The sequence below is a fragment of the Chroicocephalus ridibundus genome, chromosome 1 (genome assembly GCF_963924245.1).
Source record: "Chroicocephalus ridibundus chromosome 1, bChrRid1.1, whole genome shotgun sequence".
Taxonomy (NCBI): Eukaryota; Metazoa; Chordata; class Aves; order Charadriiformes; family Laridae; genus Chroicocephalus; species Chroicocephalus ridibundus.
This window is the reverse complement of record NC_086284.1, coordinates 122,691,187-122,752,134: the sequence shown is the minus strand read 5'-3', so window position 1 is coordinate 122,752,134 and position 60,948 is coordinate 122,691,187. Positions and strand designations below refer to the sequence as shown.

The following is a 60,948-nucleotide window of genomic DNA, read 5'->3' as shown; positions in this document are numbered from 1 at the left end:
ATTGACAACCTGACATAACACACAGATAATTAAAAATCGACTCTATTGAAGGGTTATTCGTTGTGCTGGTGCCAGCTACTCTCTGCACTAAATGGAGGAGCCTGTGGGGAAAGAAAAAAGTCCAATAGCGTATTGGATACAGCATGTAGCAAGAATATTAAACCGCACAGGGAACCTTATTACAGAACTGTTTTCAACACTGATAATATCAAGACACCTAAAAAGCAAAACTCCAGAACACAGCTATTTCTCTGCATGAATTAAGTGTAAAGACCTACAGATTTTTTCCTCATGAAAACTACTATGTTTTGAAGAAAACGTTAAAGAGACATCAATTTGCTAGTTCCACTAGCCACTATTCATTACCAATTAGAAAAGCACTGCCAGGAAAAAAATGCCGAAACGCTGTCAAAGTAGCTTGATGTGTCCATGCATTTATTTGCTATGCAACCCAGAGTGGAGCAATGCCTGGCTTACAACAACATACTGAAGCAGCACATTTTTCCAGGGGGGAAAAAAAACCAAAACCAATCAATATTTATACACTATGCTTATTACTGTGGATTCTAGCACATAAACACCAAAGATTCATTTACCATTTTCTGGGGACATGAACCTTATTACTGCATAACCTTACTCTGGTGAGCAGCTTGACTTTTTGCCCTGCCATTCCACCATTTGAAAACAAAGTCAGACCAGCATTTATCAGTTTAATTAGTAACAAGCTTGACATTTTCTACTGAATTTCTTTACACAAGCAGTTTCTGGCAGAAAGGGAGCAAAAAACATTTACTTACCCTTTCCTCATGACAAGAGACTTAAACAGAAATGAACCCATGTCTGCAAATTTACATTGGCACTCAAATTTCTTAACTCATTTCACTGAAGTAAAAATCTATGGTTAATGAAGCTTTCTTTCCCAATTGAGTTTCCAAAACTCTTAACAAAAGTACACCCCTCACTTCAGCAATTTTGATAACACTTTTTTTTTTTTTTTAAGCTTCCTAAGCAGTAACTGTATTTTATGCAGAAAGGCAACCAAACTGCATGTATTTTGCACAAAGTTGGCAGTCATCCCTATAATTTTACCTCACTTAAGAGAATACATAAGACATAGAAGATAGAGCAATTATTATTATTTTTTTTTATTCCCCTGGTCTTCACAAGACCAGAACAACACCTATAAATCTTACCTGTGGTTAAGTTATAAAAAAATATATTTTTGGAACAGGTTAAAATAGATACAATTCATCTGATGTTGTATAATTGCAACAGAATGTACGAGGCTGTACTTAGACACAAGTTGAACAGATTCAGTACGACACATTAAGACAACTGAAAAAACAAAGAATTTCTGTATTTTAAAATCAGTGATTACAAATTAGATACATATAAAGGTAGTAATGCTACAGAAAAAGATATATATTAGATCACCTAAAACTCTGGTAAGTTCTATCAAAATAGAGATACTAATGAAATAATTCTGCCAACTACTAAAGGACATGTTATTCATGTCACATGTAAACTAAGGACAGTGTTCTGCCACTCAAAAACATGCATCAAATTCTAGTACTAGTCTGTAATATGAAAGTACGTTTTTTAAAATATCAAAGTTATCTGAATGGTTATATTATGAATAATGTAGGAAATCCTGTTGCTGTACAGCAGCAAGTGACAATGCTGACAACAGCTACCATGCACCAGATAGGAACGTCAAAAAAGTGCAGATCTTTTTTAAAGAATGAAAGGAAGTATTGTAGGATTAGCAAACTATTATCTAGCATCTAAGAAATATTTGTACATGCATGTATTTAATTTTAGCATGCTTTCCCTAATTGATGCTACTTGCTGAAAAGTCATTCAGATGTGGTGTTCTACTTGCTCAAATTCATATCTCCTCCTAACAAGAAATGCCTCCATGTATTTACTAGACCACTTGCACCAATATGCTGATAAATACAGCTCTCAGTGTAATGTGTTCTAACTGATAAAATTAATTTTTTTTGTTTGTACCTTAGGCATCAGGAAGCAACACTGCAAAAGTAATAATGGTATTCAGAAGAGTCGGAATTAACAAGATTAAACTATAAGAGTGCTTAACCTATGAAGCACGCTGCTTGCCAGAAAGTCAACAGAAGAATATAAAGACAAAAAAAGTTGACAGTGACTCCTATTTTGCTTTATGTTTCCCTATATATATTTTGGAAGGTTATTCACCAACAAGAGTTCTATTCAGCTCCCAATACAGATGATAATAGTTCTGCCAAGACCATCATAAGACCTATTTGTTATACAATAGCTCAGTTTTCTTTAGACCAAAGCTTCCACAATTACTACTTTTTCTTCTCAATTGATAGTTAAATGACTTAGATTTTTTTAAGCCAGATAGTACGCTAGCTTCAAGTTTAAAAATTTTTTTACATATATTTATACATATGTATAAAATACTAAAACCTTAGCAACAGAGCCCTATAAAGTGAGGTTCACTGTTTCTGCACTTAGCTTGCCACCACTCAGACTGTGAATCATTGCAATCATATTGGAGTGTTTGTTCAATTCTTCCTTCTGTAGTTTTACAAGCGCTTCTTTTTCTTCCAAGCGTCCTTCCAACTGGGATTTTTGAACTTCCAGAGAAGATGCCTGCAGAAACAAACAATATGTTATCATTTCCTACATTATCAATTGAAAAACATACACGATACAGTGAAAGTTGAGTGGCCTGGCAGTGAATTTAAGCAAGTAAATAAAAAGCACCATTTTAAAATTCAGGCTTGTTTTAGAAACATCTATCTCAGCTGTACCTTTGGTGCACATGAATCATTACAGCTATTGCCACACTTTAAAACATTAGATACCATGGGAAAGCACCGACCCTCGTGTTATCATTGTCCCATTTAAGTAGACGCGTTCACAGTTAAGCCATCCACATTTCATTTCAAGCCCTACACCATTAAATATTTACCATGAACAAGGGAAATATTTGCTACAAACTGGATAATGCTGCTTGGAGAGATTAGCCTTTGCTTCCAGGGAATGGAAATACAGCAAATGCTTTGCCAGACTGCTCACTTTGCAATTGCTAATCAGTTTGCATGTAAAAACGAATCTCTGCTTTTTGAGTTTACAGGCAAGGACATAGAGGCTGCACTGAAGTTTTGGGGATTTTGTTTTCTTTTTTAAACGTTACCTGGTTAACTTGGTATAGCCAAACTGGTCTCTGTTTTGGAAAGAGACACTATTTTCTTAGAGATAAAAATAGATACTTTAATAGAATTTCAAAGACCAAAAAGAAAATCAGATGCATTTTGGTGCACACGTATGCAGCATGTATACCAGGGACACAAGAAAGGAGAGAAAGTATGCCAATCCACATTTTACGGTAGTCAAAACTACTAAAGAAGAGTGTTCTGTACTCTCTTATTTAATATTGCACTACAGGTGCAATTCCACCCCTCCCCAATATTATGTACTCTCACACCATGCAGCATTAGAACCTGACCCTAACTTCTTATCTTAAATTCAAGCTCAGCTACTCAAAACTCAAAAGGTATACAATTAAAGCTGACGTAATTTGTTCTTGTCCACTACACTGACTGCTTTAGTTTCTTTAGCTATTTTACCACTGAAATATTGATTTACCAACTCTATCAGTTATATAGATAAAATTCCAGTCTCTAGAATGCAGATGCAAATAATTCCTTACCTTGATACTCAGTTCTTTCCTTGCTTGTTCCGTTTTACTTAATTCCTTTCTAAGAATATCTATAGTTTGTTCCATATCTGCTTTTTCTTTCTGCTGAGCTTTCAGTTTTTCTTCCAGAACTTTTATTTTCTGTTGCAAGGCTTAAGAAAACAAACACATTAAAAGATGGGTTGCCAAACTTAGAAAAGAGATAGTGCATTACGCAGGAAACAAGTTATGTTTTTTTATTTTATTTTTATTTTTTTTTAGTTTCAACATGGCTGCTAATAATTGAATTACTGAGTAGTGCCACCTACTGCTAAGTTTTAGTAGTCACTTCCAGTCATTTACGGACAAGTTAAATTAAGCTCTTGTAATTTGCAGTTCCTACAGAAAATAGTTCTAATGGACATGCTGTTAAAAGATCCTGGAGGGACACATGATGCTGTGCAGAGAATCAGTGAAGTCCATATAGTCTGTGAAGTCACATTTAGGTATCCTTTCAAAAAAACCTAAAAATCTATATTTGTTTCATTCGACTGTTAAATTACATATCCCTGGCTAACTTCACGATTTACGAGTTACTCAATAAGATATATCTACCTAACTAGAGCACTTAAAAACAACATCTAGGTAAGGGACTTACTTGCTATTTTGCCATCTCTCTCCTGTAGCTGTTGCTGTAATTCTTTCCTGCGATCTTCGGTTTCTACCAACTGTGCAGCAGTCCTAAAATTGCAGAGAAACAAATTCTAATGATCAAAATGAGATATACCACTGTTTTTGTGACCTAAGCAGCTAGATTTTTGTATCATTTCCAATTGCTGTCAGGAGCTTCAAATCAACAAACCTATGAATTTGCAGGGTGTGAGTACAGACAGATTTTCTTTCCCCCTCCCCATGAAACAGTCATTTCCCGTTTCTGGTCAGAGACACGGTAGAAATCACTGAAAAGCTTCATACCTGGATCTTAAAGACCAGAAACCGCTACCTTTGATTACAGCCATAAAGCATTCAAAATACCATGATAGAACTGAAATTGTCATTCAACCAAGTCAAGATTTACTACCATTAGTGACAAAAGCATGCTGGGCTTTTAGCTCTTAGTGTGCTCCTGGATCAACAATACCATTAGTAAAATCTGTTTCAGGTATTATCTATGCAAGCACATCCATGCATAAAGATTCTCCAATACTATTCTGAACATCTTCTAGATTGTTACACAACACTCAGCAAAACTGACCATTTTGCATAAGATAGCCCATATACAGGTCTGCTGCAGCCCTCACTAGTTAGGATAATATTTAGTTTCCTCAATCATTTAATATATAGGTACTGTCATCTACCAGCATTACAGCTATAACCTGAGCACTTTATACTCTGTGAAGCTAATGTACTTTTTCCATTACTAGCTAACCTCATTTCTAAGGCACATTCTAACTGGCACTTGCCTTGCCTAGTTGGCATCTACTGTCACTCTTGTTTACTCGTTTATCCACTTACTATTACCAATTTCTAAGATGCAGCCTCTAGCAAGAGAGAGAGGAGGAGTGTATTTCCATGGTTGCTATTTTATTTGTGGCAGTTCAAGAATATTGATATAACTGCTTCCCTAACCTGCCTTTAAAAAGGGGCAGCTTTCATCAGACTCTCTCCCCAATTACACTGAGCTGCATACTGCATCAGTGAAAGTAAGTGTCGAAATTTATTCAGTAGCAAACTAACAGAAAAATTTGCATACTAATACATTCGAATCAGAACTCAAGGCAGTGATTTGGACCTCTCTGATTACTGACAGGGCAAGAGCCTGGGAGGATGAAGTGAACTTTGCAAGTAAAAATAAGAATAGCATTTTATTTCTAAACTGAATACAAGGCCTGCCTATGAGCATATTTCAAAGATATGCAATATTAAGTATTAAATAAAACTTCTCTAATAGGAACCCTATTCCCTTAGTTACATCGTTAAAAGGTATATCAGACCTTTATTTTTAAGCCATCAAAAAGGAAAATAATCATAATTATCCCTCAAGACGACATAACTAATGCTAGTTTTGTGGTTGAAGAATGACGTTTTATATCACAGACAGAATAACAGCCACCACTATTTCTGATATGATTTTAAAATGTATTAGTTTCGTAGGGTTGGGTTGTTTTTCTTCTGATCCAATAACATTGCAGAGAAGCCTTGCAGGCTAAAAGGGAATACATGAAAATCTTTGGATAACAGCATTTAAGAATTCAACAACCACCAAAAAGATACCTCCCGACCCCCCAAATGCACACAAGAATTGGATTGGCTTCATTACTCTTTTTAATTCCTACTGTCACTGAAGTCTCTGGGTATTCCTCCCTGCCCCAAACCAATACAGGAGTAAACAAAATAAACACCAAAGTAACTACTACGGATTTTCATTTAACATACGCATATAAAACTTGTAGCATCTTTTGCTTCCTCTAACTCCAGTTCTCAGATGTTACTTAAAGCAGAATTGAGAAATTGAGACTAAAGTACTATTTGGTTTTACTGTTTATCTTTAGTTTGCTTTAAAAAGACTGAATCGAACTTACCTGTCATTCTGCTGCTTGAGTGATTCATTTAGTTTCTTCATTGCTTCCATTTGTTTATTTAGCGAATTTAATGTAATCTGCAGATCTTTATATTGTCTCTCGCTTGTTTCATACCTAGAAATGAATTAGGGTGTTATGGTTGAAAAGTACAAGTGCTTTTGAAGAGCTTTTACTTTAAATAGTTTGTCAAATAAAAATACTTGACATCACCTATGCAATCATGCCACTGAAGCTAAAAGCAAGACGTTCTGGGGGGGATGGTAGTGTTTGGCTGAGAATTTTTTGGTGGTAGTTTGTTGTTGGGGTGGTGTTTATGGTTAGTTTAAAAAAAAAACCTAACAGACTTGGAGGAAGGGGGAAAAACCCACAAAACTAAACCAAGCTTCAGTGGATCCCTTACATATCCTTAATTATTAACAATCAGTAAGCAACCTTCCTCCAGTAGAAAACTCTTAGGAACTGACATAACATACGTATGCTTTCAGAAATTTGACATACATGAGCTGTTATAAGCTATTTGCTGTGATCTTTTAAAGGACCCCTTCGAGCTCCAGTTGTCTGGTGATACTAACACTGAACATACTGAAGACAATGCAATGTGCAATTAATACCAGTTTATGAGGCAGATTTCATTCTGTGAGCAAACATTTTTCTACTTCCCTTCCAAAAGGAAAATTCTCTTCCCTGATGTCAGTTATCTGATTGTTTTTAAGGAACAGTATATTTAAAGTGTGCAGATTGTTTAGAAATCAAGTCTTTCCTTTATAAACACATTGTAAGGATCTGAAAACTCTTTTATTCCTACTTTGGAGAATTTAAAACTGTTAGATACTAGATTGAGGCTGGTTTATTTCACAGAAATTAGTCACATACATGTTCACAGAGTCTATGACTACATACAATTCAAGTGAAAAAGGAGGTACTTCCACAGTGACCATACTAGATACTTATTAAAGAAACCACATAATGGACAGAAGTTTTATACAGCCTCCCTCAATGACTCTGTTATTGGCAGCAGTATGCCTTCAAAAGTGTCTAATATAATCCCTTTATTAAGGCATTATTAAGCCAGAAACCTGCTCTCAGTTTTATCAGCTTCTTTGCCTTGCTGACACCTAGTGACGAGACCAACTCATGCAAGATAAAAAGCCAAAGTTCTTTTAAGCCTTTATTCTTCCAGAGCATATTCTATTTTCATAAATAGTTTCTATCCTTATGTACATTTTGTATCTCACATGTTCTATTTTTAGCTTAAGATCCAAAAGAAATAATGCTTAGAAATAATTTGGGACACAGAAGGTGCCTCCTTCCTCCCTACCTCACTTTTACCTAATTTCAGTCAAATTTGCTACATGAGTGATCAAAGATACAACCTCCTACCATATGCAAACATACTGTATTGGCTGCTTCTCCAGACTATTTATAGCATTTCACCAAGACAACATATAAGATTAAGGAAAAAAGCCAAGAGTACAGTATAATACTAATAAAAACTAAGCATTGTTAATTCCGTTTCTTAGAGAAAAATGCTCCCTTTTGTACACAGTTTCCTGAACTGGACCTTCAACATCTCCGGCTTTAGTTCTCACTCCATTTAACATATTAACTTCTTGAATGACTTAAGTTAACCTCATCAACAAGCATATAGAAGAAAAAAAATAAAATTAATTTTTCACTTAAGATAATGGAGTAGCATGTAATGCTGCCCTTCTAATGTGCTTAGCTCAGTAAAGGGCTTTGCTTCACTCTCTGAATATGAAATATTTGCTTAGAGATCTTACACGCCTTACCTCTGAAGAAGATCGACAGAGGATTTTTTCAGTATTTCGTGTTCTTCAGCAACTGTTTGTAATTTCCTGTTGTGTTGAAAGAGCTGTTCAATATCAGTCTGTGCTCTTTCAGATTCTACCTGCTGAGCTTTCAGCAAATCATTAAGTTCTTCATTTTTTCGTTCTGCATCCTTCAACATTGCAGCAAGAGTTCTTGCCTTTGAGTGGAAAGACACCCCCCAACAAACCCCCCCACACAGTTATAAGCAATTCTGTTTTGCAAGTCACTTTGTAATAGGCATATTTGAGGCCATAGATCTAACACTAAAACACCATCAGCTACATTAAGAAATGGATTTCTCTCACCTAACATTAACTACTAATTATTGCGTTCGCTCTAAATTCCCTTAGCTCCCTTTATAGACAGTCTGAGGGGGGAGGGAAGAAAAAAAGTAAAAGTTGATACATTTTAGCTATGGATTTAGTAATCTGCAGCCCAATCCTTATTATAACCTTTAAAGGACACAAATTATTTGTAGTGTTCGATGCACACCTCAAATACATACTCCACAGAAGCAAGCCTTATTTGAAAATTCATCTTTGACAAGTGATTAAAAGGCACAAACAGGAAAGAGTCCTTCATATACCAGCAAATGCTATATAGAATTTTAGTAGATAACTTTATTAATTTTGAAATTACTACCATTAAATTAACACTAACAGTTAAGAAACGATAATCAGTACAGGAGGTTAGTTTTGTTGATCTCCTGTAAGGGAAAGAACATACTTCCCTAAAGGGAAAGAAAGCTGATCCAAAGAACAATTCAAATGAAAACAGGATATTCATGATGAAAATTAAGACTTTTCTAACTTGCAAGCATAGCTTACAGCCAAGCAGTATAGAGTTTCCACACATGCTAATACAGTTAAAAGCTACTCAGCCAGTTATTACTCAGTCCCACCCCAGACTCCCAGAAGGAATCCCCTGCTACTTACCTCGGACTCAGCCTGGGCTCTCTGACATCGGTACTGAGCCATCAGCCTATCAGCCTGAGCCAGAGCTAGTGCCTTTGCTTCCAAAAGGTCCTGCAGCCTAGTTTCTTTAGACTGTACACAGGAAGAATGTTTACCATTAAAATTTTCTGAATGTACGGACAGCAACGTACCCATACACATTAGGTCGTACTCACGGCTAATGCCGACAGCTTCTGCTCATAGACATCCATTATGTCAGATATCCTCATATCAGTGACCGGCTCCTTCATCTGTGGAAATGTTTTACAGTTACTGCTACCGTGAATGTGTATTTACTTAGACAGGTAATGTGCGCCTAAAGAGCTCAGTAGTTTTGTGAATGCTCCTTGTCCACTGTTTTTTGAGTTCTTATTTTTATATCTGAGACTGCCTGCTCAAATACATACACCTGACTCTTGTGGAAAGTTTCTGAATAATTGAACTATTTAGGCTAAAGAAGATTCATCTGCAGAAGACTTTCAGTCCAGCACTATGAAAAGGTAACATCACCACTCTAAAACAGTTCCCTTTGGTCTAATTTTGCTGGGGAATTAACAGTCCCCACATATTACACCCAAAGTAATTTGTCCCAATATTAGCAGCACAAAATGCACATAACTAAAAACTGTTGTTCGTACTCTGTGGCCTTCTCAACATACAGATGACCAGAAAAGGTTCAGGAAAGAATACTATCCAGAACAGAACTTACCATGGTAACCCATTGACTTACTAGAGGAAACTTACCATATATGGTACAAGTCCTCCTAAGTGTTTATTAAGATATATGCCCAAGTCAAGTGGGAATGCTACTTGGTGGTATCAGGGTATTTTTTCTTAGGCAGCACTACTATAACACCAGTTTTGAGCAGCTGTTCATATATGCTGATGCATGACCAAGAGCAAGCTATCCCAGCTATTCATACAATGAACATCTATTGAAAAGCTAACGTCGCTGCACCATTTTGAACCATTATGTAAGAAGGTTTTTTGCATATTAACAGTAGTCCCCACACAGCTCCAGTTCTCAGCTTATTTTCCTGTCCCTAAAATAGGAAACAATTATTTTCCTTTTCCGGCTTGCGAACCTGTCATCTCTATGTCCTTTTAGATATTATTCCTATAAGAAAAGCTACTTTCAGTTCCCTTCACTCTCTCTGTACAGTAATACTATTAAGTGTTTTCTCAATTATGTTGTTACACACATTTGAGCTTCACACAACATATGGAATGCACACAGAAATGAAGTACTGGATATTTTAAGTGAATGCGTATATTGACTTTTAAAGGAAAGTTCTACTAATTAGAAGGTCTAAGAAAAGATTCACTCAACGATTCATCAACAACTTTCTCCCCTCAAAAACTGAAGCAGCTTTACAATCTGCCACATTACGGGAAGCTGCTCCATTTGTGCGGTTAGGCACCTGTGGCTGCTTGGACTTACATTAATATATGTACAGCAATGCACCTACAGACTGTGACGTACAGTCCTAAAACGGATGATCAATGGGAGCATCCAGTGTCAGCATACAGAGTAAGCCAATGAAGATTCGCTCGACCTTTTTCGCTATTATTTTAGCAGCTGACTGGAACTGGTAGCTTGCTGACTTTCATTCTTATCAGTTACAACAAAGAGAGGAGGGTTGCAAAGCTAAGGCAATGCCACTAATACAGATATTAAGCCGTTATTGGGCACTTTCTGTTAATTTTCCCAATTTGTATAACATCCTTTTAAGCCAAAAGAAAATAGAACAGTAATCCATCATTCAGTCTACAGCGGCTACAAAGCAACTAACTTGCTTTGAACAGAAGAGAAAGAGGAAATACATTCAGTACTTGACAGAATGGCTCATAAAGAAGTGCACTGTATGTGGTGCTTGTTTGAGTGTCTCATTCACCATGCATGTTGCTAGAGGGAAGCAAAAACTTTCTTCTGAAGTAATAATAGTGCCTTTCTAAGAAGGCCACAAAAATTGAACTGCAAATGCTAGTGTCAGCTACAGGCAAGAAAAGGAAAACATTTGTATGTGTGTTTATCCATATAAGAGATGCACTATACTCTAGTTCTAAAGCAACATATCATCTCTATTTTATCACCGCCTATTTCATTATGAAGTGGGGAGGAAAGGCTCCTTGTATGTGTCCCAGCAAGTCTATGTAATCGTGACTGTATCTGCCACCTGCCTCCACATCTGACAGCTAGAAGAGTGTGGGCAACTCCACTGGAGAAAGGGGTTTCAATAAGAAGCTCGGCTTCCGATGTAGCACAAAGAATCATCATTGACTTCTGCTCAGGAGCTCAGTAAGAGGAGCACATTCTAAATAGGTAGGAATCGAAACTGAACTCAACTGATACATATGCTACAGCTTGACACTTGGATTTTAATTTCCACCCCCTGCAGTAAAAAAGTGCCAAATATTTTACAAGGGTATATAAATTCTACTAACCTCTAGTCCAGTATGAAGTTTTTGTATTAATTCCTGAATATTTGAAGTTGTGGATTTATCACTTGAAGGACAGGATGAAGAACATCTCACTGAAGTAGTGCTGGTCATCAGTGACTGCATTTGGATTCTTTTTGATGTGTGCTCCGTTTCTTGTTGTCTGTAAGCATTATTTGCCGCAATGCTTTCACCAAGCCTGTATATACATAAAGGCTATTAATGAAACAATTTGCTATGAATATCATTGCAAGGATTGAAGATGAGAACAATTTCAAAACATAATTAACTTCTATTTTGTTGCAAACAGATTACATAACGGTCACACTTGCATTATCACACAACATTAAGATGTAGTCTCAGACACATGCCCAAACTGAACAGAAATACAGAAAGTAGAAAAAAAAAAAAAAGGCCTGTCATGGCTAACCTTTAGAAACAAATGCAGTATCTCACTGCACGGTGAGAAAGGGCATGGTGTTCAGCTATTCTTGAGCAGAACAGATCATCTGTCCCTTACTAGTCTGAGAAACAGGTTATTTCCCATATCATTATTCAACGTAACTAGGCCACTGTTTGTAATTAGGAAGATAGTTAGTAAGAATTTTTATTAGGCACAAAAATAAGATTGAATCATGAAAAGGCAGAGTGCTACCAATAAGCCTTAGTTTTTCCTTGTCTGCGAAGCCATTTTACAATACTATATCGAGTACAGCACATTTCATTTTGTGAGTTTTAACCAAAATTTAAGTATGCAGATAAAAGTGCAATTGGTTAGAATTTGTACAGGGAAGAGAACACAAGCGGTTAGACAGAAGTAATTACAGTACCTATATTCCAGTGTCTGTATGTAACTTGTAGTTGGCATTTTCAAGGCAGATACTAATGGCATGTTCCACACCAGAGAATAAGTCAAAAGAGCTGATTTTTGAGGCATCAGTCAAAAATCTTTTCCTCTCGATAAATGCCTTAATTACTAAGTTATCCTAACCACTTCACTGAAGTGCTGTCTCAATTGCTTCCTAAGTGAACAAAGCCTATTTTTAACTTGCATTTACAGACATGTTATTTGGCTATTCTATTATACAACTCCAGGCATATTGGATTTACCAATCCTTCATTCTTTCAGCCAGACTATTTGTTACTGCCTATTATAAAAGTGTTTCCTATATCCACAAAAGACATCTGGTCTTGAAGTCCTTAAAAAGAAAAGTGGGAATTGTTTGAAAAAAGCTCTGCTAACAAAAAGGGAAGAAGTTTTAGATTGGTTTTCTAGGTTGTAAAGACCGTGGTACAATTTAAGAGTGTTTTTTCCTATTTTATTACATCTGCAGAAGTAAGGACTCCATCAAATAGAGCTTCTCAATATTTTTCCCCCCTATTTGCACCACCTTAAATACTACCTGAACCGCCATCTGCTGTTTTATCGTATTCTGCTCTTTCTTGGAAGTTACTGCAAAAGGGTAAGCAAAGCTTGGGGAACTGAAGGGTGACACGTGAGACAGTTCAGTAGAGAGAGAAATCTGGTAGTCAGAATATTAGACACACTCCAAATAGCAAGTTCCAAGCACAGACTTCAGACAAGTAAACCCTGAGGGATGGAAGTCAGTCCCTACTATGGTCTCTAGGACCTGATGTTAATTGAATACCATCAGCATTTGGACTACTTCCTCTGACCTTGAAGATCACTACTGTCTCTTAACTGCAGATAAAGAAGACAAGTTTTCCTCTGATGAAGTGAAAGTAGTATGCCAAGAAACATGAATATCACTAAGCCCATAAAAAAGTCAAATGCTACCAGCCTATCACAAAAATAAACTTACACTATGGCAGGAAAATCTGGCAAGGGTGCCGCCTCAAACAGTATTCTAAGTCCCACTTGGACTTGCTCTCTGTGGTCTGATGTTAAAGCCAGCGTCAAAGGCGTAATCAAGCGTTGATCCTAAAAAAAGAAACTACTTTGGCCAAAACAAGATATAACAGTCAACAAAACAAAAAAAACCCCACGAAACTACCCAGACGTCACAATATCAAGGCCCATGAGCACAGAAGTGTTTTATTCAAAACCTAAGCTACCTTCTTAAAGTTCAGTCTTCTAAGTTTCTGAGCCTGAAGTCAACGGAAGAGAAGGGATTTTAAAAATAGTTTACGCTTCAGAGCATTTAGAAACATGTTTTCCCATTAAAGCCAACACAACAAATAAAGAGACTACTTAATTCCTTCAAGTTTTCAAGCACTCGATTCCCATCATAAAAGGTCACAAGCTTAAGTTTTTTTAGGATTTCCTGAGGACTGTGAAACTCTCATTTGCTAAATTACACATTAAGTAAATGACATAATTCCCATTCTTGAAAGAAAATCCTCCAAAACAGCATGACATGTTTGACTGTCTGGATTACTTTTCCATCTACAGAGTAAATTGTTAAGGTACCATCTGACCAACAGTTACCAGAAACTGTTTCAACTATGGAAAGTCACAATTTAGATGTATATATTTAATAGTAACCAACCCCACAAATAATTGCAGGGTTGCGATAGCTTTTTTCTAGTTTGCTACCTTTAAACTGAAATCCTGATGCATTCTTAAAAGGATAACTCTTACCAGGCAGCTGAAGTCTGATTGCACATGCATTGCTGAAATAAATGACTGAGTAAAAGCAAACTGCTCTTATTTTAGAAGAATTAACAATGAAACAAAGCTTTAAGAATTGTGCCCAGGGGACTATATGTTCCTGAAGTTTTACCACTTCAGAGATAAGCATGCAAAACATTCAGAACTAAGACTACTGTAGTGCAGTGACACCTTCCTTCACAGATACATTTTGGTCATAAGACATATTAAAAGCATACCTGTAAAATTTTGTAGAAGCTGACCTCCATACCAGGTACATCATGCTTCAGTTTGCTCATAAGATCAAGTGTTTTCAAAATAATATCAGCAGCAAGTTTGCTTTTAAACATATAAATAGAAAAGCAAAGCAGGTGGGGGGAAAAAAAAAAAGGGAGTGATATTTGTCATATCAGCACTGATAAATAAATTCAGTTAATTTAAAAGAATGAATAAACACCATCACAAAGAAATCAAACATGACTAGCAAGGCAACAATGCTAACACCAAGAGAGATCACTGAGTTCCTTGGACATGCTGCTGAGCTTCTCCAGCATGCCAAGGATGGCAACAGTGAAGACCAAAAAAAAACCACTTTAAAGTTGAAAGTGAGGAGCATTTAATCACAGGTCAATTACATTACACTGGTTTTGGCCATATCTTTTAGGTATATAGACATTCAGGTTAATGACACTGAGTATATTCCATTTTCAGTGCTATAATTCCCCTCCCAACACTGATGTGTGATATTTTTTCAACTCTGGTTGCATAAAATAAAGATGAAACATTAGGTGCCATGAGCAGTTCTGGTAAGCTTCAGCTTGGATAAGCTTGAGCTACTGCACGGGGTTTAACGTCTTTGTTCCACATGAACTCCAGCTTATACTGAAAACAATATCTGAACGTTTAAGCTAGGTTTTACTTATTGAACTGACCAGCAACATTACTTTCTATTGCCACAAAAATACTAAGTTTGACTTAAAACCAGTATTGATTTACATGCAATTAAATGGTACTTTCAACTACAATATACTTTCCATTGGAACAATATCACAACTCGCATACAAGTCTTGCTAAGTTACATTTTAAATAAATTTGTGAGCTCACCACATTTTAGAGTCCACTACTTTTGTCCCAAAACCAGTATCAATCCCGCTATAGGTAAATTGGTGTTCTATTAGAGACGTGCATTGGCTGGCAGTCAGTACCTTCGAGGCACGCATTTTCAGTATGTCATCTCTACAGAGCAGTAGACTGAGTTAAGAATAAACTTAATATACCTATGCTTAGGTGTTGGCACCAAAAGGCAACATTTTCTTCTAATAAAGGACACAAAAGTTAGGGTATCAAAGCACAAGAGCCTTCAAAATCCTTTTAAAAGTCAACTACACAAACCTCTTAAGTCATGCTTAACTCACAAGCCAAGCAAGCCTCACTTTTCAATTAAAACACACACTTACTTGGAAACAGACAGCTAAGGGAAACCACAATAAAATGAGTAGCATAAAGAAAGATGATAAACAAGAGGCAGTGAACAATCAGTCTTTAGTATAAGAACTAGTTATCTAGGAGTGAACTAGCAAAGAGAGTTCTTTGCAGAACTCAGCTTAGATGCAGGACTATGTCCTGCCATCACATCCTTACTACATGACACTGAACACCAAGGACTCCAAGAGGGGTATAAAACCATATCATTCCACATTATTTTTCCTTATTTCACTGATTATTTGCCTGGGAGCTGCACTTGACTTAGCTAGGCAAACATACTATACCGATCAAGAAGATGGCCACCAAAACTCCCCCTGCAATTTCAACAGAAAACACTCATCTTCATTTTTGATCTTCAAAGTGTTTCTATGCTGTTGAATAGTCACCACATTTTATCCTGCACACTATACTACAAAATAATGCCACAGCAATTAGAAAGCTACTTCAGGTCTTTCAAGATGATAGTCCTAAGTAAAATCAGGGCAGTTATTGTCATTAAAAGCTATTAAAGTACCCCAAGATGGACATTTCTTCTAACATCTTAGAGCAGATCATGGTGGAGGAATAACAACTTAACTGCCAATAGGCACATAAAAAGGATATTTGTCAGGACATTAATAGCCTTGACCATTCTTTCACACTTTTTCTTCACTAATAGCTCATCCACAATCTGTTCTGGCATCTGAAGATGATCAAGAAGAACAGGCAGCAAAAGATCCACAAAGTGCCCAGCTGAGGCACTGTTCCCAGTATTAATAACATCCTGTAATAAAGACATTTTATGTCAATATTTAAGACTACAGAACAAGGAAGCCAAGCCTACTCTACCCCTTCCTCCACCAGCCTTTCTACCTTTCCCAGCTTCTTGCTATTTCAGGTTTAAGACTGATCAGTATCATAACAGAGGATAAAGTTTAACAAACAGCACAGGAACAGCAGAAGCTTCCTCACTTCTACAAGTCCGAGAAAGCAATTCTTTGGTAGCTTTGTATCTACCTCATGACTTCATGAGCCACCCATATCTTCCACTTAACTTTCAACACAGACATATTTCTAAAATACAGCATATCTTTAAAAGAAAAGTTGTTTGTATTACAAAGTATGGAATTCTAGAACAGGAAGAATTTTATTTCAGGTATATTTTTACATGCTATTTTTCAAGTAAAATCCTAATAGTTGTTTAAAAATAAATTAAAAATATAGCTGCTAAGAAGCTCTTTAAACTCAATTATCAGCCTTGGTACCTCAAAAATCTCCTTGAATAGTTGCAATGCTAGAACTGCACAGTCTTCAGAGCCTTCCAATGGCTGGTTTGAGAAGTGCACCAATGCAACAGACGGTTCAAAAGTCTTTGAGCGAGACACAAATCTGGTATTTCCAGAGACTGGCAAGCCAGATGGTTCCAGTATTGCCTGCTGCAGGGTATGACGCAGTTCTATCACAGAACAGAAGGCAAGCAGCAGCTCTAAGATCTGTGTGAAAAGAATCAGAGTTCAAATGCTTTTAAATCAAGTACTTACACAGAAATTGCAACTCCTGTAGCACAAGTCTAAAGAGATATCTAAGTTCTATGCAACTCCTTTTAGCACTTTAAAGTTTTCTGAATGATAGTTTTCTTTCCTTAAAGCCAAGTCATCAGCAGAAACACAGTTCATTGGACTGGTGAAGGTTTGTGACAGTTAGTATTCAGTGTATTCCTTTCCCTTCTTTTTTAAGAAGCACAACTGCTGGCTAGCAATCTAATAAGCGTATACACTCAGAACGAAGAAGAATGAAGAAAGCTACGGAAGGGAAAATATTCTGAGACAGAAATGGATGCACATTCAGAGACAAAGAGGAAAGCACCCAGGCAAGTTCCTTGTAAATATGGTTTCTAAATAAAACCAATAATCAACAACCACCACCACATATGCAGAAATACTAGCATTTATTATTTACTATCATGTGAAACACATTCATGAAAAAAGCTTAAGAATTGTTTCTCAGATGCATTTAGCCCAAATGTTTTCACAATATTTCATATTTTAGCCTGTAGCAACAGATAGCCAATATTTCATTTACATGAAGTGGTAGTGAGACAAAGTTGAATGCAACAGTTAACCACTTAACCAATCAAACCATCAGTTTGTTCAACAAGTATGAAAGAACTTATTCTAAAGGCTTTGAAATTAGCATCATGGCTCCTGATCATCAGTTCAAAGTCTGAGTAGTATTAATTCAAATTTTAGCTAGTGAAGTGGGGTACACACTGCATTTCTAGTGGATTCCAACACTTCTTATTAGCCAAAGCACAAAAGGTGTTTATGTTGGCATTTTGCCCTTAAATCTGTTGCCGAAAGCAGACACACGTAATCTGGCAAAACACCCAACCATTACAAATTCAACCTGACAGCCTTTTGAATAACTAGAAAATATAAACTTGGTGAATACCATAAGCCACTTAAGAGTCCTAAAGTCAGTGTATTTCATTATCAACCCTTGTACACAAGGAACCTACTTTTGACTACAGAAGTGGAAATAGTTTAGGAGTTGTACCCTCTTAGTCTTAAACTGAAAAAGTAAAAATACCTTAGATGATGAATCAGGATCCTTTCCATGAAGAAGATCTAAAACTTGACCAAGGCATGAAGTAAAGTGCTCATATCTACAGCATACATAGAAGAGAAAAAAAGGAAAACAAGGAATTTCACCATGCTCAGACATTTATACTGAGTGATGAATTCAAGTGCCCTGTTCTCCTTCTTACTCCCAAACACTTCAAGTATAGTGATAGTTTTGGTAATGCAATTTCTATTTAAAATAGATTAAACTTTAAAAATAGCAAATTCCTTAAAATAAGCTAAGGTTTTCCAGCCACATACTGCTAGATTTAGATTGAAATTCAGCAACTAAATTCTCCTAGCTGAATTTCCAGAACCACTAGTCAAACTCTCCATAGAGCTACTCTGTAACACCCTCCAGTAAAATTATTACTTCAACCATACTATTGCATGTCAAGATAATATAGGCCTGTAAAAGGCAAGACAGCTATTCATCAAGTTGTCTGACTACTGATACCGTCCAGACAAAGAATTTCTAAACACAACTATTACGTATTCCTTAAGTGACAACGAAAAAAGACAGATTTTGATTCACACTTCTATGTGAAATCAGTAACACAAGAATTCTTTAATTTCAGGTATAGCAGTTATAATCAACTGGCAACATTCAAAAAGCATCTAGGGAATTTTTTTCAATGTTTGGTTCAGAATATAAATAGCATACAGCAAAGGAACTGAAAGAGAACTTCGGAAAAATATCCTGTACTTTAATAAAGTGAAGCCATACCTGGTAAGATAATGTGCAATTTTGGGATTCTTCAGAAGATCCGTGAGTAGATCAACAGAGTATTTTCTTGTTAGAGTACCATCTCCATTTACAACAATATTAAATATTAACTGAAATGTCTGATGGATATTTCGAGCGTGAAAGAGCTGAAAGGAATAAGTTATACATGAATACGTAGTTGCTTTGCTGGGTCTCTTGCTTATTAAAAATAACTGGATTAAAACTAACTAGGAATTAGAATTTTATTTTACCAGTGTGACTATTAATTTTATCTAGAACTTAAGAACAGAACAGACTTCAAAGTATCACTTACTTTTTCTCCTACTTCTTCGTTTAAAGTAAGGCTTGATAATACTGAAAGTGCAAACACAACCATAGTCAAACTACTATGGGCCAGGAAACTTATTAAGGTACGATAGAAACTCTTCACATTATTCTAAAGCAAAAAAGAGAAACATAGGTATCAAATTTTATTCTGTTCTATAAAACATCAAACTTACAGACTGTAAATATTTATAAATAAGCCATACAAATAATCATAATACAAAAATATATTAGAAAGTTAACTCTTCTCTAGGAAACCTATTTTCATGTTCTACTGCACAATACTGGTGTTGATGTCAATGACTAAATTCTCTGTTGAATTTATATAAGGAAAAACTAAAAAAAAAAAGCAAACCAAACCCAAGGAAGAAACGCTATCATTATTTTAAAGAAAGATGAGAAAGTCATTTTGCTGAAGTCTCTAGTAGAAAATAACCACTGAAAATTGACCCCATTCCTTGTCCGCTCAGTGATCAGATCTCACAATCGTTCTGCCTTCCCCACCGCATTTCTTCCAAGGTAAACAGTACAACATTCACTGCCATGTAGATGGATTTGTATTTCTGAATGGAAGAATAAGTTATGTTTGCACTGATTTATGAAGAGAATGGAACTGAGTAGCTCAGACACGGATGTGTATTTGAGGATTCAAGGGCCCTGACCTGACATCAAGATCAGTGGCATTTCATTGATTTATCTTTTAAAAAGCAAGTCTTTCTTGGCCAAAGTTAGTGCAGCTTACCAAAAAATCCAACTACAATCTTTACATGTTAACAACATTTAGTTTTTCTAATGAGGAATGCTCAAGTTTTAAATTCACCTTTCATTTGCAGACAACAGTTGCATAAATTGAACACATAATAGAAGCTAGTGCAACAACATATCAATGTAGAGAAGGAAAGAGAACACCCAACTTTCTGCTCTACTGGTTATTCCCTCCAATATGGGAGGAAACAACTGCCAACTCTGCAGAACATACAGGTCAGGGTTGTTATTATTACCCGCCCCCTCCAAAAAAATTGTATAAGAGATACAAGGTAAGGCCCCAAAATAAGGTAACCCTCTTTTGCCCTCAAACCAGAGGGTCATGCCACAAAACCAAAACTCTTACCAAAGATTTTATCTGGGTTTGAATAGATAAGTTGTGACGACAGAGATTTGCCAGGAGTCCTAAACACGGTATCGTTAACTCGTCTTCAGTGGACTGACTTAAAAGAAAAATCCAGAAATTTAAACAAAGATGGTTTTATTAAAGCATCCACAATTTAGTTACAAGGGCTGGGAGACTTTTTATTTTATATGGTGTTTTCTTTTGGTTTTGATTTTTAATTAGACACCATTCCACCAAGCAAAGCAAAATCAGATTGCAACCCCCTAGCGTGGGCAGTTTTTAACTGAGCACATCTTTAGAAAAACAGTATCGGAGATAGGTGCTATCAAAAGTCCTTTATTGCAGGTGCTTTTAATAGTCACAAAATTCATATTAACCTAACATAAGTCTGCTTCTAATGACAGTCAGGAATTTTCTCCTGGCTTTTTTCTGTTTTAGCTCCCTACTCCTGGGGGTGTGGGGATGGGCTAAGAGGACAATTAAAATTCAATCACCCAAAGTCCCACAATCGTTGCATTTGACAGTCTGTAACAACATGGTTTTCAAAGAAAAGCATTAACTTCAGAGCAAAAATGCCACAGTTCACTCTGGAGACCTCAGGTTAATCTGCAATATGCTAATGGCCTTCAGTCAGTTTAGAAACCTAGATAGATATTTCCTGTAAGAAAAGACAACTAAGTGCATACTTACACATGATGCAATAGAAATGAAATTAATTCATCGATGTTGGCACCAGCGCAAAAGACCGGAACATTGTAGGTTAGCCTCTGCAGCAACTGAATACTCTAAGGAAATAAAAAGCTATTCACATGTCTTTCCTGTAGCATCTCACTGAAGAATGTTACAAGCTACGAAAAATTGTCAGACTCTGTAACATAACAATTACATGAACTGCTGCAAGCACACTGAGTAATATCCTACCATGTCGATGTACTTACTAAAAGCCCACACAGATGAGTAAAGTTTTATTTTGACAGAGGAGTTACCATTTTAGCCCATCCAATTTTCCTCTTTTCCTTATCATCAAGTTCTCCATTCTGTCAGCAAGAGAGGGACTTTGTCCTACTGAAAGATCTAGAAGTTTCACCAAAATCCAAAAAGCACTTTGCAACCTCTTGCAGGAAGTATTTTATAGGAGAACAGGTGTGCTGTAAAGACTGCCAGCAGATCCAATGGTAGTAAAGTCCTTCATACAGCATTCTTTCATCACATAACATAACTGAGTTAGTGTTAATATACTCAAACATGACACAGCATAGGATAGCAGCTGAAACTAAATCTCATCGTGTAAATAGCTGATATAAGAGCTTAAAGGTCTTATAATTTGATCTATTTGATAACTACAACATCTCTGCCACTGACTAGTGAGTCACCCAGATCCTAAAGTCTTCTGGTACTCCTAGTGCTTAAACTGTGAGAAAAGTGTTCTTTACTGGATGCTTGACTCATTTTCCACAGAGTAAGGGCAACAGAACTGCTAGCAAATTCATTTTCTGTGTGACCACAGCTAGCCAGCAAGTACTTACTGAAACCTCAGAACCACGTATGACAAAACCTGTGTATATTAAAAAAATAAAATAAAGAAAGTTTTGCCCAACTTTACTGTTCAATGCACAGAAAGGACAGGTTAAAATAGGTGCAGTCAGAATGTGAAGCGTCAGGTGCTCACAAAAAAGAAAGAAAAAAAAAAAGCAATAATGTCTGCACTTGGCTCCTAAGAAGTAAACTTCCATCAGCACAGCCACCTTGCATTCAGTGGCAGGTAGTACTAACCAGAGGGAAGGAGGCATACATGCCCTGCAAACCTTCCATGAGAACTGTCAACTACAGCTTTCCTTTCAGTCCTTCACAATTATTTGTCAAAGTAGATTAGATAAAACAATCTCCACACTTTTGTTACAAACACTAAATAACTAAATACGTTAACAGGAAAATAACCTTCCAAGCTCTCAAGCAGCTATTTCTTTTTTTCATTTTTTTTTGTTTGGTTTGTTGGGATTTTTTTTAATTAATTAGAGCAGGTGATAAGCACAAGCAAGATTAAAGAGAGAATACAAAGAACTCTATGCAGTGTTAAAAGCATATCATACTAGCCTCATACAGCAAATAAAATATACAGCTCAAATCAACTTTTCCTCAACACATTATTTCAGATAGAGCTTTTAAAGAGTTATTATAAGCATAGAATATAATATATAGCATGTAACAGTAGCCAAATATTATTAAGCATTATTTCATGTTACCTGTAATAAGACTGGGTCGCTAAGATTAGTAGAACTTCGATGAACCACTCCTGCCAGCACGCTGGTCAGATTGTAGGTATCCTGAAGAGCTTCTCTAGTCTCATTGTCTAAAGCTAGAATTTAAGAATTATTAACAAAACCCCCATCTAATAGTAAAAGCAACTGTTGTATTAGCTACCAATCTGAGCAGAAGCCAAAGTCTTTGACCAGTTTTTCATGTATATTTCACATACAACTACAAATAAATCACAGCTCCTATGCACTTGTATCTCTACCTTACTTCTGAACTTACAGTTAACTGAAACACTAATACTTTTCCTTGAGATGCTTGGACACTGAAGGAACAGCCTTCCTCCTACCTACAAAGTTTTAGTTCCGTTTGAGATCTTGAAACCTGTTCTTAAAAGGCCTTAAAGCTTAAAAATCAATGACCTCAGTTTATCGCTTCACACTATGGCAGGCAAGTAGACTAAAACTGGTACCTTGATAGGGTTATCTAGCAACAGTTAAATAAAAAAAGCCACTTCTGCTTAGGCAGTCCTGGAAGAGATATAGCAGACGAGGATGACAGGTATAGCAACAGATCAGCACAGGAAGACTAATTCCTGAAGATTTCCAGACCCTACAGATTGGAAAAGATAGTTAACAACCCCAGCAACAAATACAATTTTACAGTAACTGTTTCAAAAACCTAAAAGGAAGCTCAAGGAGGCTAAAAACTCCAAGAATCAGACAAGATAAGCAGGAGTTCATCATAAAGGACTCAAATATTGAATAACTACGCATACACGATGAGAAACTAAGCAATGAAGGGGTAATTTTTCCCCTGTATGTGTAACCTACATATGTAGGTTATGGTGAGCACAGAGCTCCCTAGACAATGAAGTCCTGCTTCTGCGAAAAGGGAGAAGAAAAAAAAGCATCTCAAGAAACAAGTAAGAGGCACTAGAACCTATTTCATAATTGGGAAACTTGAAACACACAGGCGCAGGCCATTAGAAAGCGCAAACTGCCACCCAACAAACACTCCAATGGGAGAGTTAAACTGAAGTGACGACAGTTGTTGATGTAACATGGCTTCTCCCTATCTTTGCATCCCCTAGGCAGATTTCTTCACTTCATTAAAAAAAGGTAGTCTTTTCAAATTCCAAAAATCAAGGACAAGAGGGTAATTCCTCACCCTACTCAGTGAGGAAACAAATTCTGACAAGCATGATCATTGTCATTTCACAGTGATGACTTAAAATCAGCTTCTCATTGTGATTTAACATCTTATCTGACCTTGTACGTACAGACAAGCTCAGACAAGCACTCCACTACAGTGAGAAACACTTCATCATTCACACTTTATGCATTTTTCCAAGAACTTCACCACCCATGCCACAGAATCAGCACCTGTCTTGTCTTCCCTTTCCCAGACCAAAAATAAAACGTTCAGATGCAAACCTTACCTAGCTGTGATAGCAAAGTAACCACAGACAAGGTTAGAGATGGGTTTATATTAGGGTCCTCGAGGAGTTCTACTAGGCAACTGAGACATTCACTTGGTAGAATCTGATTCGAAGCAAATAATCGTGTAAGCTTCAGTCCAGAGATAACCTGGAGATGAAGGAAAAACAGCAACCTCAATTACGCAGCTGAAACAAAGTATTTAACACAGAAGTCAAAGCACAGAGTTGTATTAAATAGATTTTGTCATATTTCACAAACCAAGAATGTAAGTGCCACTCTAAAAGGACATTTGTATTCACATTTGCTGCAAAAAAAAAAAAGTTTCGGAAAAAATCTGGGTTTCATTCCTGTGTATTTGTTCCCTATACTCTTGCAAAGTACCAAGTTTATACTGTGATAATTTATAACCATAGCGGGGCTTCTTTTCTTTGCTTGCTGACAGCAATCATAGTAACAGCATTCTTTTTAAATCATAGCTATAGTAGAGCACAACTTTGTATTTCTTCACACATTGAACAGAATTAATACCAGGTTATTCTTCCTACATGTGTTTTACCATAGATAAAAGATTTATCTAATAAATATAAAGATAAAAAATTATTTATTTTTAGAAGAACAAACAAACAGATTGCTTAACAGAAACTTAGTAATCAGCCTTCAGCTCAGCCCAACAGGCTGCTTTGTAGAGATGTGGACGGGAACCCAAAGGTGCCACTGCCGGAAGGATAAGCGGTAACAGGTAGTGCTGCTTTGGGAGCACCCTGTGTCTGAGATTAAAAAATGGAACCTGAGTTCAGGAAAGCCCATGTAATGAGACGCTAAAAGTGATACACCTGCACACCAATACAGGCAGATGCAAGTTATGCTTGCATACCAGAGAATACAATGCTGGTTCTGCATATCCCTGTATACCTCTTTACAGTGGATATGGAGAAGAAAGCTAAGCTGAATACTAACTCTTATGTTGATATTTTAGCAATTACAAAAAAAATAATCTATATTTGAAAAGGGTACCTTGCAGATTAAGCAGTTCAGCCAATGCATTAATCTCTCGACACACCAAGGGTGCCCACGGCAAGGGCTGTGAGGAAGGCTCTGCCGGGAGGTCAGGGGCAGGGACAAGGACAGGCCTACCCCTTCCCAGAAAACACCTTTGATGAGGTGGTGCATGAAACTGGGAAAATCCAGATACAAGACCAGTTCGTCATTCAAACGCTATTTTTAAGTTGGGAAAATAAATGATCCTTGTGGGGCAGAATTCAGGGGATACGAAAAAAAAAAAGGCCTTCATAAGGCACGTTATGTGCTTCAGCCTCTATGTTTATAAACATACTGCACACATCCGTAAACACACACAAACACCACAAAACATTACGATACAGTACACAGTAATAGTCCAGGGATATAGGTAAAAATCGGAACGCTTCTTCAGTCCGACGGCCTCTCTCAGCTACCAGCTCCCCTGGCGATCGGTCACCGGGCGGGTTTCCCCGTCTCCGGCCGCCGACCCACGGGGGATGAGGCGGGCCCGGCCGGGACGCCGCCAGTGAGGCCCGGCGGGCAGCGGGGAGCTACGCCGGACGAGGCCCCGGCGGCGCCAGGGCCGCGCTACAGCCGCCCAGGGCGATGGTAGCGGAGAGGAGCCCGCCGAGGCCCAGCCCCGAGAAGAGCCACCCGAGCCCCAAGCCCGAGGGGACAACACGGCCACCCCCGCACTCCTGGCCGCACCGTCCCCCTCCCACGGCAGCCCGGGAGCCCCAGACAGGCGCCGCTCTCACCTCCAGGCTGCGCTGCAGGAGCGCCGCGTTAGGCGGCGTCTTGGCGGTCCGATACTGCGAGGCTGCCAGGAGAAGGGACTTCATACAGGCCAAGGCGTCCATAGCGTCTCACCTACCTCCTCACAGCCGCAATCGACAAACCCCACTCGTATTTCCCGCTGCCGCCGCCATTTTGATGGCAGCGTCCACTGAGGAGGAGCAGCCGCCTGCCCCGCGGGGCATGACGGGAGACCACCTCGCACCGCGGGGGAGGGCAGAGGGGCGGAGTCATTGTGGCGCGTGCCTCGGCCGTCGGGGGTGCGTCGGGTTGGGCTCTGGGGGGTTTTGTCATCTGAGGGAGAAATTTAGGACGTGGAACCGCTTGAGTGTGAAGCCAGCAGCCTCCTGCCTGCGGCTGTCTGGCCTGTCCCGTAGGCAGGGGAGGTAAGAGAAAAGGGGTAAAAAGGCTCCTGGCTGGGGCTAATGCCTCGTTGAGGAGAAAAGGACAAGCTGTGCGTGCAGGGCTGGCCCCGGTGCGGGTGAGGCGCTGGTGAGAGGCAAAGCGAAGTGCCCACTTGGGAGGAAGGCCCACTTGGAATTAAATCCGGCAAGGGATGTCAAGGGCAATAAGGGCTTCTTCAAGAGCAAAAGGAAGATGAGGGAAAACGTGGGCCTGCTGCTGAATGAAGCGGGTGCCCTGGTGACAGAGGATGCAGACAAGGGTGAGTTACTGAATGCCTTCTTTCCTTCAGTCTTTTAGCTGAGGCTGGCCCTCAGGAATCCCAGGCCCTAGAGGTAAGAGAGAGTCTGGAGAAAGGAAGGCTTTCCCTTGGTTGAGGAGGATAGGGTTAGGGATCACGTAGGCATACTCGACATGCACAAATCCATGGGCCCTGATAGGATGCACCCAGGAGAGCTGAGGGAGCCGGTAGAAGTTCTCGCAAAGCTGCTCTCCATCCTCTTTGCAAGGTCCTGGAGAACAGGAGAGGTGCCTGAGGACTGGAGGCAAGCCAGTGTTGCTCCAGTCTTCCAAAAGGGCAAGAAGGAGGACCCAGGAAAGTACAGGCCAGTCAGCCTCAGCTCCCTCCCTGGAAAGTGATGGAGCAGCTCGTTCTGGCTGTCATCGGTAAGCAGGTAGAGGAAAAGAAGGTTCTGGGGAGTGGTCAGCAGGGATTGCCCAAGGGGGAGTCACGCTGGAGCAATGTGGTGGCAGGACTGGCTGGGTGGATGAGGGGAGAGCAGTGGTCGCTGTCTACCTGGGCTTCAGCAAGGCTTTTGGCACTGTCTCGCCCAAGATGCTCCCAGGCAGGCTTGGGAAGCTTGGGTTAGAGGAGAGGACAGTGCGGTGGGTTGAGCAGTGGCCGAATGGCGGAGCTGAGAGGGTTGGGATCAGCGGCGCAGAGTCTAGTTGGAGGCCTGTAGCTAGCGGTGTTGCCCGGGGGTGAGTCCTGGGCCCGGTCTTCCTCACCATAGTCCTCAGGGAGCTGGATGAGGGGCCAGTGTCCCCTCAGGGAGTTTGCTGCTGACACAAACCCGGGAGCAGTGGCTGAGCCACCAGAAGGCCGTGCTGCCGTTCAGCAAGAGCTGGATGGGCCGGAGAGTTGGGAGCTCCTGAAGTTGAAGCAGGGCCAGCGTCGGGTGCTGCCCGTAGGGAGGACTAAGGCCATGGCCCAGTCCAGGTGAGGGGCTGAGCTACTGGCAAGCAGCCGTGTGGAGAGAGAGAGACCTGGGAGTGCTGGTGGCCTGGAGAAGCAGGTGAGCGTGAGGCAGCCATGTGGCCTTGTGGCCGAGGCGGGCAGCGGTGTCTTAAGACAGAAAAGAGCGCGGGCAGGAGGTGGAGGGAGGTTGTGGTCCTGTCGTGGCCCCCCACCCCTTGGCGGTGGGTGGGCAGTCGGGCAAAAGGCATCGGTGGGCCTCGAACCCGCGGTGCTCCCCCGGGCCACTGTCAAGTGACCATCGCCCTCGGGTACAGGCTCCCTACAGCCCGCACAGCGCCCCGCACCCCACTGCGCGCCCCCACCCCCTGCTCCCGCCACTGGCCCACGTGTGTTTAGGCCTGGCCGGGAGCTGCCCCTTCAGCCCGGGGCACCCCAAGGCGCTTTCACAGTTGCTCCTTGCGCCTTCACAGCGCTCAGCTCCAGCCTGGTGTAATTCCTCACTGCTACACCGCTGCACGGATAGGCAGACACATAACGGCTTTTTGGGGTGTTGGAAAGTGACTGAAGGGTTTGAGAATACTTTTTGGAAACTGATGCACAGATCTTTATTCCTAATCTTGGAGGCCTGTGAAGAAGTGTAGGAATATTTGTATTAACCTCTTTTCCTTCTGCTGAAGCAGTACTTCTGCTGACCACCTCGGAGGTAATGCCTGAGAGCTCATCTGGTCATTGGCTTGGATGCACCCTCGGGTCTGGGTGCAGCATCCGGAGCTGCAGCCACTACGGCTTTGTAAATGCAAGTCCAAAGCAGGGCTGCCAGCAGCGCAGTGCTTGGACCAGAGCAACTGCCAGCCCAAAAGCCCCACAGCCCGGGGTAGGCTGTGAGTAACAGTCTGTTCAGCCACCAGGAATCAGGTAGTAAGGGTGATGAGGCTCGGCCGGGGATTCCTCGTCACTCGGCCTTTTCTTGAGGCTGAACATCAGTCTGACTGACAGAGCTGCTGAGACTCCTGTTGCAGAAAACCTGTAGTGCTCCATACTGTTAGAAGTCAGGCTGCTGGAGCCGGGATGTCTTGACGCAGCAGCTGCTGGGGCTGGTACATGAGATAACCAGCTCCCAGGCGGGTGCTGAGTTCTGCCAATGAAGAGACACACCAGTGCGTGCACTTCTGCAGGGCAAGGGTTGTTTCTTTTCCCTCCGATAGTACCATTTTTTCGTGGACAACTACTTTCTTTTCTATTCATGATTTTTGGACACATATGTTAGTATTTTTGGCAATGCCAGAGTTAATTAATATTCTTATTTGTCTTCTTCATGCTACAAGTACCATTTCATCCTGGCGCCAAAAACTGTTAGCGCTGCTAAATTCATAATGACGTCCAAAGCACTGAAAGATCTAAAAGTCCTTTGACAAATACTGGTAATATAAGATACTGGTAATATATGTAAGTGTGTGTCTCTGTGTGTGTGTATATATATATGCCAAATACTGGTATAATAAGAAAGAAATCTAACTAGTAGTACCCATGAAAATACATATATAATTTGTGAAATATCTTAAGCAAACACGCAACAAATATAAATGTCTTCCTCAAGATCACGAATGGAGAGGGGGTTGGTACTAGCGACTGAGAATATCAGGACATACATTCCAGTTCTGGCTTGGGCTGCTAGTTGCAGGCCGCCTTCAGAACAAAAGTATATATTAAATATTTAAAATGAGGGGTAAGATTAAAGCAAATTCTTACCCTGAAAAATAACAAAACCCATACAACATTACGATACAGAGCTAATGGCAGTAGCAAATGAAATGTAGTACAGTATCTCTTAAAAAAAAAAAAGGATATGTTCATACCAACATGCATGTAGAACTTGCACTCATCTTGTAAACCACCAGAAACATTCATTGATATTAAAAGTATTTCAAAGCATTTTCATGGTGTTGATTAATCCTTTACAGCATGGATTTAACAAAGCCTTTTTGTTTTAATTTAGATTATTGCAAACTACAGGGTAATACTGGTGGTATTCCTTGACACAGCTGAAACACTATCCACTTATCCAGCAATGAAGTAACATGAATTGTGCACAAAATAAGAGTTTAGAGGTTTTTAAGCATCATATCATTCAATAGAATTTTTATTATGTATCATTTTTATCAACAGATATCAGGTCTGCCATAAACTACTGCTTTATGCAAATTCATTTATTGTATTTATAATGTGGCTTTCTAACAGATCATTCATTTTAGCAGTAGACATCTTGGACAGTTGGCTGACTAAAAAATCAAAATACACAGATGTGCACCCAGATACCCTTCCCCCTCCCCTATATATTGTATATGCATGCATGTGTCTTATAAAAATTAATTCTTTTATTGCTGAACAAAAATATATCACAGCATGTACTGGATCTACTGGGAGAAAATACAACTGCTCTGCCAGTCCGCCAAAGGCGCCGGTTCCTGAGGTAGAGATGCACGGCAGAGGATGCCTAGCTGGCAGCTCTCCACAGCTCATCTCCTGTGCTGTGGCACAGCTGGGATGGCAGCTTCCCAAACCACCAGGTTGCAGATCATTCAGGGTAAGACAGTGATGTAATCGCTGTCATCAATTTCTGTAAAGAAATCAATAACAAACAAACAAACGAAAAAGAAGATGTCATTGCACGTGGCTGCTCTGAAAGCCCAGGGTAAGCAAGGACGGCCCGTGGCTGTGTTGCTGGACAAGTATCAACAGCCCAGTTTAGTTTCTCAGTGCTCGCTCTGCTACTGCAGGGCCAATGTTTAAGCCCCGTACCCAATGGACTGGGTCCTCCAGGTGAGCCAGCAATGTGCCCTTGTGGCCAAGAAGGCCAGTGGCATCCTGGGGTGCATCAAGAAGAGTGTGGCCAGCAGGTCGAGGGAGGTCATCCTCCCCCTCTACCTGGCCCTCGTGAGCCACATCTGGAGTACTGTGTCCAGTTCTGGGCTCCCCAGTTGAAGAAGGACAGGGAACTGCTGGAGAGAGTCCAGTGTAGAACTAGGAAGATGGTTAGGGGACTGGAACACCTCTCTTATGAAGAAAGACTGAGGGATTTGGGTCTCTTCAGTCTGGAAAAAAGACAGCTGAGGGGGGACCTTATCAACACTTATAAATACTTAAAGGGTGGGTGTCAGGAGGATGGGGACAGGCTCTTTCAGTGGTGCCTGGCAACAGGACAAGAGGTAATGGGCACAAACTTGAGCATAGGAAGTTCCACCTAAACATGAGAAGGAACTTCTTTACTTTGAAGGTGGCCGAGCACTGGAACAGGCTACCCAGAGAGGTGGTGGAGTCTCCGTCTCTGGAGACATTCAAAACCCGCCTGGACGCGTTTCTGTGCAACCTGCTCTAGGTGACCCTGCTCTGGCAGGGGGGTTGGACTAGATGATCTCCAGAGGTCCCTTCCAACCCCTGCCATTCTGTGATTCTGTGCCCATGTTGTCTTTTCTGAGCCAGCAAACTCTGTAAATTACTGTATGAAACAGTTGTATCCACCTGAGACCTCTTCTTCCTGAGAAACACTCAAATGTTGGAAATCATCCCTACTCAGTAAACCAGATCAAGAGCTGAGATAGCTAAGACTATAGCATAATACAGTCTTTCTTCTCTAAATAAATACCCAACAGAGAAGCTCTCCTCCCAACTGAGGGAGGAGAGCCTGAAAAAAAAGCTTTCTCTCTTAGACCTTGTTGGATGTATTATGTTTTTTGAGAAGATAGCAGAAAGGCAGAAATTGAACGCTTAGGACTCAATCTCCATGATCTCCTACTGTCTCTTCCAGCAGCTACTCTCAGACAAGCTGTTCCTGGGCTAGAAAACAACGTTCAAAACTGTCCAACAACCAGTGTTGTGACCGCGGTCCCGTGTGCTGTTCCACTGGTTGCACTGGAGCACTCGGTCCTGCATGTGCTGCAAAGCTGCTGGTGCAACACGAGGTACCAGGCCGTATGAATGTGGTGCTTGCTTTGGGAAACACCGCGGGGTTCTGTGCCATGCCTGCATTTCAGGGAGATACCCATCCTGACATTAACCAAAACTCCCCCCGTGAGCGTGTAACATGGCAGTCTGAGGGGGACGTTTGTTCTGCAGTGTAAGTGAAAGTTAAATTAAATTTGAACAGCAATAATTCCAAACTGATTTGATTATTTCTAAAAGCCCTTGGTTTTATAACAACCACAAACATTTTGATAGTGAAATGAAAGTGTTTGTTTTCCTCCCTGTCAGTCCAGCCCAGGGCATTGTGCATCTTCTAGACAAGTTTATGTTGCAGGACCAGACAATAAAATACGTATTACACTTGATTTTTCCTAAAATATATATATCCATGCTACTGCAGTATTTTCCATCTCCCTGGAGTGACAATGACAAGATACCATAAAAACCTTTTTTTAGAGCAGATGTGGTACATCTGCAAGTTACTAATAGTATCTCTATTCATCCTCCCCAAATGAAGGACATAAAGTTGACCTTGGACTATAAAACATGGTCTACCACTTTGTGAAAACCTCCGTCTTTATCATACCATTTGCATAATATTTCTGTCAGGTAGAAACATTGTATACTTATGTTATACCTGGGACTTGTGAATGTAAGTTAGCAGAAGATAAACCAGAGACTGAACTCTCTGGTTCCAAAGCTGTGATTCTGAGGACAAGGCTATATGCGTCTTATTTTCAACATACGAACTTAAAAAATTAATCATGTTTTAATACAAATCTCAAAAAGCCACAAGCTAGCTGGATTTTTTTTTCTTTTTTTTTTTTCCCTTTTCTTTTTTTTTTTTTTTTCTTCCCTAGCATCTCAAAAATAACCTAGTTAGATTTTGGTATAAAAATAGCTTTCAAACCTGGACAACGAAGGTAAAAGACAACCTCAACTCCCAGTGCAGTGCAGGGGCCTGGCAGCTTGGCAGAAGCACCTTGGGTAAAACTGGTCCTCAGCCTTCCCTAACCTAGAAGCATCAACACCCATGAAGGGTGAGCTGCGGGCAACATCATGCTTCGCCTTCTGTATCTCTTGCAATTTTAATTTGTTAACTTGCAGTTGTTGAGGGTATGTAATCTGTCAGCTGGGAATAATCCTTTTCCAGTGAACATAAGAGAGAAAGAAGGATGTTGAACTTCTGTCCATGCAGGCTGGTCTCGGCAACTATTCTCAGTAGCAACTATTCACCACAGACCTGTCCGTGAAGTCATCTTAAAGAAACAAACCAACCACACCACAAAGGCAGAGATACCAAATTTCTCACCGTCATAAATGTCGTCCTTTCCCGACTTGAACCTCTGGCTTCTTTGTGAAGACTTTCGTTTCTCTACGGGGTAGCGAAGGTTTGTTATTAGACCTTGATTTGGCTTTTCATAAGTGTATACTAGGTCCTTTAATGTTTTGAAGATCGTCTCTGGGACACCTTCAGAAGTCTGCAAGGAAAGGAAAATAAAGTTTGTTTGCAATTGCCCCTCACATAGGGTTCTCTAAATGAAAGGAATGGTAGGCTGTTTCTTTTTTACCGAGGAGCTGTTTTGTAAACAGATTTGGTGACAGATATTCTGCTGTCCTTAAAACACTGGGGACATCTGTTTGCTGGTGTGGTTATGGCACCAAGTGTAATCTCCCTTACCATCTTTTCTTTAAAAAAAAAAGAACACCAGTTTAAAATACCGGCTCGGATGTGTGCTGCAGCTGTCCACTGCAGCAGCGTGGAAGAGTGACAGCGTTACAGACTTCCCTCGGCTGTTAGAGCACAAGTTTAGGGGCAACATATTTCTCACTTAAAATGTTGGATTTAAACACCTATGTGACAAGCACAAGCCAAACGTTTTACAAAGGTCAGCATTGTCAAGCAAAGGACAGCTGCAGAGGCAGTGGACCTGTCTGAGGATCCATATCAAAGTCCCCGGTGCCAGCTTTCACTTTTGGGCAGGACTTTATGATTTGTCTCAGATTTGTGATTTGCATTAGAGGGTCCTGAGGCCGAGCACAGAGGATGACACTCCCAAGCTGGGGAACAGCGTTCTCACAAACTGCTTTTTAACGTGCGGGTTCACACAGCTGTACGGAACGGCTTCCATGGCACAGCCCCCCAGTGACCTGTACGCTTTGCAACATTGGTGACTTCAGGAGGGTGAGACAGTAGGCACATTAATCAGCTCTAGTCACAGCAAGGGTTCTACTACTGGTCGATGAAAGTGAATGGGGCTTTGGTTTCACTTCATTTGCTATGTGACAAAGAAACATGTCTTTATTTCCTTTGTTTTTCTGCATCCTTTAGCTTCCCTTCAGCCCTGTGTGGGACTGGGTGCCCCTGCCTCCGTGTGCTGGGTCTGGCTGGGATGGCGCTAACTTTCTTCGTAGCAGCCAGTATAGAGCTGTAATTTGAATTAGTGACTAAAACAGTGTTGATAACACACCCCTGTTTTGGCTGTTGCTGAACAATGCTTGCACAGCATTGACGTTGTCTGGTTTTCCTGCTCTACTCCCCCAGCGAGTAGGCTGGGGGTGCGCAAGATGCTGGGAGGGTACACGGCCAGGACAGCAGACCTGAACTGACCGAAGAGATGTCCCATCTCACATGACATTGTGCTCAGCAATAAAAACTGAGGAAAGTGGGGACATTCATGGTTATGGCACTTGTCTTTCCAAATAACCATTAGGCCTTGCTTTCCAGGAGGTGGCTAAACATCTGTCTCCCAGTGGAAAGTAGTGCTCAAACTCCTTCTTTGCTTTGCTTGCATGCACAACTTTGCTTCAGCTCTTAAACTGTCTTTTGTCTTGATCCAGGAGTTTCCTCACTTTTGCTCTTCGTGTTCTCCTCCCCTCATCCTGTCCTGTGAAGAGCGGGGAGTGAGGGAGCAGCTGTGTGGGTGCTTAGCTGCTGGCGGGGGTCAACCTACCACACTCTAGAATGTTCAGGGATGAATCTGGCCCTTAAAAACACCTATACAATCTCCCTTCCACCATCCATATATTATTTCAGTATATTATTTTAGAGAGACAAAGCAATCTGACTTAAAACTTTGAAGAACAGAACCCTTCTTTCACGTTTTTGGCAAAAACTTGTAAGGAAAATTGCGTTTGAAGAAACAGAAAGTGTTGAGGAGTTATCTGTTGATAGGCATGACAGCAAAATCCGGAAGAGTGGCTGTAGTCCAAAATAGATTATTTTTTGTCAACAAACCATTCAGTTCTTCATGGGAAATTGTGTCTTTTGTATTCAGTCCAAACCACTAATAAGCACGAAATTACCAGCATATGAGAGCTTGGTGCGTTCTTTATGGAGTGAGCTCCTCATTCCACTTAAATGCTACTTAATTGTTGGCAGTCCTGTTGACTGCCCTACTACAAGCGAAGGAGTGAACCAGCTTTTTAAGTGTCCTCACACCTTGCCTAGGGATTTGATTGATCCAGTCTGCTCTTATGCTTATTCAAGTAATGAGCAGCATTATCTGGGGTCACCACTTCAGGTGCCCCGGAATCGCAGAGAATTATAGATAGGTCTCTTTAAATCAAAACCATCCTTGCAATATTCAAAACCCCTACAAGATGCTGAATGCAATAGCAGAGCTTTCAAATCATAATAATAATAAAGGTAATTAGGAACAGGAGCAAATAATGAAAGTGATAGATTTTTCTTCAATGCTATAAAAAGGAAATGGTCAAATCAGAAAGCAGCTCGTCAACAAATAACAGATCCACTTAGGTTATAAGGGATTTCTACAAAGATAATAGCTACTTCTGAGCTCATATGCAATAAGTATAACATTAAAAAGTCAAGAATTGAGTAGAGAAGAAAGCAAACTTGGAAATACTTTCTAAGGTAATGTGTTCATGTGTATTAATTTTTTTAATCAGGACAGTGGTCTTTAGAGCAATCTTTACAGATGAAATGAGAGTTACTCACCTGTATTCTAAAATATCCTTGGCGTTCCCTGAAGATACGGTAAGTGTAGATGAGGTTTTCAAACCTGTGAAAAACATTGTTGTATACATTATGCTTTTCATGAACTGTCAGACCGCTGCAACTTGCTTAGACTGCTACAGCTGATCTTGACAGCCAGGTTTTGGTTTTGCTTGTTTGCTTGTATCTTAAAGTAAATAGCAATACAATGAAAAAAATACAACAAAATACAAAGCAAAGAAACAAATCTAAAGGAATACCTCATGCTAAATAACATCCATTATACATATATACTTTCACTTTTCCATTTGATTCATATATTGGAGCCTTCGTTTTTCCATTTGATTCATATATTGGAGCCTTCAAAATATTTAAGATTCTCTAAGTCATGTGTTTAATCTTCTGTTAGCCAAAATTAGTCATGCATGTTGTTTCCTTAAGCCTCAGAAACCCAAATATTACTTTATCATACCTTACTCATTCAGACCTAAACCCCTATGCATCGCTATGCAGATCTGTTTGATTTTGGACCAAATTTATGGTGCTCTTTTTTGCCCTGCAGAATTAGGCCAGGTATGGGAAATGTAGGTAAGAATGTTCTGTTCAATCTGCAGTCACTGCACTTTGCTTTAGCATAGGTCTTGATAAAGCATGTCCAGCCAGCTCACCTCCACATCAGCTAACTGCCTGAGCTTTCCTCTGGCTTCTTAGGTGCATTTCCTATGCTGAGTTTTGTAATACTACAGCTCCAATAAAATAGATCTGGTAAGTCAAAGCAATGAAAATTATTCGAGTTTATACATACAGAAAGGGCTGGATGTCACTGGGAACATGTATTACTTGTTCTGAGGCGGTAAAACACAACATAGAGCCTGGAACTCCACTGCAGGTGCCATGTAAGAGAAGAGTCCTTACTTCCATAGGATACCTAAGTCCTTGCTCCCCACCAGCAGAATTGCTCCACAGTACAAGAAACCACTTTGTGCAAATGTCAACATGAGAATAAACTGCAGGCAAAGGACTGGCACACACGTCATTGAGAACTGCAGTGTCGCCATCAGCAGGGAGGAGAAGAGCCGTGGCCTGGTCAACTCCAACATAGACTTGTTGGAATGGGTCCCGCGGAGGGCCACGAAGATGATCAGAGGGCTAGAGCACCTCTCCTATGAGGATGGGCTGAGAGAGTTGGGGTTGTTCAACCTGGAGAAGAGAAGGCTCCGGGGAGACCTTATGGCAGCCTTCCAGTACCTAAAGGAAGGATGGGGAGGGACTCTTTATCAGGGAGTGTAATGATAGGACACGGGGTAATGGCTTCAAACTGAGAGAGGGTAGATTTAGATAGGATATCAGGAAGAAATTCTTAACTCTGAGGGTGGTGAGACACTGGAACAGGTTGCCCAGGGAAGTTGTGGATGCCCCATCCCTGGAAGTGTTCAAGGCCAGGCTGGATGGGGCTTTGAGCAGCCTGGTCTAGTGGGAGGTGCCCCTGCCCATGGCAGGGGGGTTGGAACTAGATGATCTTTAAGGTCCCTTCCAACCCGAAGGATGTTCATTCTTTAAACATAGACGTAGAAGTGAGAAAAAAAACCTACCAGAAGATGATAATTTCTGAAACTTGTTCTTTACCTGTCATCCAAGTTTTGAAAGGTTACTGCCTAGATATTATTTGTCTACTGTAGTTTTTACTGAATAAACATGAAACTACCATTAAAATGGGAACTTCTCTTTCTGCATTAACTACTAAAAGCTTACCAACAGCTGCATATGGTACAAATTAATAAAGCGCCTGGTCTGGGCACAGGGGAGATCCTGTAGCAGAATAGCAGGGTGAGAGGAGATTTTTTTGGTAGAATGACATGGTGAGCCGTAAGGAGAACAGTAGCAAAAGCAGTAGGTCTAGACTGAGGCACTGTCAGAGACCTGCGACAGCTTTGGATGAAAGCGACAGTCTGCTGTGGAGGAAGATGTATCAGCAGAGCTGTGCGCCCTGCCCGATTACAGAAGAGATGCTTTTGAACTGATCCCATCATTCTGACTCCCAGATCCTCCATGGGAGTGCCCTCCCCCAACACCCCGATCAGTAGACGACAAAAAAAGTTGTTTTCTGTCGCAAGTGGGTCAGTATCTCTGCCCATGGATGTGCGAATTTGAGAAGCGTGCATCAGTTTTTTGCATCAACTATGTTAGGTGCTAAGCAATGCTTTGAGATGCAATCCTAATCCAAAAGTTGTCTTGAAACAGCACTGAGGATTCCAGTGTTGATTGCCTCCAGTTTTAGGACAGCTTCCTTCTGCCTAAGGAACCACTGACAGACAGTCCAGTCTCCGAGACAATTCCGAGCCAACACACTATTACCATCCATCCCATTTGCTATCTGAAGACAACCCTTGCTTACACCTCTCCAAGCCAGTATCTGTTATACCATTGCTGGCACTTCTACAATTTAACTACGTTAACAAACTACATTTGTTAATGCACAAGTTAAAGTCAAATACACTGAAGTTTTTAGCAGTTTTTAACACTAAAAACCCAGAGAGACTAGCTGGAAGTCACATGCTTTTTTTATATGCCTGCCCAGAACACCGCTGATGGACAAAAGTACGTCTGCAAGCTATCAATACCACAAGGTAGATCTGCTTTGCCCTTAAAAAAAAAAAAAAAAAAAGAAAGAAAAAGAAGAAAGGGAAAGCAACTGTTTTAGCGTGGCACCAAGCTTGACCTTTATGTCAGCTTGCACCTACCCATGATGTCCTGTGTAGGTGTGCCCTCTCCTATATCAGTGGGTGAAACTCGTTGCACACACCTAAGCAGGCCTTTGCTTTCTCATCTGCCTCTACTGCGTGCGATCTCAACAGCTGTTTTCCCACGTCAGGGACTAGTATTGCCGTTCTTCCTCTGTGCCAGGATCCCCATTTGTCCCTTCTGACAGGGTGTACATGTCCTTTCTCTCCCACGGTCCCTGCCCTCCCCGCTCCCGCTATGTTGTCTCCTTCCAACACCATATTGAAAGCAGGTTCCTGCAGCTCCTTCCCTGAGGGCTCAGTTTGTCCCCCTCTTGCCATTTCTCTTCTCCTTACTCTATCATTTCACGGACCTCCTTCCTTCTCCCCACCAACACCATAGTACTCCATCTCCCCTCTCTCTTTTTCTCCCTTCTCCTTTATTTCAAAAGAAACATATTTTTGATTATTTGTAAAAACATTTGCTGATATTTTTGAATTAATTCAATTAATTGAATAATAATGTGGTGTTAAAAATTTTTCATGTCATACTCAAACACATCCTCAAGGAGAGTGTAAAATCTCATAGGGTCAAACAAAGACTCAGAGTTACTAATTTATAAACTTTAAACACATTAGGAACAGATCAATTATATATGAAAAGTGTAAAATAGGCTTCTTGAAAGGGAAATAAAATTACTATTCCCTACAGGAAAAGAAAATAATAAAATGTTAATGGTAGTAATTAAGTACTAGAAGTAGCAATTTTCTGTGCCTGTCTTGTCCACGGACTTGTCATATGAATTCAAACAGGACTTTATAGCTGTCTGTCTCAGTTTATGTTCTCACATCAGCTATTATTCCTTTGAAGCACAAGGCTAAACTTTCATCAGATAGAAAGCCTACGAAGAAGGGACTATTTTTTAACCTGCTGTGAGATTTTTCAGGGTCTCAGCAGTGCTAAAATGCTATTTGCTCATCATTACAGAGGCAGTGACTTTGAGTAAGGTTCTTACCATGTTTTGGCAGGCTAAGCTATTTTCTCTGGGCTCCCCTTATCGTCTGCAGAGAGAGACCAGCATCAGCAGATTACAGTTCATCTATCCTTTGTTGTATAAAAAGTCTTTTGCAAAGGCCACGCTCTCACCACTCACTACAAGGAAGCCTAAGGCAACCAGCATTACTTGAATACATATACACACCCCCTTGAAGTCCGTTAATATTAGGGAAGAACTATTAATGTTAGAGAAGATGAACACTTGTCTTTGGATCGAGAACTCATAAAAAAATTAGCATCAATACTTACAAGACACAGAGACACAGTGCTCCTTCCACGCTTTCACTCTCTCGTATTAAATAGCTACCGTTCTTCCCATTCTTGACCAGCAGTTCTTCACAGGCTCTTCTTGTTATCTTTCCATGAAAAAATGAGAACTCCATGGACAAAAGAAAACAAGGTCTCTTGCCTTTCAAAGCAATTCCAGAGAAAGGCAGAAGCGTGGCATTAAAAGAAGCCTTATTCCAAATGCAGCTGTCTGCAGACAACTGAAATTGGAAGTGCTAAGTACATACACGAGTTCATCTGTGTTGTTATCACGGACCTATCTGTAGTGAAATCAGCTATCGGCCTGTGCTTACAGCTCACAAAGGCAGGAAATGGGAAATGGTTTGCCTACACTGGTCACAGTCCACATCAGAAGGGAAGAGTCTCTTGCCACATTATATCAGCAGAACTGACATTTGAGTTGGGCAATAGCTTTGAAGCTATGCAATATCTAAGTTGACACCTAAGCATAGTTATATTTTGAAGTTAACTTTTATGTTTAAAGTTGCTTGAAGCTCTGCAAATAGCGTGCCCACCCACTGCCCCCCCCGCTTTCTTATTTTTAAAGTATAGCTATTTTATCATGAAGTTCTGCTGTCTCTGTGCCATGATTTAGGAAACACGGCAGGAAGGAGAAGGGGATCAGATAGTGTGTTTTGCCACCCCTGGGAAGTTGCCGTCAATTCAACAAGGACAGGATACAGCCACGTGTAGAACTGCTGCTCCCTGATGTAGGAAATGCTGCCCAGCTCCACAGGAGATGCTCTCCCAGGCATTTCATACTCTCCCTGCTGGAACCCAGGGGTTCCCAAGGACCAGGAAGGAGCACACAGACCTGGAGAAGCAGAAGATAAGAACCAGGCTGGGCAGCGTTTGTGAGGGAGAGCAAATTGAGGGAGGACCTGAAGACGTGGGGAAAGCAGTGACTCAGGTGGCAAGAATGGCAGGAGAGACTGAGTACTCAAAGGAGGGGAGAAGTATCTGGGACCCCTGCAATACAGCCCGCTCTCGAGGTTCAAAACAGAGTCCAGATACATGAGCGCTGGCACTGGTAAAGGTCTTCCTGATTTCAAAATATACTGTTTGCACATTCACCTCCCAGCTCTGACACCTAGGGCTAACTCTTTCTGAACTATGAAGTCCTTGTGATGGGTCATAATTTCCATGTTGCCAAGCTGTGCTGGTGACCCTTCCCACCAAGGTAATGACCCCTGCAATTTCCATTCAAGATGGTAAAGTCTGGCACCACTACTCCCACTTACCCCATTAGTACTGGTGACATAGGACCTGTGTGGTGCAGTTCCAGGATTCACCTTGCTGATAATCCACACAGAAGACAAGGGAATGGCAAAAGATGTCATTTTGATATTCACAGAATCATATCATAGAATCATTTAGGTTGGAAAAGAACACCTTCTTTTTCACAAATCTTCCTCAATTTCACAAAACTCCAAGTAACTTGTGATGGCAAGTACTCGGCACTTAGGAAATGCCAGAGTTACAGCATGCTGCTGGCAATATCTCAGTTCTCCTCCCTTTTTGCAAATGAAGTATGATAAAGGATCAGTTATGATGGTGGGGGTGGTCACTCATGTGACTGTTATTTTTCTGTGTGTCATCTACCTCACTAAAGCCATAGATTGAGCTATGCTACAGGAACACGTCAGGACTGTATAGGGTGAGGAGGACACTATCTATAGGAACTCTTGTCTTTATTGTTCAAAATCAATAGGTGAATTTGAGAAAAGAAAATGAGTGTTTGTGATGTCTTGATCAGCCTCAGTTGTGAAGGCATGGAAGGCTCCAGAAAAAACTTCGCAATTCTCTGTTCATGGAGAAGTTTAAACAGAGTTCGTCAAAATAAGCTGTAGAACTACACAAGGATTTTAATAGAGAAACCAAGTGTGAGGTACAGTGACCACTGGCATCTTGACCACAGAGTGGAAGAAACATCCTGTGGAAAAAAAAAAGGTAAATACTGCCTGAGCACTAGTAAGAAAGGTCAACTGTGCTGTGCACGCAGCCGTTACTTTCATGTTTCTTACTCTCACAACTTTATACCCACAAAATTTTTATATGAACATTAGCGTGTTTAACGGCAAGTTAATCATGCATGACACTAAGAGCATTTCCAAATGGCATCTGAGTTCAGGAATAAAGCAGAAAGGTATGCCTTTGTGTCAAAGAAATTAAGGGAGTTAGAAAACAAGATTCCCCTAAGAGAGAAATATAAAAAAGGGCAAGTCCAAGGTGAAGCTAAAGCTGAAGTCTGTGCTGCAGTGACCACAGATTACCAATAGAAAAATTTCCCTTCCCCAAGGGGGCAGTGAGAGTGGGGGGAAAATACTCCCCCTCACCTTGCAAGCATCATTAAGAGCATGTGGCAAATGTTCTTCTTGTTATCGAATACACCTATATTTTCCTACGGGTTAAAACTGTTTGGGGCATTTGTCTACGCATCTTATAAATAAAAGATTTCCATGAGGTACTGTGAGGTGGGTGGCTCTTTCAGAAGCCCAGCTTTGCAAAGGAAGGGTAGCTGCTGGTCAGTGCTGCCCTGCTTCAGGCAGGCTCTCTCTCCTCTGCAGATAGGAAACAACTGTAAATTCCTTTTTCAGGAACGTAATGACTACACGTTCTTCACAATTTTCCCTAAAGACCTCATTAGCTAGGCGCACAAACAGAAGACGGTAATTTCAATACTGGATCTAGAAGTTTCAGACTCTAGTTTCAGATCTGAATCTAGAAGTTACGTAAAGGGAAAGAGCAGCCACACGTTGCCCGTTGACCCCTTAGTAGAGTGCTTCTCTGATGATTAAAAAAACCAACCCAACCTTGAGAAGGAGAAAGTGCTTGAGGAGAAATGGGGGCTGGGGTCTCCTTTCAGCAGCAGTCACCATCCACAGCCTTGACCATCTTCCTCCTCAGGTAACAGTGGTAGCAGCAGGCTCGTTCTTACCCAGCCTTTTCCTTTTCCTGCCAATGGCACGTGCAGTGTTGGCGTTGGTCCTTAAGTCAGCACATTTCTGTTCCATCGACGCTGTTCGGAAGTCTTGAACTAGCTCTGGGAAAGATATAGTGAGGTTTGAGATGACACTGAGACCCAGGCAACGGGCATAAGGCAAGGGAAAGCCGAGAGCAGGGTTTGGATGGAGCAAATGCGCCAGAGGCAGGAAGACAAAGCGTGGAGAGGGGATTCTACATGGAGCAGCAGGAGCAGCAACAGGGGAGACTGGGAGAAACGGAACAAGAAGCAAGACAATGCAGTGACAGGAAGAATACTGAGAAAACTTTGAAAGGGAAGAAGCAATGGACCTCAAAAAAGAAAGTGAAAAAATACTCAAGTGGATTTGAGACATAAAGGAGAGTTTAAATCAAGGGACTTGAAATATAGTGAATTTATCAGAGACCTTGCAACGATTTCAAGAGGCAACAATTTCAAGAGTCTCAATGGGATGAGAAATTTTGGAATGGGAATCAGGAGCTACATTTGAGGGAAGGGTAAAATAGCTCAGGATTATCAGACAATTAATGAAAAAAATATCCATTTGTGTAATATTTGTAGGACTGAAAGAAAAAGAAGGGGACAAATTGACAGGAGCTTGAGAATACTGAGAAAGAAGATTTGAAAAGGAAAAACACATCTTAAGGAGAGAAAGAAGTTAGCCTGTGATAAAATAATTCAATATGCCAAATAGAAAAAGCTTTTAACAAAAATGAAACAAGGACAGCAGAAGGGTTAGACTTGGGAGAAGGCCTTAGCGTAAATAAAAGGGGCTGGAACAGACACCAAAGATTTGTAGATTTGGTAATAAATAACTGAATGTAGTGAAAGATACTATCACACATGATCACTAATACATGTAACCTCCTTCATGGTCTGGGCAGTTACTGAGCTCACGTGGTATCAGAGCAATGGTGCTTACACTGGTGAAAATGACAAATTTTGAGCTTAATACTCAACTCTAGATACTACTATTGATGATGTTCTGCTTAGCCTTCCTAGTTTCCAAGTCTGAAAACCACCGAACTGAATCACCTCTAAAATTCTCTGAGAGTGTATATTCGCAGGTCTAAAAGAGCACCTAGTGTTATAATAGGCATCCTAGGACATCTGAGATAGCCGCACAGGGCTGGCAGGTGTGACACTGGACTGGCGTGGGGAGACCCACAACCTTTTGGAGGTGGGAGGTCAGATGGACCCAGATGGAGGTCAGTCAGACTAACTACAGCATCTCAAGCAGCACTAGATGGTGATGAATTGCTACTTCTGTGTCTAAGGAAGCCAACCCTTTTACCTGCTTCTTAAAGAATTAGTTTCTGCTCCGGATACAGAAAAATGGAGGTGAAACCACCGACTTCATTTTAAGAGAAAGCACAATGGGCTCAATAGCTTTCTCTGCTGAGGAAGGTTTGCTTTCCTCACTATTTTTGTGCAGCTACCAAACAACTGCCTACGACAAAACCAAGTGTTTTCTCTCTTCCTCTTTAGAAACACTTCTGCTGTGCTTTCCAGGAGAAAAAGAAACTCCAGCTCCTTCTGCTTCTGTCCCATCAACCACAGCACCGAGTCAGAAACTGGGACCACGTGTTTTCTTAGTGGTCTGCATCTGCATAGCCAGCTTTGGTAAAACTTCAGCAACAACTCACATTTTGCAACCATCATGGTAAGTTCCTGTTAGGAAGGGAAGAAATTTCCTATGTCACTAGTCAGATGGTTTATTTTGTGCAACGCATTCCATTTGTTTGCAAGCATGGTCCCGTATCTGATGTATTTCTGTCGGCTGAAGGCTGGGGCACGGACATGTTTGATGTGGCCAGATTAGAGTTTTGCTCTGGCTCATCTAAGATTATCGTTTTAAAAATCTCTCCCCTTGGAAAGCATCATGGGGTGAAGAGGGAGGGGTTGTGCAGTTGTGGATTTTTAGTTCCTTTTAGGGTTTCCTATTCTTTATTCAAACAAAAAAAGTGATATTCCTGGGCAGAAGTTCTACCTGTAAAACAGCAGCTTCAGAGACAGAAAACCTGCCTGTGCACTGTGCATGATGCAAGCACAGCTTTGGCAGAGCTGAGAATTTAAAGGATATGTCAAGGCAGTACAGTTTCCAGAGCTCCCTGACAGTGTTTGATAGAACAGGACACCCAGGAATTAATACGTTCCTTTTACCTCACCGATCTGTAGTATTCAAGTGGAGCTGAAAACAGCAGCTTGGTTTAAAAGCAGAAGTCATAGAAATATACCAGAGAAAGAGGTCTGGGAGGGAGAAAGAAGAGAGAGGCTGTAAATACGGTCTGGTCTGTCACTAAACCACAAACACGATTCAGTGGCCAGACACCTTGTGTCTTGCACACGTACACATACATATAGATGCTTTGCTCTGGCACGGGTGTGCTAATCCAGGGCAAAAATGCAAGGGAAAGACAAAAGAGGACTTGCAGATCACAGCCTGGGATACCTTTTGATGGGTGCTGCATAAATGAATACGTGGGAGACGTCTGTGTCAGCCACCTCAGAGCTGCACCACGAGCCTCACCATGGCTTGTATCACACAGCGTCGAATCTTTGCCATATATGTTGGGATCACATAACAATATACCTCCGTGGGCCAAACTTAGCTGTAAACTCTGAGCAAGCATTTCCTAACAAGTATTCCTGGCTCAACAAATTTAGCAAGTGTTTTTAGCTTACACAAACCTGCATACTCAGGCTGCCGTCTCAGCTGAGTTTGAGTAGTCAGAAATACAAGCTGATGGTATTGACGGTGACAAAATCTGTGTGTATTTCAGTTATGGGCCAGGGGGATGCAGAGGGAGTGCAACACCTGGGTTTCTTTGCCGCTGTTCAGTATAGAAATTTCTAGACTGCCTGGTATCTCAGAGGCTCTCGTTTGGCTAGAGAAGAACTGGAAGGGGTGTTGCCTAACATGACAGACAGGAGCAGAGTCTTTCTCAGTGAATTCAGGATACTGCCTGGCATAATAATTTTTGTGCATCCAGGGTAGAGCCGGGGCTTCTGGTCCGTGCAGAGGAGTGCTTTCATGGAAACGGCTGTAACCCCATCTGGTGAAAACCACAGCTGGTGAGCCTGGTCTCGTTTCTCATGTGCAGCTCGTTTTCACGTTGGCTGTCCTCATAGCGGCGACAGAGTTTGAAGCCACACTAATTCATGCTGTGGACAGTTTTTGGCAACAGGGGCTTTTCGTTCCAGAGATAAAAAAGACCGAGAACTGCTCCAAGTTCTGTGTAGGTTGTGATGAGAGGCCTGGGAAGGTAAAATGACAGGGATGTCCCAAAGCGGTGGGTCTTCAGTGGCTGAGGCAGTCACGCCAGGCTGAGCCTCTGGGCATCATCACTGAAGTCGTAGCTACACCAAACCAAGCTGTGGCTGTTGTGAATCTGCTCTTAAAAATTATTTTATTCTGCTCCAAAATAGGATTAGGTTGTTTTTTATTCCTCATCCACTGGAGGGGATTTCACAGTTCCTAGGATAGCCTCCCACAGTGACTAACTTTCAGATGTTAGAAAAGGGGGGAAAAAAGTGAAGTTCTTTTCCCTCGGAGACTTCCTCTTGGCCTGCTTCCACCCATGCATAGGGAAAAAAAAAAACTAGATTATCACTTCCTAGAAGTCTTCTATATGTCAGAACACTTATATCCTTTAGTCAGTCTTGTGTTTTCTTCCCTAGATGGAACCACTTCCTTCAGTAGTTCCCCACAATTCACATTTTCTTGCAATTGTTCTCTTTGTTTTTCTCTGACTCCACTTTGGCTATTACTTCTATAAAATTTGATGCCTGTAAGTGAAGAAATCTTTTGATGAGAAGAGCAAGATAGTCAGCTACTTTTGCTTATGCGGAGCAGCTGTTACAGAAACAAGACCCGTAACGTTTTTTGCAGTGGTGCCAAGTCCTGGGTGACCGTAACTCTAACTTGTTTTCTGCCCTATTGTTGCCTTTACTCATTTTTAGTTTTTCCTTCTGTCAGTTTAAAACTCAGTGGGGTCTTTTTATAGCGACGTCTCCTATTATTGAGATATATATTGGTTCTACCACCTCTCCTGGCTGCAGCTCTAACGCAGCAAAGCTCTTGATAGCGCCTCATGTAAGAATAGGAAATCTGGGGAAGAGCTAGGTCCCTTGACAGCATTGAGAGTTAAGTGTTCAGAGAGTTAAGTGTTCAGAGAATAACTGGGGAGGGTGTGGGAGATCAAGGTTAGATTGAAAGCTGTGGTCAAAAGCAGCTAGAAGCAAAGCCAGTGTGCTTGACAGCTGGTGTGATAAAGCAGGAAGCCGATGGGTCATTTGTCGTTTGACCAATAGCAAAAAACACAAGATAAGAAAACAGAAAGAAAGCTGAGCTCTAGCTAAGTCTCCTGAAAATTTGAGTTCTCATTGAGCTATGTTGCTAAGCAGTTACAATACTGTGGCTTACTGTACAAACTGAACCAATAAAGGTTTTTGCAAGAAATACCGTTATAGTAGCAAATTGCATCTAATTTTGCAAAATTCACGACTTTAGCATGGTATCTATGCCGGTCTGTACTTTTGCAATGTATTGTGCCTGGGTACAAAGGTTTTTTTTGTGATATTTGTTGATGGCAGGATTTGCTTTAGAACAAAAGAAAAATCATCATGATGTAAATTCAAGAAGAAAATTTAACTAGTCTGTCTATCACTTACAGATTGCTGCTAAGATTCCTTGATGGAAAACAGCTCCGGGGTCCAGTTTGCACCCCCCTGGTGGAGTGAAAGGAGGGGAACTAGGAAAAAAAAAAAAAAAAAAAAAAAAAAAGAGGTGAGTGAGTGAGAGAAAATCCAATTTTCCTTAAAAATGATCAAGGGCTGAAGAGAATAATACAAAGGGGAAAGTATCTAAAGACGATTTAACTTTATTTTGTTTAAAGATGTGTAAGCAAACATTGATCATACAAGTGATTCGTTAGAGCAGTATGAAGGGTTAGAACTATGACTTTCATGTAGACAAAACCCATGAACTGCACTGCAATATGTTTTTCCTGCACTGTTTCAGCTTCTCTGATCAAATTCATGTGGCTAGTTTTGATCTTTTCCAGCATAGCTGTCTTTGAGCAGAGGAACTTTTCTCTCTTTCAGGGTCAGTTTCCAAAAGTAACCTGAGTGGAGGCCATGTGAGGATTCCCACCTGTTCTCTGGATTTCAGAGCCTAAGAGCATCACTTTGGCAACTTACCGTTTACCTGTGAATGTACCTTCCTGTCTCAGTGAGAAACATTCTCCCTAACCCCTAACGGGTGTTCTACTATTTTGCATTATTTTGCAAAGAAACAGATTAAGATTTAGGAAACTAGATTATAGTATAGCTCTTCAGCCAAAGTTAGCTCTTCTAAATCCCCGGGCTACTTAGCAAACCTCTGTTCTTTTTGACACAAATTACTAGAGGCCAACATTAATCAAGGGCTTTACGTTTTTACGGCATGCTTGGATTTGAGCTGCCGAGCCAGGCAGGAACACTTTTTCTGTCACTTGATTAAGTGGGGAGAAAGAAAGGACTTGAACTATGACAGCACAGCTATAACTCACTAACTGTTGCTGATGGAGCTCTTAGTTCTGTTTCATTTTGGCTCCCTTTGGCAGATAAAGCTTCCCGCTGCTACTGTTGCTACTATCAAATTCATATTCAAACCCAAATGCTCCATTTCACAGCATGAAAGCTGTGTGAAATGATTCTCTGACTTGGTGTCTCTGAAAATAACTCCACTGCACTGGTTAAATTAATCATGAAGAAGGAAGCAGGAATGAAAATTAGGGGCACGAACGCTTCCATTTTTCTTTGGAAATCTGGGAGTTTATCAACAAAGCTCACTTAACTCCTGTAAAGGGGAGAAGGATAAGAATATGTGATCACATAAAGACTGTTATAATCCATGTATGCAGATGTTCTCCATTAAAAAGCAGCAAAACAAACCTCTTTCCGCGGTTTTCCCAGCGTCTCAGCTCGTGGCTCTGCAACCTGACATGCTGGTACTAAAAGCGTGGCAAGCGCTCACTGTTCTGGTTTGTTGAGTCCGTCCTACTTGCAGCTCACTGCCTCGCTTCTGCCATCTAGAGAAGACACATACTTGGATGTGAATTCACAGGGACCTTATTTCTCACCTGCGAAGAAAAAAAAAAAAAAATTGTTACAGGACACCACTTAAAAGATGCCCAAAAAAACCCCAAATGCTCTGTCACCGTAACTAGGACGGAGAGAAAGAAAATGCAATGCAGACTTTTCAGTTACAAACTGCAAGGGCCCCCAGCGCACTCCCCATGGGGCTGGCGTGGCTGCGGGGGGTCCTGGGTGCCACCAGGGGGGTGCGACCTGGACCCCGGAGCTGTTTTCCATCGAGGCCCAGTAGGAAACCCTGGTCCCAGCAGGACCTGCCTGGTCCCAGCCGTGGGTCCCGGACCATCCCTGTCCCCACAAAGAAAGCCCGGAACATGGCTGTAAAACCCTGCATGGGGAGCATCTGGATTTACAGCAAAAAAAAAGAAGAGGTTTTACCCACAGGCTTCCCTGCAAATTTGAAAATTATTAATCTCAAACTATAAAGTGACTTTTAACAGAGCTATCAGGAAACTGCTGAGTAGATCCTGTTTCTTGTGCACCCTCTGAGAGAGCCCAATTAGACCCCTCTGCTCCGCAGCCCTCGCTTTACTACATGCTGGGCATTTTTCTTTAGCTTAGAGTTATTTTTTGACTGCTGAAAAATATAGGTCTGTCACGCTGATTTGTCACATTGAAGTGATTCAACAAATTGCCCTGTCAAACAGAAAGGAGCTCTGTGGGTTTCCTCAACAACTTTCATTTAAATAACATCTCACCTGGCTTGTTACAGACAAGTACGCAATGGTTACATTTAATATTGGACAAACAGCGGGTAGACTTTGGCTGTAGACTTTGGCTTTAGAAAGGCACTCAACTGTTAAACTTTGGAACGCCTAAACATGCAAGAAATTCCTTTCACAGTGGGAAAGAAAACAGATTTCTGGGTGTTACGTCCCAGTCCGACTCCATTGGGCCTGGGAGAGGTTCGCAATGATTCCAAGTGTGAGATTAAGACACAGACGAGGTCAGATGCCACTCACTGCAGGTTTACTGTTATTCCCCATCAATAGTCACTGAGATGAGCAATAGAGTAAAGGCGGAAGTAGAGGAAAGGCAGAAAGGAGAAGCAGTATTATGGAGCACAGCAAGAGTATAGTCACCACCACAGGCCCGATGACATCTTGGCGGTCCTCTGGAATTCAGCAGTGTCTTGTTGATCCGTGGTTCCCAAGTCGTGATGATGGTGGGGGTTCCGGTTCCCAAATTGTGGTGGGCCAACCGCACCAGTTGTAGTCCACATCAGTCTGTAGCTTGACCAATCAGTGTGACGATAGCCTTTGCCCAGCTATTTATCGTTTGACATGGTCGCTGCATGAGCTCTTCCTGCTCCCTGTTGCTTGGGCAGCACTTGGCTCAGCACGGTCTTCACGCCTTAGCAAGTTTGGGGTTTACAGGTCTGAGCACTCTGATAACCAAAGGCCTACACCCTTTTCAGCTGGTGGCAATCTTGGGTGGTAACTGGTAAACAAAAGAATGGTCTGCAGAAGGTGCTAAATAGACACAAACAAGCTTATCAGCCCGCAAGCCTGCTGGCGATTTGCAGAAACTTAAGCAAGCTTTGAGACAATTATTTTGAGGTTCCAGTCTCTCACACTGGGTAATGTTACAGAATTTGTCTGGTTCTTTGTTTTAAACTATGATTAAATTATGTATAGAAACTATGAAGGAACCAACAAACTAACTGGTATAAAACAACAGAACAAAGAGTATATATGCCTGTATTACTGTATTATGATTAAGTAATACACATCTATCTATATACCTACCTAAAGAAAGTCAGAAGTGTTTTTCTGCCATTCCAAGACTAGTCCTATGAAGGAGTAGGAGGGAACAGGATCTGTAAACTAGACTGAACTCGAGAAACTTTCTCGGAGCTCCCTTGCTTACATATTTTGGCTGGGACATGCTGTCGTTTTCTTTCCCCTTTCTACATTTCACTCAGCTGAGTTAAAAAAAAAGGAAGGTGCTTTTTCCTCATCACAGGAAAGAGTCAAGCTGAAGGGTGCACGGCACCATGTGTCCGGTGGTGATGGATAACCCCAAATACATTGCATCCCTTTTGCTTTGACTTTACTCCCTGGATTGAGGACTGCAGCAGCCCCCAAATTTTAATATGCCCCATTCCACTCCTGTATGAGGTAAAAAAAAAATAAAAAAATTTCTTATGTGTTTAAGAACAGGAACAGAAGGCAGCAAGGCAGAGTTTTGCACACCCATCTCAGCATGGAGCTGGTTTCTTCAGAGACATCGCTGCGATGGTGCAGGAGGAGCAGGGCTGCCCCGTGGGCTGCCAGCAACCGTGGCAGTGTGCTCTTTCTCAAGGACTTCCTTTGGCCACAAAATCCTAGATGTCCCCAACACAGGCAGTCTATCAGCACTCACAGAAAGGGTTGAGACTTCCTCTGCATAGCGACCACCTGGCAGACCCTGGATGCAGATATGCACAATTGCTCTTCCTGCAGAAAGGTAATCCAGGACTGGCTGTGGGACTTGTCAAGCTTCTCTCACTGTTTTGTCTTCATTTCCAGAAGAGAAAAAACCCTTTTGTGAGACAGAAAAAACATAGTGAGATGAGGATATAATAGTTAAACATCCTTTGGAGCAACAAAAAGCGGGGTCTCCTTCCGCCAGGGGAAGAACAATTTCTTCAAGAAGATGTAGAGACATACTTTCGGGAGACATCAGGATCCAGATAGGGCCAATGTTTCCTGCCAGTGATTTTTCTGCAACACACACAGTATTTTATCGTTATCACACAGTTATCCAATCTCCTTTTACACTCTGCTTAAAAAAAAAAAAAAGAAAACAAAAGAAAAAAAAGAGTTTAAATTTGCATGTAGAATGCAAGTATGCAAAGAAGACATGCATTCAAGCATCTAGTGTAAAGTAACGAATCGAGAAGGGTCAGAGGAAGCCATCATCTCAGCTTTGAAATAGCTTTACAGCCACTGAGAAGGGCTGAGCGTGAGATTGCCAGTACAGTAGAGTTGCCCTCCGGGCCTCCAAACCTTATTCTCCCTTCTCCTTCAAAACACCAAGGATATGAAGTGTAAGCACAAATGACAGCACTTCTGTGGGTCCTCACTGCCCTTTTGGAGTTTACATGAAATGTGTGTATCTATCTTCTCCACAGAGGCAAGAGACATAATCCAACTGGTTTTGGATGCCTGAATGAATTGCACAAACTATGGCAATGGAAGATCTACATAGACATGTTGCCCAGCTTCTGACGCTGGCTCTTCACCCTGAGGCCACCTGAATCCCAAAGTTTCCAGCACAGCTGCAGGTGGATATATTCAGGGGCAGATCTCAATTTATGCTTCGGGTCTCAGGAAAATTCAGACTGGCTCCTTGTCATTACAGGACATTAATTAAACCTCTTGGGTTTAATTAAAAAAATTAAAATGTGCTGCTTCTCTCCATCGCTCATCCCAGATTGCTTGCCTCGGTCCTTCTGGTAAGCTGCTTTTGCCAAGCGCTTGTTCCCCCAGGAATTATGGAGCGGAGCAGAAGTAATGCTCCGCTGTGCCTGCAGCATCCCCTTCCTTGTAATAGCTGTGAAGCCGCGTGCTTGGAAACAGCGTGTTAGCCAGTGCCGAGCGGACAGGTTTCCCGACACAACCCTTACCGGCAAGGCTGGAAACGCAAAGCACTTCCTATCTGAGCCTTAAACCCCACCCCGATAATTACAGCCAGGGAGAGCATATACCACCTCCCTTAGCTTGGAAGTTCATAAGCATTAGTTTGAGAGCACGTAGTGCCTTCTGGTGCGTCTCTGCACTGCTGCGGTTCAGGTTGTGAATACTTCAGGAGTTGGGTTTGATTGTTAGGTTAGTTTTTTTAAGCCTGCTTCCACCAATCCCCAGTCGTCTTTGCATTTTCATATTGAAGATCAGGTTTCAAAAAAAACCCACAAAGGCAAATGATAAACCCACGTTCAAAACTGAATACTAATAACCACAAAGGAAGCCATTGTTTCAGTGAAAAGCACTGTTCTCAGGGAGTAGTGTATTAAATGTAAGTAGGCTAATAAATACTTCAAAATATGTTCAAAATCTGTATGCGGTCTCTAGATGGCAATGTGACTCTATGTATCAATTAATCTAAAATTAACAGCCCTATCAAAAAAGTGTTTGCATTGCCAGTTGGGTAAGAATTCACAGCTGCCAAGTGACTAGCTTCCAGTTCTTTATATATCAGCTGTGTAATAATAGCTGTATTTATAGCACTTAATTACTTCTTGGGTCACAACACAAGCTTGTGCTTCGCAAGATATCCTCTTCAGTTTTTTCACAGCTAATACTGCAAATACAGCCAACTGGGTACTGTTATATGTTCTTTCCTAAGTAAAGTGAATTAGCTAATTAGGGACTCACTTGACTACCATTCAGTCCCTGTACTCTCAGGATGTAGCATCTATAGCCAGGTTGTCACGTCTCATTCGAAGCACTTAACTGAAGCGTTAATGGCTGTTCACAACTGCCAGGTATCTGTGTGATCAATCAGCGGTAGTGAATTCGCTGCTAACCATCATCTTGCTAAAGGCATGGAGAGATATATTATCCAATGTCTTAAATCAGTAGAGATAATATTTTTTCTGCTTCCAGAGTGGAAGTGAACATCTTTTAAAAGTGTTGAAATATAAATCAACTTTCCAATCTGCATTACTATTCAGAATTGCTACTTGCAGAAACATTAGTCTAGATGGTGGGTGATACGCAACCCAAAAGCAGGTTCAAGATCACAGGGATCTTCTATAGAATCTTCATGGCTGGAAAGGACCTTTGAGATCATTGAGTCTATATTATCAGAGAGACCGGTATTTAGTCACCTCCTGATTTATATTGATGAAAGCCTCTAACATTGTTTCCTTAATGGAAAGCAGTGTGATAGCCGTCATGAAGAAAGACCAGGCTTAGCATTTTGGATAATTATTCTGTGTGTTTTGGCTGCAGTTGGATATCAGCTCTAAGAATGTTACAGAATTAGGATGAGAGAAGAGCACAGTTTTCTACAAAGAAGCTTAATCTGTTCCAACCCACCGAGAAGACCAATGCATTATATCATCCTCTGTAATAAATACTTTTAAAAAGTGGTATGTGTTATCATTATATGAGCACACTATGTTTCAACAGGAGATACAGATAAATGTTCTAATGAAGACACAACAGTAGGAAAAAGGTTATCAAGTAAAAATGACAAAATTCCTTGTGGTCACACACCAAAGAGTCCTGAGCTGTTGTGTCGCTCACTGCTGGGCTGCAAAGCTGTGCGTCTTTCCTAACTTCAGGTCAAATGTTTCCGATTTGCACAAAGATGATTTCACTGCTATGAAACCAAGGAGAAGCCTAAGTCAAGACCACAGTGTTGTAGCTGAGGCAGCCAGTTGATTCTGTTTCTGTCACCCAAAGAATGGATGCAGATTGCGTTCGGACTTGGTGATTGTGATCTCTTAGTGCAGTCATCAAGATAAGAGGACTAGGAGAAACAGTGATTGCAACTGAATTCCACTGAAGTCCTAGAGGAATCTCTCCATGTAGCTAATTCCTTTACGATACCCAAGAGGGACCAGAGATCCTTACGGTGTAAGGGTAATCCATACAAATATTCTAAACAAATACTGCCAACTCATAATTTTGTTTCAGATTTCAGTGGGAAAATGAGACACACCAACTGTGAGATATAATGACTAAATTCTTGAATAGATTAAGAAAGAAAACTTAAAAAGCTTTAAACTACATAAGCAGCAACAACGTTTTTAAAAAGCAAGCCCCTTGTCCTTAGCTGACTGTCAGATGATGCTGTGATACCTGCATGTGTATGCACACACACACACACGCCCCCCTTAAGCCCCTCAACAGAGATGGAACAGCCCAGCAAAGTTGGTAATTCTTCTGTTATCCCTTGTAAATCTTCCTCCAAGATTAATCTCCTGTTTTGGACTCTTATAACGACGGTTTTCACAGCAACAAGGAGCTTTAGCAAATGCCTCCACACTGACAAAACCCAATCACTGCCCTGTCCTCCCAAGTGGGCTTGAACAGTCCCTGGTGCAAACTTGTGTTACAGATACCCGGTGCCAGCCCAAGGCGGGAGAGGGGCGATGACCATTTACTGTCCCATGCGGCCAGGTGAAAATGGTCAGGCTCCAGTTGATGCTGGTGCAGCGTACACTTCTGACTGGCTTGAGCTCTGACCCCGAACAGCCAAGGGAGGAATGGTTTAGATCAACAAGTGTATTATGTCATTTTTCTGTAAATCTGCTGCTATACAAGTAGTAGCATGGTGGAATTACTGATTACGACCCACCAAGGTTTGAAGATCAAAAATCCCCTCCAACAACTAGGCATTATGTGCAATTCAGCTGCTGTATGAGTTATGGAAACATGCATGGAGTTACAGCAATAAATCAGTTTATACCTGGCGCTTGCCTCAGTGTTGATGAGACTGTGTTCTGACCTACGCCTAGCTAGAAATTGAAATTAAATATGAAGCTAAATAAGAGTAATCTAGTTAATATTTTTAAAATATTTTACAAAATTAATACTACCTTACAAAATTAATACTACTTTACTGTCCATGTCCAGGGAAAAACAAAAGTGAAAGAATTTTTTGTCTATGGGACAGCAGTTGCAAATTTTTGATCTCAGATCCCCTTACCCACCTCTTCATTCAAAGAGAAAAATAAAGAAACTGACTCTGCACATGTAAACTACAAAATGGCATTTCAGTAATTCTACATCTCCTTTATCAACTCACACTGTGTTCCTCAGAAGTCTGAAGATTTATTTGGTTGTAATGAACTATATCATACCAAAAAACTACAACAAATTACTTGCCAGTAGGGTTTACCTGCTTCTTGTTCTTAAACACCATTTACCTATGGATTTAATTTCAGTGTCATGGCTGAAATTTAACACTCCTGATTCCAGAACACAAATCCACGTTTGGCTTGTTGCTGCATTACAGAAAATGAAACCCAAGCTTGTCCCCTGCCAAGATAGGAAGTTTACTTTTTCTAGGGAAGAGAAATAACATTCAAAGACAATTCAGAAACCAGGCTTCCAACTCTGTGGAAAATGTAAAAGGTCATCATGAAGGATAACAGTTATATTGAGAAAGATCTGAGGGAAAAAAAGTCTCATTTCGAATGTATCTGTGCCATGATTTTGATCTACACTCACCTATTTAAATGGGTCCAGATTTTGACCCAAACCCACTTATTTAAAAGGCTCACGATTTTGTTTCACATCAATGATTCTGACTGAAAAAAACTAAATCACTATAAACCACTTTGTTTCAGTTTGAAGATAGAAAAATATTATTTTGTTTCAAGATATGCAATTTGAATATTTCAGAACTCTAGTCTGAGATGCAATAATATTTTAACCATTGCCCAGCTTCACAGTAAAATATATCAGCTTTTAGCCTTTTCCTGATGGAAATTCCATTTTGCAAATGTCCAGATTTGTACTGGGATTTTCTTCCATCTAGTTAAACAAGCTTTGGTTTGCACTTCTTATTAAACAATTATTGAAAAACATTGTCTACAGGGGAACTGATGTAAGTATTCTTCTTAGTTAAGTAGATGATAGAATGATAGAATTGCCTAGGTTGGAAGGGACCTTTAAGATCATTGAGTCCAACCATCAACCTAACTCTGACAAAAACCATCACTAAACCATGTCCCTCAGTGCTACGTCTACACATCTTTTGTGTAGATATAGTGCCAGGAGTGGCGATTCCACCACTTCCCTGGGCAGCCTGTTCCAATGTTTGATAACCTTTTTGGTAAAGGAATTTTTCCTAATCTCCAATCTGAGCCTCCCCTGGTGTAATTTGAGGCCATTTCCTCCAGCATAAACAGAGACTTTAGTTACGGTTACGCTGTAACTTTCCTGGGGAAATTAATGCAGGAATAACTAGAAAATCAGGGGAGGAGTTTAATTGGAACTTGCATCACAGAGAAGTTATGCCATGTTTTTGAGCTTGCACTGGCTGCAGTCAGCTTTTTTTTTTTTCAGGATCCTCAGGATTAACCCTGGATCAGCTGCTGTAACTATGGTCCTTCTTGCTAGCTGACAATATTTGGGAAGCACACTGCTAAAGCAGAGCTGCTTCGGGTTGTGCCCGCTGTACCAACCGACATGCTGCTGTCTTCAGCGAAGCATCACAAACAGTGTTCCTTGCCTGTGTGCTGAGGAGCGGTGTGCAAGAGCCCCTGGAAGTGGTGAGCAGCTGCTTTGTTCTTACACTGTCGACGTACGGTTTTTGGCAGACATCGCAGGGTTGAGGTATCTGCACTCCCAGAGCACCTGCCCCATCGCACACCCCAGGCACGGAGATGAGGAAACAGTTGAATGCCTTCTTTGGGAAGCTTCTTTGATACCTACCTGTTATTATAAATCATGCCTGTTCGCAATTTGACTGTCCCGGAACAGTTATGTTAGCTTTCCACACGCAAAATGAGACTGTGGGACTTTACCCAGAGAACAGCCCTTGTGTACCAATTGCAATCATTTAGATAGCGGTACAGTAATCCCTCCTACCTGGCAGTGGAGAATAGGGAATGTCTGCCCCAGACATCTAATTAAGCACTCCCATGCTTCTGAACGTGGGGCCTGAATTTTCTCTCTCTTCTAATAACTCAGATTCAAGTAATTGAGACTTGTTACAACTGATTATTTGCTATACATTAATGTAACTTACTAATTTTTTTTTCCTAAAGAAAAACCCTGCATTTTATTCTATTTTTTTCAGGATGCTCTTCACAAGCCCGGTCTTTACTGGAGCTATATAAAACTTTGAAAAATCAAGGAACTCATTACAAGCTTTCAGCATTTTAACTTGGAACTTTCCCTGGGGCTTTCCCTGGCTTTTACTTGAATTTCATGTTTCATTTCTTTGCTTATGATGTGATGGGGTTAGTTGAGTGCAAGTAGTTACTAGAAGGCAACAGTTACTTGGAGTCCAGCCTATTTACCATGCCCTGAGAGTCTCAGCTATTGTTCTTTTGGTTCTTTTTCTGTCCATGTGCCTCCTTGTTTATCTATAAGAGGTACTGTGCTAGTACAAATTTACAGATTATTTATTTTGATGAGTATTATCAAATCACTAATGTCTTTTGCTGCATCTCCTTCAGTAGCTGCTTCGTCTTCCTTGATGTTATTCATGTGCTTCTGATGCTTTTTGTGTTTTGTGCTTGAGTTTACAGCAATCTTTTTTTTGTCTCTTTTGCAGGTGTTCACAGAAGAAACAAGACTCGCCTTTGCTTGTTTACTTTCTTAATATAGATTTTAGACTTATTCATTTGAAAAAAAAAAACTGAAACAAAACACCTAAGCCATTAGCATAGTGACATTTCTCACATCACTGCATAAAAGGGGATCAGAATGTGCTTGTGCAAGGCCAGCTTTTCAAAACTGGAGCTCTGCTCTCTACTACCATTTGAAATGGTTGTGATAATGCCTTTTCTATTAGCCAATTGCTGTTAGCTGTCTTGCCCAGTGCCGTCTGGCATTTTGTTCCTTAAATGTACTTTTTAGTCTCGCTGTACAGCAAGCGTGGTTGTGTTTGATGTCAGCTCCTCTGCACTCTAGTTTTACAAGCGTGAACCTCAGTCTGCCAAAGGCCACATCCAGATCACATGTGGCTTACCAAAACTCGATGTGGCTCTTCCTTGCTGCGCTGAATACGCGTGCTCCTGACTTCTTACAAGCGTCCCCCTGGCTTCCTGGTACAGGCTAACACTAGCAGATGCAGTAATCACATCCCAAGTGTAACCCCCAGGTAGGATATAGGAATAATCCTTTCACCTTTAAAAGGGACTAGACCACAGCTAGTTTCTTCATGGCAGAGGTTTAATTAGCAGTACTTATGTAGGATCTGAGGAATCAATTTCCCAAGCAAGATGCAGTCCCTTAGATTAGATGACATCTCTGTCGTTGAGTGATCAGTGCTCGTAAGAAGCCTTTTGTGCGGTTTTGTCTCACTGGGGCTCAGGAAAATCCAGAGATCTTCACTTGCCTCTCTAAAAAGTTTAAGAAAACAAAAACCAACCAAACAAACCAAAAACGCCCAAAACTTATAACCTTCATTGCACAGTTGGATGCATGCACGAATTCCCATCAGCTAGTTTGTCACTCACGTGTACAGCGAGTAAAACTAACCATAAGGCATACGACGTGGCATCTAACCACTAAACCCCCAATCCCCTAAAAGAGAAATACTATTCTGCTCCACACTGATGGACAACAGCAACACTTACACCACTTCCTCGCTTGTATGTGCTTGAGTTCTCCACAGGCTGTTTCAGAGGTTTGGAGCAGCGAGACCCCGGCTGGGACCTCCCCAGGGCAAGCACGGGAGGAGAACCGAGGACAAACCCTGCACGTCTGTCCCCCCGGCACGCTGTATGGGACTGGCAGCACCAAGGACTTGAGGGGCAGGGCGACAGGGATGGGGTGAGCTGGCCGGGCAGCTCTGTGCGGCTGGGAGTACAGTTTGGTGCACGGCCCCAGGTCACCAGGAACCTGCAGTCAGCGTCAAGGGAGGGAAACGCACTCCTACCGAGGGAGCGATGAGAGAAGCTGTCCCCAGCTTGACTTGGGAAGGTGCAAAAGGAGATAAGTGATAAGGAAACAACACTCTGGTGGCCCGCTAGAAGGCAGGTAAGGGGACAAAGAAGTCAGGGGTTGCAGTACCCTGCTCCTGCAGAAGGGAGAGGCTGGGAGGGGGCACCACGCTCTGATGGGCTGGGGCAGTGGGGGCAGCCAGAGAGGGTCCCAGAACAAAAGCTGTGTTTTCTCCTTCCCAAAGGCAGGGTACCATCTGAGCCGCTGCTCTGGATTGAGGAAGGCAGGACTGGAAAAGCAGGGAGACTAAGAGCCATCACGCAGCCTCCCACCTGCAGGGAACAGAGCTCTGCAAACAGTGCTTCCCACCTGCTCCCTTCTCCATCCCTCTTCCCCACTCCCCAGACCAAGCCGGTTTCTGGGGAAGCAGAAGGGCCACAGTCCCTGAAAAGTCCTGTCCTAGGAAGTGTTTAGATGGGGGTTTGGTTGTTGGCGACTCCATTGCAGGGGCACCGAAGTAAGCCTGATGTCCTGTGGGGCAATGCTGCATTGACGAATTGGAGCCTGAAAGCAGGCAATGGCCAAGCTTGCTTTCCCGTCTAGCTCTGGAGCTGGTGCTGGCCATCCCTTTCTTCACTGAGATCTTCCCATCCTCAAGCTGGACATTTAAGGTTTCTGTACTGTAGGGACGGGATCTCCCCAGACTGTGGGCAATTGTAAATTTTTGTTTTAACCACCTGTTATGGCTGACCTGCCATTTGCATGTAAGATTTTTCTTTCTGTTTTCAAAGCTTAGCTCAGAACAACAATTTTGCACGCTGATATAGAAGTAAAAGGATGTCACGAGACACAGCTAACATACACTTCCAAATACCTGATTGTTTTCCTGTTGGAAGGGCTATTATTAGTTCCTGGCTGTTACTTCAAGGCTTTTGAGTTTTGCAGAAACACATGAGAATCCTATCTGATCAAACATAATATCCTGCTCTTAAATGGGCAACACTCAGAATAAGTTTCTTCTGATTGTGTGCTGCTATGTAGAAGACAGATAAAGTAGCAGACTGTTACTTCAATCACTTGCAGAGGAAATATTAACTTCGGTTGTATCAGTAAAGGGAGGAAATGTCTTGTGATTGCTAAAGTTAGCAATCTGTAATTTAGGCATTAGATCTCTGCCAATACAGACATTCAGTCATAATGTTAGTCACAGCTAAACGGAGAGGGATTCCATTTTCCTTTTATTCCATTACAAGTCAGGAGGTGATCTGGAGGATTAAAATAATGGTGCAAAACTGGCATAAATGAAGGGACTCAGGCTCCAGAACATTAGATCTCGGTAATTTTCTGCAATAACAAGGTAATTATTATTTTACATTTAACATCTTTTGTACTTTAAGCCTGATACAGACAGCTACAATTGAGTGCTACCTATATGGTTGTCAATCCCATAAATTTTATAGTACTTAATTATAAATCTTTATTTCTGGAGAATTTTTACTGTGGAGTCAAGTTATAGAAACTAGAGAACAGTATTGTTTATAACTGCATTAAAGACAAAAGTCAAAGTCTCCATTTAAATGGGATGTTCAGTTTGCAGCATATCTGGGTGTGTTATATAGGGTACTCAGGAGACAAAACCACAAATTTTTTGTGTGCAGAGAGAACTTCTGTCTCAAGTGTCAAATCAAGCCCTGTTTTGTAAGAAGCAGAAGGACCCCTTTTAAGCAATCACAGTATTTCCTTAGAGAAGTGCAAACTTACGCCTCAAACCAAGGATGCTGGCTAAAAAGCTGGAGAGTTATTCTTAAACCACTTCGAGCAAAATATTTATTGCTCATTTTGTTTT

General features: G+C 41.2%; 2 protein-coding genes and 1 long non-coding RNA gene across 4 annotated transcripts in view; all 3 read right to left on the bottom strand.

The window, feature by feature from the left end:
- Positions 1 to 446: 446 nt before the first annotated feature.
- Positions 447 to 26,016, bottom strand: CIP2A (cellular inhibitor of PP2A). The gene is made up of 21 exons (XM_063349205.1): positions 25,806 to 26,016; positions 24,027 to 24,174; positions 22,576 to 22,688; positions 21,023 to 21,117; positions 20,333 to 20,429; positions 19,211 to 19,333; positions 18,898 to 19,043; positions 18,139 to 18,214; positions 16,815 to 17,042; positions 16,174 to 16,333; positions 15,190 to 15,331; positions 14,325 to 14,424; positions 13,298 to 13,416; positions 11,481 to 11,673; positions 9,212 to 9,286; positions 9,018 to 9,128; positions 8,043 to 8,239; positions 6,253 to 6,366; positions 4,329 to 4,411; positions 3,704 to 3,843; positions 447 to 2,640 (listed from the first exon to the last, which is right to left on the bottom strand). Exons 1-21 carry the CDS (start codon positions 25,905 to 25,907, stop codon positions 2,470 to 2,472), a joined length of 2,733 nt encoding a protein of 910 aa, XP_063205275.1. The 5' UTR covers positions 25,908 to 26,016; the 3' UTR covers positions 447 to 2,469.
- Positions 26,017 to 29,535: 3,519 nt separating this feature from the next.
- On the bottom strand, positions 29,536 to 39,913 carry SH2D1B (SH2 domain containing 1B). 2 transcript variants are annotated; one of them, XM_063349175.1, is made up of 4 exons: positions 39,387 to 39,913; positions 35,364 to 35,427; positions 32,715 to 32,883; positions 29,536 to 30,059 (listed from the first exon to the last, which is right to left on the bottom strand). In XM_063349175.1, the coding sequence occupies exons 1-4, from the start codon at positions 39,518 to 39,520 to the stop codon at positions 30,022 to 30,024; spliced, it is 405 nt and encodes a 134-aa protein (XP_063205245.1). In that variant the 5' UTR covers positions 39,521 to 39,913; the 3' UTR covers positions 29,536 to 30,021. The 2 variants fall into 2 exon arrangements, with proteins under 2 accessions (XP_063205245.1, XP_063205253.1); XM_063349183.1 differs by lacking the exon at positions 39,387 to 39,913 and adding an exon at positions 36,166 to 38,466.
- Positions 39,914 to 51,244: 11,331 nt separating this feature from the next.
- Positions 51,245 to 60,948, bottom strand: part of LOC134522004 (uncharacterized) — an 11,446-nt gene continuing 1,742 nt past the window's right edge. Inside the window, exon 3 of the long non-coding RNA XR_010072931.1 lies at positions 51,245 to 51,309. This is a non-coding gene — a long non-coding RNA (uncharacterized LOC134522004). The remainder of the gene's footprint in view (positions 51,310 to 60,948) is intronic.

Coding starts and splice junctions, on each gene's coding strand:
- CIP2A (XM_063349205.1), bottom strand. CDS start 25,907: ATGGACGCCTTGGCCTGTATGAAGTCCCTTCTCCTGGCAGCCTCGCAG. Junction 24,175..25,805: donor TCCTGCAGCGCAGCCTGGAG/GTGAGAGCGGCG, acceptor CTTCATCTCCAG/GTTATCTCTGGACTGAAGCT. Junction 19,334..20,332: donor AAACCCAGATAAAATCTTTG/GTAAGAGTTTTG, acceptor TTTTTGCTTTAG/AATAATGTGAAGAGTTTCTA.
- SH2D1B (XM_063349175.1), bottom strand. CDS start 39,520: ATGGAGTTCTCATTTTTTCATGGAAAGATAACAAGAAGAGCCTGTGAA. Junction 35,428..39,386: donor GCACTGTGTCTCTGTGTCTT/GTAAGTATTGAT, acceptor TGTTTTTCACAG/GTTTGAAAACCTCATCTACA. Junction 32,884..35,363: donor AAGGATATTTTAGAATACAG/GTGAGTAACTCT, acceptor CTTTCCTTGCAG/ACTTCTGAAGGTGTCCCAGA.